This window comes from Staurois parvus, unplaced genomic scaffold (assembly GCF_062004578.1).
Source record: "Staurois parvus isolate SC_StPar_1 unplaced genomic scaffold, SC_StPar_1.0 ptg002573l, whole genome shotgun sequence".
In the NCBI taxonomy this organism is placed as follows: domain Eukaryota; kingdom Metazoa; phylum Chordata; class Amphibia; order Anura; family Ranidae; genus Staurois; species Staurois parvus.
Genome location: NW_028320369.1, coordinates 1 through 72,089, shown reverse-complemented (window position 1 = coordinate 72,089; position 72,089 = coordinate 1). Strand labels below are relative to the sequence as shown.

Below are 72,089 nucleotides of genomic sequence, written 5' to 3'. Positions count from 1 at the left end.
GCACTGATACACTGTGACACCAACAGATGGTGATGATCCACTGGGATACAGATAGCCATGAGGCCGCATGTGAGTCCAAGGAGTGAGAGGACATATGGGTATGTCCTCCCAGATCAACAGTTGAGTTTAAAATATCTCTAGTGATGAGGTCACCATGAGCAAATTTATGTTCTGTGCTTTTTTCCCAAAGATGGTACATGTCCTGCTGCCTTGCATCAGCTCAGAACAGAAATGATTAGTAAAAACCCTTTTCCCTGTCACATGAGTTTGGATGTGAGATCATGGTATCCATTTCCAAAAATACTATATGTGGTTTTTGGAAAGTGATCTCTTGCTCAGAAGTGGAGAATATCTCAAATGTATTTCTGCAGTGAGCTGCTAAGGGGATGCTCTGCTAGGAAGTATTTAAACTGTATTTTAAAAGTTGTATTTCTGTATGAGCTGATGAGTCTTAGCAAGTATTCCATGCTTTCTTAAATACACACAAAATGGTAGCAGTGGTTCGGACGCTGGAGCTAACTCATATGAATCTATCTTCAATACTTCTGGGGTTGCCTTGAAGACTACTTTTGCATTTTCTCTAGATGTCTTGGTGCTGCAACTGTGTTCCATAACATAGTCTTTTACCTAAATTGGGTAAGGTAGCATTCTGTTAAGAAATACTTTGATTGTCATAGCTTTCTCTTCTCTCAGTTTGATTATGATTAGAAGCAGTTCTTCACTTCACTTCAGAGATGTGATAATGTTACAGTACATTTATACTTTAAATATTTGCACTTCTATAGTTTATTTAATTGCAGTTGACTATGTAATAGATGATAATATGGATTTCTAACCAGCAATTTGTGGGACAAACATACAAAACCGTTGACAGGTAAAACAGCTTTAATTTGAATATAAAGGAATCATGTTATAATTTTAGTGAAGTGGTACAGGCTCCCAGAGAGGTGGCAAGAAATATACTCCTTGCTGTTGGTGGATTGTTGGAGAGGTTGTGGACAGAGAGGCTCTTTCTGTCATCAATAATGGTATTACTCTACTTTGGTTAGAGCTCAGGTACCTGGTTGAACAAATTACCTAGCAGCTATTGCAGGACAATCCTTTACTGGCTACCAATGTTTCCATAGGCAAATATAACAGGTCCCTGATGCCACATCTTCTGAATGCAAGGACCTGTTTGATTACGTGAACAACACACAGAATGCAGGGAGTGTGGAGGTCAAATATTTGATAAAAACATGCCATATTGTGATTAGCTGCTTCTGACCTGCAGGCAAGGACTCTAAGATTGAAGGAGTACAAAAAGAAATAGATTGAAAAGTTCTGGGACCAACACTGATATTGTGTTACACTTCTGCACACTGTTCCCAAGCCTATCCCTATGGTACGCCTTTACCAAATGTACCCCTTTTAACCCCTTGCCTTCTGTCTTTTAACATAATCTATATGCATGTTCAGACATCTTACAATAGTCTTTGGTTCCTCAGTTTCTGTATCAGGCTATTATGAGGAATATAAATGAATGCATTTGCAGCATATAAACTGAGTATATCATATCATATACCATTTCCAACATCCAGAATCAAAACTATCCACCCACAAAAGCATGACCTGTTAGTAAGATCCAAGTTAAAAGTCCACTTTCAATAAAAGCACTGCATAATTGTCTGCTTGATTTTAATGTTTGGTAGAAGAATTCTGTAGTAAACAAACAACATGGAGTTTATCCCTTTGCGACCACTTGGCTCGATTATCACTTAAGACGCTTCAACAGGGTCATGTATTTTTAGTGTTACCCTTAAAGAGCCACTGAGTATTTTGGGTTTCCCATTCACATCTCAGCCCTGGCTGGAGCACAACCCCCTGATATCTTAGCAAGATACCCCCTTTGGCTATAACATACACAATGTTAACACAGCATTTGATGAACAGCAAATTAGTCTGTATAAATTCAGATTAGCAGAAATATACACACAAAGAATCAGTGACTGATGTACACAACAGTGAACCACACAAGAGAAATAAAAAACAGAGTACAGCACAGTACCACTTTAAATAGTCTCCATTGTTCTGCAGGACTCAGAATTTAATCAGAGTTCTCCTAGAGAGAGAATTTTCCCCAAACGAGTGGTAAAGAAGAGAGAGTAAGAATGTTAGGCTAGCTCACATGTGGGCTCCCAGTAACCAGAGCCAGTGTTTTTTTTTCCAACCAAACTTTATTGGGATTAGATTCAGTTGACATTTCTGCCATATGATATACAAATAGAAGGCTCATGATAGGGTTTAACAATGCATGTATTCAAAACCAAAAAGCTAAGAAAATAGATAAAGATGAAGAACACTATAGCCCTATTCTGTCAATAATGCTTCAAATAACTATGAAACCTTACTGCTAACAATCAATACCTTACAGCACTCAGAACAGATAGGATGTTATATGAAACTAAGCTTATGCATCCTTCCTAATATAGTTATTTATTAAAAGGAATTTATTGAACATGGTCTACTGGATGGGTAAGCATAATGTGAATGACAGATGGTCATATAGTGTGTTAGATAATAAGATGATAGGGCTCAATCCCAGATAAGGATGGGTGATTTTGTTCAATTGGCGGAGGGCGTAGAAATGATATTTCATTGGGTTACATAAAATCCACTACGGCCAATGGGATCCTCCTAAGTTTGTGGTATGTTCCGGGAATTAGACTCTGTCAGTCCCTAAAGTGTAAGGAAAAGGTGTGGGGGGGGGGGGGAGTAACGTGAGAGAAGAGAGCAAGAAAGAGAAGAGAGAGGGAGAGAAATAAAAAGGGGGGAGGGTAAGAGGTATGAGGGTAAGGGGTTTAAGGAGGAATGGGATACAGGACCTCTGAGGGAGTCTACCAGTCTTGATACTTTCTTCTCTTGCCAACCCCAACAGTAGGGTACATTATGCCAGGCGAAGTACTTTTTAGTAGGAAAGGGTGCGTTTGTTAAGAATACAGGCTGGTTAATGAGTGGGAGAGCATAAGCTGGGTGAGTAGCCTGCAGTGTGACAGGAAAGCAGTCATTTAAGTACCTGTGGTATGGTCTGGAATAGATGGGAAGAGGAGACTCCCATTATCTGGTGATAAGTATCAGTTTCTTGAAAATGACATCAACAAGCCCATGTTTTGGTAAACTTTGAAGGGGAGTCCTTTGCTATGTGGATGAGCTCCTCCATCTCCGCCACTCTGCTCAGGTGTAGATTGTTACTCAGGAAATAACTGAGTGTACCTCAGTCCATACATTTTTCCAAGAGCAGTATCATATAGAAGTAGAATGAGTGGTCTGGGGAAGGGGTGGAGAGGGAAAGACCAGATCTAAGGACTTATACCAGTCAGGGTATTTATTGAGAAACCATATTATAGAAAATCACTTACAAAACATAAAGACAATAGTTTCAGTGGGTCCACTCAAAAGTGTAAGTGGCATAGAGAAGCATGTCATATATTGATTTATATATCTATAATACAAACACAGAGAACCAGCAAGACATTTCTCTCTATTCTCTGCTCTGGAGGTAGAAAGGTTGCAACTGATGAGATAGGATTGAAGTAGTTTACCTATGGTTAGAGTTGCAGACATTAGGGAATGGTCTCTGTGCTTTAGGTGCGACAGCCAAGTGGACTTTTGGATGGATATGCAGCTAAGAAGTACACGTCACAAACCAAAAATATAAATATGTGGGCATCTCTCACATGTCATCTACAGCTGCTTGTTGGAGCGGTCTATGAAGGCCTATACAAAACTAAATCTGTAGATATTAGGTAATGTAATGAAAGACATATAGGGAAAAGAGGGCGTGGGAAAGATAAAGGGTTAAAAGGATGGGGGGTAAGAAGGAAAATGTATGGGGGTAAGGAAAATTATGGGGGTGAGGGTAGGATAGGTGATAATAAAAGCCAGAAACATAAAGCAAAAAAAAAAAAAAACACCGCTCCAGGTGGGTTCCCTCTTCCACTACCATACACACACTAAATCCCAGGAGCTGGCTCTGTCCGCAGCAGACTCCAATATACAAACAAACATCCAGTAAAATCACCTTTATTTCTTCTTATAGCATATTCCACAAATATGACAGGGATACAGGACTCCACTAACGCGTTTCACGCTCTACTAGCGCTTTGTCATAGCTCCATGACTATTTGTATATAAATGATTGACAGCACCACTAGATGTGTATATATGCAGAAGGGGGGAGGAAAAAAAGAGCAGCTATCTGATCCTTGGAAACCAAGTTGATATATAAAGGCGAATACTCACCAGAGCTCCATGCTGGTAACACTATAAACTAGCTAAAAATGCAGTGGCTCTGGGAGAAATGATCTGCAGAGACGCCAGCTGACTGTTACAACTCCTTAATCTGATCTTCATATACTCATATGGAACCATAAGGGGAAAGGATGAGGAAGCTTCATAGTATAAAACCATAAGGATACTGTATTTCATTAAAAGATATGTCTCTCACAATGTAAAGTGTCATAGCGGACACTCACATAAACCGCACATACATAAAACAGCAGGTCAACTCCTTGCTAAAACAACCACCGGCAGCTCACCCATATGTGGTGAGGTCACCTCCAAAGGCCCTGCCCTACACGTTTCATCTTCTGAAGTCCTCCAGGAGCGGAAGCATGGTGCTCTGGTGAGTTTATTAATTTTGTCTGGTGGTGGATTTCACGCGGTGTTGGTGTTGTATAACACAGAAGGCTTAATGAGAAAATTGAACAAGGACATTTATTTATGGACATTTTGGACACTGGGTTCTATAAAAAAAAAATTTAATAGAGAATATATTTTTTTTTATGTAGTCACTTACTTACACTAGTATGATTATATATGTATGAATTATTGTACATGATTTTGACAAATTATGAGATTTTTGTGATGGTGGATGGAGAGATCTAACATCATAATAATATTTAGGTTTGCACAGAGTATAGATTTAAATTTTTATCAATTACTGATGGTCACTACTAGAGATGAGCGAAGTATTCAAAAATTCAATTCGGCTGATTCGGCGAATTCGAGGAATAAATTCGATTCGAGGCGAATATATTCGCTGCGAATTTAACTTATTAAAAGGGTGTTTCTAGGCTTCAGAGAGCCTTTATATTAGTGCAGAACACTGTACCTTTAATTTAAATGCCCTTGGAGTCTGCTGGGGAAGAGAAATAATACTGTCAGTCAGTATGACATGCAGATGAGTGCCGTCGATCTTAGAATCACCGCACACTTCACTCATTTGGGCAGTCACGGGGCCAAAACCAGAGTGTGGAGCCACAGTGTGGCGGTGGAGGCAGCAGCAATGGGAGGCCGTACAGCACCCTATGAAAAAATGGAACCCACCAGCAGTGTGAGGAGACCTGAAAGTGGCACATGGCAGAGTGTGGCGATGGAGACAGCAGCAATGGGAGGCCGTACAGGGACCCATGAGACACTCTGGACCTGGCAGCAGCATGAGGAGGCGGTACAGGGGCCCATGACAGATTACGGGCCTGGCAGCAGCATGAGGAGTCGGTACGGGGGCCCATGGCAGATTACGGGCCTGGCAGCAGCAATGGGAGGCCCGTAATCTGCCAGCACCCTATGACAAAATGGAACCCACCAGCAGTGTGAGGAGACCTGAAAGTGGCACATGGCAGAGTGTGGCGATGGAGACAGCAGCAATGGGAGGCCGTACAGGGACCCATGAGACACTCTGGACCTGGCAGCAGCATGAGGAGGCGGTACAGGGGCCCATGACAGATTACGGGCCTGGCAGCAGCATGAGGAGTCGGTACGGGGGCCCATGGCAGATTACGGGCCTGGCAGCAGCAATGGGAGGCCCGTAATCTGCCAGCACCCTATGACAAAATGGAACCCACCAGCAGTGTGAGGAGACCTGAAAGTGGCACATGGCAGAGTGTGGCGATGGAGACAGCAGCAATGGGAGGCCGTACAGGGACCCATGAGACACTCTGGACCTGGCAGCAGCATGAGGAGGCGGTACAGGGGCCCATGACAGATTAGGGGCCTGGCAGCAGCATAAGGAGTCGGTACGGGGGCCCATGGCAGATTACGGGCCTGGCAGCAGCAATGGGAGGCCCGTAATCTGCCAGCACCCTATGACAAAATGGAACCCACCAGCAGTGTGAGGAGACCTGAAAGTGGCACATGGCAGAGTGTGGCGATGGAGACAGCAGCAATGGGAGGCCGTACAGGGACCCATGAGACACTCTGGACCTGGCAGCAGCATGAGGAGGCGGTACGGGGGCCCATGGCAGATTACGGGCCTGGCAGCAGCAATGGGAGGCCCGTAATCTGCCAGCACCCTATGACAAAATGGAACCCACCAGCAGTGTGAGGAGACCTGAAAGTGGCACATGGCAGAGTGTGGCGATGGAGAAAGCATCAATGGGAGGCCGTACAGGGACCCATGAGACACTCTGGACCTGGCAGCAGCATGAGGAGGCGGTACAGGGGCCCATGACAGATTACGGGCCTGGCAGCAGCATGAGGAGTCGGTACGGGGGCCCATGGCAGATTACGGGCCTGGCAGCAGCAATGGGAGGCCCGTAATCTGCCAGCACCCTATGACAAAATGGAACCCACCAGCAGTGTGAGGAGACCTGAAAGTGGCACATGGCAGAGTGTGGCGATGGAGACAGCAGCAATGGGAGGCCGTACAGGGACCCATGAGACACTCTGGACCTGGCAGCAGCATGAGGAGGCGGTACAGGGGCCCATGACAGATTACGGGCCTGGCAGCAGCATGAGGAGTCGGTACGGGGGCCCATGGCAGATTACGGGCCTGGCAGCAGCAATGGGAGGCCCGTAATCTGCCAGCACCCTATGACAAAATGGAACCCACCAGCAGTGTGAGGAGACCTGAAAGTGGCACATGGCAGAGTGTGGCGATGGAGACAGCAGCAATGGGAGGCCGTACAGGGACCCATGAGACACTCTGGACCTGGCAGCAGCATGAGGAGGCGGTACAGGGGCCCATGACAGATTAGGGGCCTGGCAGCAGCATAAGGAGTTGGTACGGGGGCCCATGGCAGATTACGGGCCTGGCAGCAGCAATGGGAGGCCCGTAATCTGCCAGCACCCTATGACAAAATGGAACCCACCAGCAGTGTGAGGAGACCTGAAAGTGGCACATGGCAGAGTGTGGCGATGGAGACAGCAGCAATGGGAGGCCGTACAGGGACCCATGAGACACTCTGGACCTGGCAGCAGCATGAGGAGGCGGTACGGGGGCCCATGGCAGATTACGGGCCTGGCAGCAGCAATGGGAGGCCCGTAATCTGCCAGCACCCTATGACAAAATGGAACCCACCAGCAGTGTGAGGAGACCTGAAAGTGGCACATGGCAGAGTGTGGCGATGGAGAAAGCATCAATGGGAGGCCGTACAGGGACCCATGAGACACTCTGGACCTGGCAGCAGCATGAGGAGGCGGTACAGGGGCCCATGACAGATTACGGGCCTGGCAGCAGCATGAGGAGTCGGTACGGGGGCCCATGGCAGATTACGGGCCTGGCAGCAGCAATGGGAGGCCCGTAATCTGCCAGCACCCTATGACAAAATGGAACCCACCAGCAGTGTGAGGAGACCTGAAAGTGGCACATGGCAGAGTGTGGCGATGGAGACAGCAGCAATGGGAAGCCGTACAGGGACCCATGAGACACTCTGGACCTGGCAGCAGCATGAGGAGTCGGTACGGGGGCCCATGGCAGATTACGGGCCTGGCAGCAGCAATGGGAGGCCCGTAATCCGCCAGCACCCTATGACAAAATGGAACCCACCAGCAGTGTGAGGAGACCTGAAAGTGGCACATGGCAGAGTGTGGCGATGGAGACAGCAGCAATGGGAGGCCGTACAGGGACCCATGAGACACTCTGGACCTGGCAGCAGCATGAGGAGTCGGTACGGGGGCCCATGGCAGATTACGGGCCTGGCAGCAGCAATGGGAGGCCCGTAATCTGCCAGCACCCTATGACAAAATGGAACCCACCAGCAGTGTGAGGAGACCTGAAAGTGGCACATGGCAGAGTGTGGCGATGGAGACAGCAGCAATGGGAGGCCGTACAGGGACCCATGAGACACTCTGGACCTGGCAGCAGCATGAGGAGGCGGTACAGGGGCCCATGACAGATTACGGGCCTGGCAGCAGCATGAGGAGTCGGTACGGGGGCCCATGGCAGATTACGGGCCTGGCAGCAGCAATGGGAGGCCCGTAATCCGCCAGCACCCTATGACAAAATGGAACCCACCAGCAGTGTGAGGAGACCTGAAAGTGGCACATGGCAGAGTGTGGCGATGGAGACAGCAGCAATGGGAGGCCGTACAGGGACCCATGAGACACTCTGGACCTGGCAGCAGCATGAGGAGTCGGTACGGGGGCCCATGGCAGATTACGGGCCTGGCAGCAGCAATGGGAGGCCCGTAATCTGCCAGCACCCTATGACAAAATGGAACCCACCAGCAGTGTGAGGAGACCTGAAAGTGGCACATGGCAGAGTGTGGCGATGGAGACAGCAGCAATGGGAGGCCGTACAGGGACCCATGAGACACTCTGGACCTGGCAGCAGCATGAGGAGGCGGTACAGGGGCCCATGACAGATTACGGGCCTGGCAGCAGCATGAGGAGTCGGTACGGGGGCCCATGGCAGATTACGGGCCTGGCAGCAGCAATGGGAGGCCCGTAATCTGCCAGCACCCTATGACAAAATGGAACCCACCAGCAGTGTGAGGAGACCTGAAAGTGGCACATGGCAGAGTGTGGCGATGGAGACAGCAGCAATGGGAGGCCGTACAGGGACCCATGAGACACTCTGGACCTGGCAGCAGCATGAGGAGTCGGTACGGGGGCCCATGGCAGATTACGGGCCTGGCAGCAGCAATGGGAGGCCCGTAATCTGCCAGCACCCTATGACAAAATGGAACCCACCAGCAGTGTGAGGAGACCTGAAAGTGGCACATGGCAGAGTGTGGCGATGGAGACAGCAGCAATGGGAGGCCGTACAGGGACCCATGAGACACTCTGGACCTGGCAGCAGCATGAGGAGTCGGTACGGGGGCCCATGGCAGATTACGGGCCTGGCAGCAGCAATGGGAGGCCCGTAATCTGCCAGCACCCTATGACAAAATGGAACCCACCAGCAGTGTGAGGAGACCTGAAAGTGGCACATGGCAGAGTGTGGTGATGGAGACAGCAGCAATGGGAGGCCGTACAGGGACCCATGACAGATTACGGGCCTGGCAGCAGCATGAGGAGGCGGTACAGGGGCCCATGACAGATTACGGGCCTGGCAGCAGCATGAGGAGTCGGTACGGGGGCCCATGGCAGATTACGGGCCTGGCAGCAGCAATGGGAGGCCATACAGCACCCTATGACAAAATGGAACCCACCAGCAGTGTGAGGAGACCTGAAAGTGGCACATGGCAGAGTGTGGCGATGGAGACAGCAGCAATGGGAGGCTGTACAGGGACCCATGACTCACTCTGGACCTGGCAGCAGCAAGAGGAGGCGGTACAGGGCCCATGGCAGAGTGGCGAAGCGTAAGCAGCTTAAATTGAAGGCCATACAGAGGCCTATGTTAAAAATAATAACATGTTTGGGGCATGATTCATGGCGGATTTAGTCAGTTGTGTCTGGAACTGGTGGTTTGAAATCCAGACTAATCCACGCCTGATTCATTTTCACAAACGTGAGTCTCTCCACACTTTGGGTGGACAGTCGTGTCCTCCGCGGAGTTACAATACCTCCTGCCGCACTAAACACGCGCTCCGATGCCACGCTACTGGCCGGGCATGACAGCCTTTCAAGGGCAAATTCAGCTAGTTGGGGCCAAAGGTCAAGTTTCGTTGCCCAGTAGTTAAGGGGATTGTCTACCTCGGTTGGCAGGGTGCTGTCCAAGTAGGCCCAAGCCTGTTGTTTGAGGTCCTGCTCCAGGTCCACCTGATGCTGCTGCTGCTGCGGCTGGTTAGTAGTTTCCTCACTGCGCTGGTGAAGAAAGCTACTCATCATCGACTGCAGACTGAGGCAGCCGCTGCTGGTGGAGCTGCCACTGCTCCTACCACCCCACCCCTCCCCTGCTGCCATGGCAGCGGAACGCGAGCGCACAGGGCCCACAGTGTCTGAGGATGGACGTTGGCGCAGAAAGGCAGAGACCAACTGACTATATAGGTGGTTTTTATAGTACTTTATTTTGGCCTCCCTCTCAGCAGGTGTGAAAAAGGCCACCATTTTTGAACGGTAGCGAGGGTCCAACAAGGTGGACAGCCAAAAGTCATCCCTCTGTCTGATGGTTATTATTCGGCTGTCGCTACGAAAGCAACCGAGCATGCTATGGGCCATTTGTGCCAAAGAATGCGAGGGACTCCCTGCCTCCATCTCCACAGCATACTGCCACGGTGCGTCTGGGTCCTCTGTCTCCTCCTCCTCCTCTACCAGATGCTCCTGCTCCTCCACTCCTGTCCGCTGAGTGGAAAAACCACCCATTTCACTCAATAATTCCTGAGCACCAATGTCCTCCTCTACCTCCTCCTCTTCTTCCTGTCCTGCCCCCACAGGGGACATGTGGCGTTGAGATCTGTGCGCCACGTCTACCGCACCCTGACCAGCCATTGTTAACAGCATTTGTTCCAGGACGTGCAACAGAGGAATGACGTCGTTAATCCCATAGTCCTGCCGACTCACGAATAGCGTGGCCTCCTCAAAGGGCCTGAGCAAGCGGCAGGTGTCACGCATGACCTGCCAATGGCTGACATCTAAGTTACACAGGGGAGTACCTTTATCCGCTTGTAACATCAGGAAATCGGTGATGGCCTTTCGCTGTTCGTAAAGGCGGTCTAACATATGTAGGGTTGAATTCCACCTTGTTGCAACGTCGCAGATCAGGCGATGCTGTGGAATTCCGTTCTGCCGCTGCAGCTCAAGGAGGGTGTGCTTTGCGGTGTAGGAATGGCTGAAATGCATGCAAAGTTTACGTGACATTTTAAGGATGTCTTGCAGTGGGATGGTGGATTTTAGGAACTGCTTGACAACCAGATTGAACACGTGAGCCATGCATGGCGCATGGCACAACCTTCCTTGACGCAGAGCAGACACCATGTTCTTTCCATTGTCGGTCAACATGGTTCCGATTTTCAGTTTGCGCGGAGACAGCCATCTGTCGATTTCTCTGTTCATTACACTCAGATGTTCCTCCCCTGTGTGACTACGTTCGCCAAGGCATACCAGGTGCAGCACAGCGTGACACCGTTGCGCCCTGCACATGTGATATGCCGGTCGGGTAATGGGACTTGGCATGGGGGTGGCGGCTGAGGACACGGCGGAAGAAGAGGTGGTAGAGGCGGACATCTTTTCTGGACCAAGGACGTGCAAACGTGGAGGCAAAAGCGGCGTGACCTGTCCAAGTTGCTGGTGCGGCTGTGCCGGCACCACGTTCACCCAGTGGGCCGTAAATGACATGTACTGTCCCTGACCGTAGTTACAGCTCCACACGTCGGCGCTGCCGTGCACTTTGGCAGAGACCGACATGCTCAAAGACTGGCCCACCATCTCTTCTACATGTGAATGCAGGGCTGGCACTGCCTTTTTGGCGAAGAAGTGCTGGCTTGGCACTCTCCACCGCAGCGCGGCACAAGCCATCATTTCTCGGAAAGGTGCTGAGTCCACCACTTGGAAAGGGAGGGACTGCAGCACCAGCAACTTGGACAGGAGGATGTTCAGCTTTTGCACCGTCGGGTGCGTGCTCGCAAACTGTTGTCTCTTGGAAACGGATTCCAAGAAAGACTGCTGACGGAATCCGTGAAGAGGAGTAGCAGGAGAAGGAGCATCTGAACGAGCGGAAAATGCCAATGAGCGACAACTCCCCTCAGCAGAGGTGTTGGAGCCTTGACTGGCTGATAGAGGGCGATTGACGTCGGGTGACGGAGCAAGTAACGGAGCGGGTGATGGAGCGGGGGCTGGGGCAGGCAGAACCGCCGTATCTTTATCACGGTTTTCCCAGGCCACCGAATGGCGACGCTGCATATGCTGACGCAACGCTGTAGTCCCAACATGGGCCCCCTGGCCACGCTTGACTTTCTGGCCACATAGTCGACATACGGCTAAGTTTACTTCCTCGGGCGGCTTGACAAAAAATTGCCACACCGCCGAGTAGGAAACTTTGCCCCCGCTACTCCTCACTGGCTGACTGCTACTTCCTCCGTGCACACCGGCACCACTACTGGCCGTGGTGGTAGGCTGCAGTGGAGCTGGTGCTCTACTCCGTGGCCGTTCGGCTCCACTGACACTGCTGCGACCCTGCTGCCTCCTGGGCAACCCACCGACTGTTTTGCTCGCTGGCAAGCTGGCACCCTCTTCTCCTGATGATGCGGAAGCAATAGCCTGATGACGACGAGGCTTCCAAGTGCGATCAGCCTCATCATCATCAATTAGGGTCTCCGCCTCACTACTAGCCCCCTCGGCTGCGTGTGGGTCAGGAGACAGACCTGTCTCTAGACCGGCTACCGAGCCACTCTCCTCGCCAGTACTTCTTCGCCTGGCTGCTGAAGAGGCGGATGTCTCCCCCCGTTCCTAACCGCCCTCTGTTAGCTCTTCCTCACTGTACAGTGGAGCTGAGCCCACAGCATGCGATACTTCGCTTGGTGAGGGAACACCAAAGGACAGGGGCAGGTAGAGGACACGTGATTTTAGTGGGCTTGCTCCCGGGCCATGCCAACTAACGGTTGTGTCTGACGTACCCACCGACCGTTGGCTGTAGGTGTCAGAGGTGACCTGGGAAGAGGAAGACGACCGAGCCAACCAATCGATGACGGCAGGGTTGTCGGTGGAGACACGACCGCTGGATGACACCGGGAGCACTGGCCTCTGGCTGCGACTAGTGCTGCCTCGACCCCTTCCTCTGCTGCCACGTCTGCTCGCTCCTGAAACATTGCCTCCTCTGCCACTCCTCTGCGTGTTGTCTGACATACTCTTTAATTCAACGATTCTGTGTCCCTGAGTAACAATTCGGTGTCCCTGAGTAACAATTCTGTGTCCCTCAGTAACGATTCTGTGTCCCTCAGTAACAATTCTGTGTCCCTGAGTAACAATTCTGTGTCCCTCAGTAACGATTCTGTGTCCCTCAGTAACGATTCTGTGTCCCTCAGTAACAATTCTGTGTCCCTGAGTAACAATTCTGTGTCCCTGAGTAACAATTCTGTGTCTGTCCGTGAGTAACAATTCTGTGTCCCTGAGTAACAATTCTGTGTCTGTCCCTGAGTAACAATTCTGTGTTCCTCAGTAACAATTCTGTGTCCCTGAGTAACAATTCTGTGTCCCTGAGTAACAATTCTGTGTTGGTCCCTGAGTAAAAATTCTGTGTCCCTGAGTAACAAATCTGTGTCCCTGAGTAACAATTCTGTGTCCCTCAGTAACAATTCTGTGTCCCTGAGTAACAATTCTGTGTCCCTGAGTAACAATTCTGTGTCCCTGAGTAACAATTCTGTGTCCCTGAGTAACAATTCTGTGTCCCTGAGTAACAATTCTGTGTCCCTGAGTAACAATTCTGTGTCTGTCCCTGAGTAACAATTCTGTGTCCCTCAGTAACAATTCTGTGTCCCTGAGTAACAATTCTGTGTCCCTGAGTAACAATTCTGTGTCTGTCCCTGAGTAACAATTCTGTGTCCCTGAGTAACAATTCTGTGTCCCTCAGTAACAATTCTGTGTCCCTCGGTAACAATTCTGTGTCCCTGAGTAACAATTCTGTGTCCCTGAGTAACAATTCTGTGTCCCTCAGTAACAATTCTGTGTCCCTGAGTAACAATTCTGTGTCTGTCCCTGAGTAACAATTCTGTGTCCCTGAGTAACAATTCTGTGTCCCTGAGTAACAATTCTGTGTCCCTCAGTAAGAATTCTGTGTCCCTCAGTAACAATTCTGTGTCCCTCAGTAACAATTCTGTGTCCCTGAGTAACAATTCTGTGTCCCTGAGTAACAATTCTGTGTCTGTCCCTGAGTAACAATTCTGTGTCCCTGAGTAACAATTCTGTGTCCCTGAGTAACAATTCTGTGTCCCTCAGTAACAATTCTGTGTCCCTGAGTAACAATTCTGTGTCCCTGAGTAACAATTCTGTGTCCCTCAGTAACAATTATGTGTCCCTGAGTAACAATTCTGTGTCTGTCCCTGAGTAACAATTCTGTGTCCCTGAGTAACAATTCTGTGTCCCTCAGTAAGAATTCTGTGTCCCTCAGTAATAATTCTGTGTCCCTCAGTAACAATTCTGTGTCTGTCCCTGAGTAACAATTCTGTGTCCCTGATTAACAATTCTGTGTCCCTGAGTAACGATTCTGTGTCCCTAAGTAACGATTCTGTGTCCCTAAGTAACGATTCTGTGGCCCTAAAGTCTCTCTGGCCCTAACTCTGTCCCTAATACAGAGAGGTCTGTCTCTCTTGAATGACCGGAGGCTAATGGAGAACTCTAAGGTGGCCGCAATTTATAGCTCGACCATTACACAGTGCTGGCTGGCTGGCTGCTGATTGGCTAATGCGATCACATGTCATGAATGAATGCATTATGGGTCAGCGCGCCTTGTCTGCGCGCCTTCCCAGAGATCCCCGCTCCGTCGCCACACATGTCCCCGCCATTTTTGGAAAATTTTGATTCGCGCATCCGAAGTCTGCTAATTTTCGGATTTGGCGCGAATCGAATTTTTCCTAATCTTCGAAACGAATTCCACTTCGCCAAGTTCGATTCGCTCATCTCTAGTCACTACACATATTTTGTACAGCAGAGTATTTTTGCACCAATAATGATGTAGATACAATTTTGATTACAAAGAGGGTTTGTACATGTATGAGATAGTTTAGTAAGGAGCGCTGTTCTAATAATTTGTCACTTTTATAGCTTCATGACTAAGCTATGACTAAGCGCTATTGGAGCGTGGAACATGCTAGCTGGAGTCCTGTATCCCTGTCATCTTTCTGGAATATGCTATAAAAAGAAATAAAGGTGATTTTAATGGATGTGCGGCCTTCGGGTGTTTGTATATCAGAAAGATAAAATAGTTGGCTGCCATCTCCCAGCAAAGTCATTGACATGCATGGATTAATTTAAGAATAGCAGTTAACAACTGACAAACAGCAGCAAAAATCGCATGTGTGCAATAAAATAGGAACCATTAGAGGTTTAAAGTTCCACAAAGGACCTTTCAATGGCTATTTATCATATGCTAAAAGCATATGTATCCGTATGCAGTATTGTTATATATAGACCTCACCATGGCAATTGTTAGGAGGTAATTATATGAAAGCCAGGTGAGTATGTCGCTTGTGAACAAGGAGTGACTTTGGGTGGGAGGCCCATGGAACACAGCCCCCTTTTGAGGGGTGGGGAGATCCCTGTGTCAGCTCCCCAGATCCCCATTATGTGTAAGTCACCCTGTGCCTGTTAGGGGTACAGGGTGAAATGTTCTAACCTTGGTGTGGGGGTTGTTCATTGCGGCTGCATCCCATTGTTCTAGCAAACTATTATGGGATGTAATGTTTGTGTATTGGTGTGGTGGTTGGTCATTGTTCACTGCCATGTGGTGCATCCCTGTCAGGGATCTCCTCGATCCCCGCCGCGATGGTCCCGGCGCAGGCGCAGTGCACCGCCTTGTGCAGGGACACGGGCACTAGGTCCGGGCCGGCAGCGGCGTTCGAGTTCGCGCATGCGCAGTAGAAGCCGCGGCCGCCCGCTGGGCACCAATGGCAGCGCAGGGCGGGATATTTAAATGGCCCTGAGCTGTCATTCAGTGCCTTCTGGTCTTTCCTGCATCCTGTGATTCTGCGAACCTGTACCCTGTAAGTTATTGACCCGGATTGTACCTGACCTTGCTGTTTTCTCCTATTCTGACCCTTGCTTTGCCTGACCTCTCTCCTGGATGCCCCCTATTGGATTTGACCTGCTGTTGTTGACCTGGCGTGTGACCCGACCATTCTATGCCCGCTGCCTTGTACCTTGCCGTCCTCTCTGTTACCGACCCGGCCCGTCTGACCTTGCTCATCCATCCATCCATCCCTTGCAGTGGGGTCTTCTGACCTCCTCATATCAGACTCTTTCCCGTGGGAGCCCTTGGCGCATACCACTACCACTGACGGACGCACCCAGTAGCCACGACCTGGTCTCAGGGGGCTCCAAGTCCATCCCCACCATCAGGGGCCCTGGTGAACAAGCACCCTGGGACTTAGACTCCGTGCGCTGGGGACGCCTATTCAGTGGAGTGCTAGTGGTACCGCCAGGCGGTCCCTTACAGTACCAGAAGGCCATGACTGAGTCTAGAGGAGGGCCCTCGCCGCTTGAGGAGATCTGCAGGCACCTGTCTAATTTGACACAGGCCGTTTCGGCCCTGCAGGACAGATGTCAGCAGATTGAGAATCAATTCCAGACCTGCACTATATCCGTTCCTGCCTCACAGGCCGTAGCAGCCCCTGTGCCGGTTTCTGGGGCGTCTGCACCACTCCCGGCGGCCGAACCCCGAGTACCCTTACCGTAACGTTTCCACGGGGATCGCACATGCTTCAGGTCATTCCGTGAGTCCTGTCTTCTCTATTTTGAGTTACAACCACGGACCTTTGTGACTGAATCAGTGAAGGTGGGGTTCGTCATCTCCCTCCTGCAGGGTGAACCCCAAGACTGGGCCCACCAACTGCGGGGAAAAAATGACCCTCACCTTAGTTCGGTTGACAATTTTTTTGACGCAATGGCCATCCTATACGATGACCCACAGCGGGCAGCTTCTGCTGAAGCTACTTTGTACACGCTCCGGCAAGGCCGCCGAGCGGCGGAGGAGTACGCGTCTGAGTTTAGGCGCTGGATGGGGGACACACGCTGGAACGAGTTTGCACTCCTGCATCAGTTCCGTATAGGCCTATCAGAAGGCTTGAAAGATGAGCTCGCCCGGGTGGAGGTGCCTGAGACTTTAGAGGACTTAATTGCGCTGACTATTAAGATTGACCGTAGACTGCGGGAACACAGGTTTGAGAGGTCCGGCCAGGGTCATGGAAATCCCTGGGGGTCATTTCAAGGTCCCAGTCAAGCACCTAGGCCAAACATCCAGAACCGGCCACCTGGAGATATCCCTGAACCCATGCAACTCGGCCTGGCACGGCCTAAACTATCTCCAGAGGAACACCAGCGCAGACTATCCCAGAACCTGTGCCTCTACTGTGGTGAAGCTGGTCATATGGTACGATCCTGCCCGCAGAAACTGAGTAAGTGCACCTCTTCTTCCTTGTCCATTGGCAATGTTAGTTCATCCTAATACTTAGTGGTGCCCCTTTCCTTTCAGCTTCCAGAAAGGACCGTGGAAGTATCGGCCATAGTTGATTCGGGGGCATGCAGCTGCTTCTTGGACATTAATTTTGCTCACCAGCAGGGTATTCCTCTCCAATTGAAACAGAAGGGGTTCAATATTTATTTGGCCGACGGTTCCCGGATAAAATCGGGGGTAGTGAACCAGGAAACCCCCTCCATCGCCACTGTCATTGCCGGCCAGCACCAGGAACTCCTCCACCTGGATGCTATAGCTTCACCCCTCTTCCCAGTCATTTTGGGGCTCCCATGGGCCCATAACCCCCAAATTGACTGGGAGACCGGAGTAATCTCGTTCCCTTCCCCATACTGTCGGGTATACTGCCGCACTTCGGGCCCGGGGGTCCCCCAAATCCTCCTGTGCTCTGAGGGGGAAGCCGAATTAAAACAAGTAATCCCTGCAGCCTACCATGAGTTTCTAGATGTGTTCAGCAAACGGGGAGCCAATACTCTACCCCCCCACCGCCCTTATGACTGTCCCGTTGACCTGTTACCCGGTTCAGAAATTCCTTTTGGGCGAATCTTCCCCCTTTCAGAGCTCGAATTGGGGGCCCTGAAGGAATATATCGAGGACAGCCTCCAGAAGGGGTTCATCCGCCCCTCCACTTCACCGGCGGGGGCGGGAATTTTCTTTGTTGAAAAGAAGGACAAAACCTTAAGGCCGTGTATCGATTACCGGGAGTTGAACAGGGTCACGATAAAGAACCGTTACCCACTGCCGTTAGTACCGGAGTTATTCCAAAGTTTAAAAACAGCAGTGGTTTTTACAAAGCTGGATTTGAGGGGAGCGTACAGCTTGGTTCGCATAAGGGAGGGGGACGAGTGGAAGACGGCCTTCCGCACCCGCTTCGGCCACTTTGAATATTTGGTCATGCCGTTCGGGTTGTGCAATGCTCCGGCCACTTTTCAACACTTTGTGAATGATATTTTTAGGGACTTCCTGGATGTCTTTGTTATCGTCTATTTAGACGACATTTTGATTTTCTCCCCTTCTTTGGGGGAACACAGAATACATGTAGCGAGGGTATTGGGGCGATTGCGGCAGCATGGGTTGTACGCCAAGGCAGAGAAATGTTGTTTCGAACAATCCAGCATTACTTTCTTGGGCCTGATTATCTCCACCGCGGGGGTTGCGATGGATCCTCAGAAAGTCGCTGCAATACTGGATTGGCCTGAACCCACGGACAGGAAAGGCATCCAACGATTTATCGGTTTTGCAAATTTTTACCGGAAGTTCATCAAGAACTTCTCGGGTCTGGTCTCCCCCATTACTCAGTTAACCAAGCTGGGAACCCGGTTCAGATGGACACCAGAGGCTCAGGAAGCTTTTGAAGCCTTGAAGAAGCTGTTCACCTCGGCACCCATTTTGGGTCACCCAGACGCCGCCCTGCCCTACATCTTGGAGGTGGATGCATCAGAGAATGCGGTAGGTTCCATCCTCTCCCAGCGGAAAGGCACCAAGGAATTACTCCATCCTGTAGCATTCTTCTCACGGAAGCTTACCCCAGCGGAGAAGAATTATGATATCGGTGATCGAGAGCTACTGGAGATCAAAACGGCGTTAGAGGAATGGAGGTATCTGCTGGAAGGTGCTGTGCACCCCATCTTAATATTTACTGACCACAAAAACCTGGAATATCTGAGAACCTCCAAGCGTCTACGCCCGCGACAGGCAAGATGGGCACTATTCTTTTCAAGATTCAACTTCCACATTACGTACCGGCCTGGATCAAAGAACACTAAGCCAGATGCGTTATCACGTATGTAGGAGGACGCCAAGGAGATCCCAGTACCCGACACCATCCTGTCCTCGGGTAACTTCTTGGCCCTTCAGTCGGACCTTCGTTCCAAGATAATGGAGGCATCCACAACCGTCTCTACCCCGGTCGGAGGGCCGCTCCAGAACAAGGGGGGACTCCTATGGAGGGAAGATCGGATTGTGGTGCTGGAGGAAGCCCGAACCCTGGTCTTGGGGCATTGCCATGACCACCCGATGGCGGGGCACTTTGGCCCAGAAAAGACCCTGGAACTTCTCCGACGCTACTTCTGGTGGCCGGACATGGCTAAAGATTGTAAGGACTATGTAAGGTCCTGTATCACCTGCCAGAAGAACAAGCCATCAAGAAACAAAGTTTGGGGTCTGCTGCGACCCTTACCGATTCCTGAACGGCCTTGGCAAAAGATCTCGTTAGACTTTATAGTCGAGCTTCCGCCATCACTAGACCACACGGCAATCCTGGTCGTCGTGGACCGCTTGTCCAAGATGGCCCACTTCATCCCGTTGAAGAAAACCCCCTCGGCAGCCGAGACTGCGCGAGTCTTCATTCCTGTTTGGTCAGCGGTGGTGTCCGGGGATCTGTGTTCGGACAGGGAAGCGGGAGTCTAACGGAAATACCCTAGAGCAGTCGGGGGCTGGTTCCGTTACACAAGGGTATGAGGGGAAACATAAATAGGAATGTAAGGGGGGCAGAATGTTGTAAGCATACCCTTAGATTGTTTTTTGGAAGATGCGAGCTTCACATATCATGGAGAAGACTTGAAGAGGTGTATTGAGGGGGGTGCAGCCAGTATAGTGATAAAACTCATCTCTAGATTTTAGTCTTGGCATGCCCTATGGTGGGCAGGGGAGGCTGGGAAATTACCACCGAGCAGGCATCTCTGATTCTCAGGAGAAGGGGAATCACAAGGCTGTGTTCTACATCATCTTGATACAGAGGGTCCACTCGTAGGCTATTTATCCATGGGTTCAGATGCTGGAAGGGATGATAAACAAAGTCCATTACACCAGTTGGGTAATTCTACCATCGGAATATCCAGAATCTCACAGAAGGCCCGAACATCTTCTGGTAACCATAGAATGGCTCATAAGAGGCTGATGGATAGAATAGAAACTTCCATTTATACGAGATTCCGCGAGTACGAAGGAGCTCAAGCAAGGGGCACAGATCTTTCCTCTGTTGTAGAGTAATGTGGGAGAGATCCTAGAAACGCTTGATCTTGGCTCCATTAAAAAGGATGCAATTCCCAATTCTTTCCCGCTGGGGTATCTCCTCTTTAAGCCTACAATTTATCAGGCAGCATAACACATCTCTTTGAGTATCTGCATCCCTTCCCTTTGGTTGGAATACTCTGTGAAGGCGCTCCATGTCAATGGGTGTTTCATGAGGCCACTTGAGGAGACCATTAAAGAAAGTATATCTTGTTGCATCTGGCCAGACTCAATAGTTTCAGGGAGACCTCTTACCCGCAGGTTGTGGTGGTGGCCTCTGTTATCCAGGTCCAGATGTGGCAGTGTATCTCACAGAGGTGAATTGTGTGAGCGTCTACAACCTGTTGGACGTACTGGATGGTGGCATCATGGTAGGCGGTTGTCTCCTCCACTTCCTCAAGTTGTCTTGCGACAGCCTGCGGGTCCAGGTGTAGATCAGATATCGCCACTGAAAGCATATCTTTAATGTCAGAAGCCACAGCACAAAGATCTATGCTATGCTGAGCGGTTTCCTCGCCAGTGGGGTAGCGGTGACAATCTGGGGATTGAGAGATCTGGCCAGGCTTCTGCTGTTTGAGTGTGCAGTGGAATAAGGTCCTTACAGTATGTCTTCAACTTACAAGCTGACCTCAATGCACTGTTTAATTGGGCAACTATGTGGCAAATGAGGTTTAATGTTGATAAATGTAAGGTTATGCACTTGGGGGCTAAGAATATGCATGCATCATACATACTAGGGGGACTACAACTGGGGGAATCAATGGTGGAGAAAGATCTGGGAGTTCTGGTAGATCACAAGCTTAATAATGTCATACAATGTGTGGTGGTTTATGTAAGGATTTATTCTACTTGTAAAGGGTTGTGTCCCTTTCCCTTAGATTAAATATTACAGTGCCTCCAGCCGTTAAAATACGGCAAATATTTAGTAAACCAATAATTTGGACACCTTGATAATTTGATCACCACTTATTATTATACCTTGAATTCTTTTAGCCAGTATGATTTCGTACCATACACACAAAATTTGCCTTATAATAGATAAATATAAAAATTTATTTATGTACAAAAATTATATATATATTAACACAAAACGCAAAAGACTGGTGATGAATGAATACTGGTACACACAATCAAAGATATACCCTACCAATATCATACACAATATAATGTTTCTAAATAATGAAATCAATATAACAATTTTCTAGATGATGATGATTAAAAATTAAATCTAGTAATAACTAATAATTTTAAAGTATTTCAGAGGTTATTTTCTCTCATCACGTGGCCATAGCAATGGAAGAAGATATTCTCTGATAAATTATACTCTAATTATTAATATTTAATAATTTATGAATTATGACAAATTTGCAATATGACACCAACAATATCTAACAGTAATACGGGATCTCTCTATATATATAAACACCCAATACAGCTGTGATCACTCTAAGGTAATTCTATTACTCTACACAACAGAGAAAATATGCAATGCAAAATTAAATGGACAGTCTCACCACACCCGGAATTCAGACTATGAAACTTTCCAGTGGATCCAGCTGGCAATGGTACGCCTTCAGGGATGACCACAGGGGGAAGTGAGATATAGTTCAATAGTGTGGGAGAATGTAGGAAGATAGAAGCACAGAGATTTAGAAGTAAAGTTTTAGAAGTTTGAAAAGATGGAAGAGTTGATAGACAGCAGAGATGGATTTCAGTCTCTCCAGATATCTTCAGTCAGTTTTCAGTCAGGTTCTTCAGTCAGTTGTTCCTTTTTCAATGAGATTTTCTTTCAATGAGTTTTTTCTTAGTGAGGTTTTTTTTTCTAAATGAGGTGCATGGGTTTTTATACCATCTAAACTATTGTTCTAAGGGACCCTCCCACCAGGCTTTTCGATTGGCTGGTTGAGAAATGTATGTACATAAGCTATTTCTCACCTGTCTGCCAGATGGCAGTCATGTACCATAGAACAATTTGAGTATTAATGATGACTCACACCTCGGGTGGAACTCAAGGTGATTTCAGGTATTAACTATATATCTTATCCTAGATATATATAGTTGATCATACCTATAATGTTCTAAATAGGAACCATGGAATATCTGTGTATGTTCAGTTATTCATCTCTCTGAGATACAACTTGTGTGAAAGCATTTGTTTCCTGATAAGACATACAACTAATGCTAATTCACAATATATCTTATTTTTTCTCATCTCAATACTCAAGTTAGTGATATACAATCCCCATTCAGCTGAATATTTTGTGGTGTGTGAAACAGATTCTTTATAACATCCATTTGATAGTATGCTTTTTAGTAATATCTCTGTGGGTAGAGATATTCAGTTTAGCCTGATTTGTCCTAAATTTAACCTTTTTGTTTCAGAACCAACATTCCCATGGGTAGGAAAGACCCTCTGTTTACCTGGCTATTGTGTTGGAGTCAGAGTAAACATCCATTATCCCCTCCCTCCTAGATTGTAAGCTTGAAAGAGCAGGGCCCTCGATCCCCTCATGTTTTGCATTGTATTGGTATTGTTCTGTCACATGCTCTGTCCCCCTTTATAATGTACAGCGCTGAGCGAACTATTGGCGCTTTATAAATACTGTATAATAATAATAATAATAATAATAATAATAATTTATACTTTCAACCTTAGTGGATAATAGCATATTGTGATAGTTCGAGAGGTTTGTAGGTTCATCACACTCTGCAAGGTTTGGGTAAACTTTCAACCAGTTAAGTTCCCGTCTTATCATTGTCTTTTAGTTATGTGTGATGACTCAATGTTTGAAGATCCAATGTCTCATCTGGCTGTCTGTTTAACTTTTGTAGATGTATTCAACTTAACCCCAATATATAAACAGTATTTGTTGACATATCCCATTCTTGTTAGTCCCATAGTATACACTTGAAACTTCTCAGAATCCTAGTCTTAGACCACCTATGGATAGACAAACAGTCTATTGTCTCTAGGAAAAAAAAATCCCTTCACCCATTATTTACATTTCTTAGCTGGAGGGTCATTCGAATTTTCAACCAAGACAAGTTAACCCTTAACAGATGGCTAGGCTGGTTTGCTGTCAGAAGAACATTATATTTTGATAAATAATTTCAAAAGTCCACAACAAAATCCCCCTTTTTTGGGGTACAGGCACATATAGATGGGTGTCTGTATCGCAAACCATGAGTGGGACTTTTGACTAATGTGATCGTTCGTCTTCTCAGATGGGGTGAATGAAATAAAGAATTTTTAATAGAAAAAATGGCAGCGGTGATGCTGGTTTGGTCCTCAACTTGACTCGGCGTTCTCAGACGGACACTTCTGATGACGATTCTGGTCTTGCGATGAGGCCGGCCTGGCCTGGCACATCCACCTTGGGGTCCATGGGGTCCTCCGCACGACAGGTCTCTTAGACGATCTCCTAGGCGGGTCTTTTCCTCTGGACTGGCCCTTGGTGGCCTGGGACATCAGGTTATCGTCTCCGGATCGATCTCTGGCATCTGGTCTTTCCCACAGGATATCATAACTTCCTTCTAGGGTCTGGTCATCGACACCTCCGATCGCCAGTCTGGTCATCGTCTGGGCCTTCATTTCTAAATTATTAAATGAACAGTTTAAGTATTGGATATATACAATTATGTTACTGGATCCTGTAAGGCAAAAGATGAATAATAATGTTCCAAGGAAATTTAATAATGATCTCAATATCTCCAGATAGGAACTGGTGGGTTAGTCTTCCAACAACTGCAATTGAGACTTCGGATGGCAAGCACGTAATTGATTGATGTGCACCCATCTATCACTGATTTCACCATACCGGGGAATCTGCAATTTATATGCGACCGGAGAGATTTTATCAATGATAGAGAACGGACCTTTCCAAGATGGAAGGAATTTCCGTTCCTTGATCTGGTCTCTTGCAAAGTTGTATAGATAGACCTTGTCACCAATCTCATATTCCTTCTTAGAGGTTTTGAGATCATAGTATGTCTTAGCACTAGTTGCAGCTCTTTCCAAATTTCGCTGGGCAAAGGCAAAAGCATATTGCAGATGTTTACGTAAATCCTCTATGTACTGGTGTGTGGTGGTGGCATTGATCAAATTTTGATCTGTAGTGCGATACAATAAGTGCTGGGGCAGTACCATCCGTCTACCTGTCATCAGTTCAAAGGATGACATTTTTGTAACTGTATTCGGAGTAGCCCTCAACGCCATCAGGACCAGCGGAAGTTTGACATCCCAATCATTGCCTGTTTCCTTAACAAATTTTTTAAGGACGTTAACGATGGTCTGATTGTATCGTTCTACACCACCACTAGAGGCTGGCCGATAGGCGATATGCAATTTCCTTTTAACCCCCAAAATTTTCCACAATTTGGCCATCACTTCGCTAGTGAAGTGCGATCCTCTATCAGACTCTATCCTCTGTGGGAGACCAAAACGTGAAAAGACATGATTTATTAACAATGCAGCACATGTCTCGGAGCTATTATTTGGTGCTGGTATGCATTCGACATACTTGGTGAATAAACATGTAACTGTTAACATATACCGATTTCCTTGTGAAGATTTTTTTTCTGTTGAAGTTGGAACCCGCACAGCATCAGATATGGATAAAAGATTCTGACGCCATGACTTCACTGGTTCCCTCTTCCCTTCTGGGCAAATGTGATAGACTGGCAAGCCTGATAACTTCCGACGGATGAAATATTGCTGTGACATCCAGCTGCTATTTTGTGTTTGCCTGGGACTCCAAGATTCCTCAATAGCACCTGGTCTCCTGGCTAAAAGTCTCGCAATTTTACTCTGTAGCCATAGTTTCTCTTATTCCTTTACTCCACCATCTTGGAGACCTTTTCATAAGCAGTTTCTAACATTACAATCCATAATCCACAATTCATATGTGTTTTTGAAGGTTATATAAGTGCCTTTGAAAAGATAAATATATCAATAGTATATTCACTGCGTAAAACACACACCGGAAAAAAAAAATTTAATTGCCTTACAACTTAATAAGTGAATAGCAAATCACATAAATCAATAAATAAATAAAACATGTATAGTGCTGCTGCCTTAAATAGTGAATAAATCAATAATCACCCCATAAATCTTTACAATGACCAGTGAAAGCAGAGCAAGAAATAAAGTATACCACAGTGACACAAATTAATATACAATTAAATAATGTGCTATAGCAAATAAATATAAATATATAAAAATCAATTAAATTAAAACAGTAAAAGTCCAATTCATCAAACACATAATTACTTCAAATAAGTCCACCAAGAAAAAATGTATAAAAAAATGTGATTGAATAAAAAGTCCTTCTGATCCACTGAAGTCACCACGTGAGCAAATAAGATTACTTGAATATGTGCATAAAACTTCACTCAAATGTCACCATGTGCTCCAGAGGAAAGCCTCCCCCAATTCAGTGGCACTCACCAGATATTGTGGCCCATCTAAACTTGATAGGCAATCACGCTTATGGTGAGAGTCAGACGTTATGAGGATCCTCAATCACTTAGCTGGCAATTAGAGGCTAATTAGATGGCAGGACATCCTCCAAAATATTTACTCCATCAAAAGGGAAAAAAATAAAAGAGAGCTCATAGCATAATTCCACTAATAACTATTTATTAGATAAACAGTAATGAACTCACATAGGAAAAATACAAGCATGCCCAGCATCCACAATATCCTCGGAAGGTAGCAGTGTATCATAAAGCAGTGTCTCATCCAATCCTCTTCGCTGCTCGTGAGCAGTAAGTCACTTCCGGCAGGGGATTTGAGGTGGATGTCTGTTACAACAAACATTGTGCTGCTCGACTCTGATGCATTTCATCACCTGACTTTATCAAAGGGTTGCAGCAACCTCGAATTTCAGCCAAATTTTGTTTCACTATTTTGGATTTGTTTAAATTCGTTACTATTGTAATTCAGATACATCTGAATCCCCAGAATAACAGAACATTTTGTTTTGGAATAAAATGAACTGCACATGTCAGGTGCCAAGCATGTTTAGGAGAGTCTGTTTAAACCACTCCGGTTGAGGGTCACCTTGGGGGTGGTAACAAGCAGTTATAGATTTATTTTATTCCCCAAAGGGTCAACAGTTCTTTGATCAACTTACCCTCAAAGTCACTGCACTGATCCAAATGAATTCTTTGTAGAAGTCCATAGTGCACAAATAATTTCTCTACTAGGACTTTGGCTACCATGGAGGCCTATGGATTCTTTGTGGGAAATGCCTGGGCATATCTATGAAGTGGTCAGTGATCTCTAGAAAATGTCCCAATCTGCTGGAGTCTGGCTCCAAACACAGGAAGTCGATACACACCAACTTTATTGGTCCCTGGCTCTGAAGGTGGCCTATTGTGGCAGCCTGTTTGAGCACGGTTTTCCTCTGGATACAACTCATGCATGTACAGCAGTATTCCTCCACTTCTGAGGTTATTTGAGTCCAGTAGAAACGATTCCTTACCAACAGGAAAGTTCTCTCCGGCCCCAGATGTCTGTGTTAACACTGCAATGACTTGTACTGCTCTCTTGAACTGTGAAGGCAAAAACAACTGCCATAAGGCATCACTTTGGTCTGAGGGGCCCCTTTGGTAGACCACCCCATTCCTCAGTTTCAACCTATCCCATTCCGTATTTACAGACCTGGCTTTTGGGGGTCATCTACCCAGAGCAGACCTGGCTTCAATGCCTAAAGAGCATTTTTTTTGTTAGCTGGCAGAGTGAGCCTTTACCCTGGGCCTCTTGCAGATCTTTCATAGTGAGTAGAGGTAGCTCATGGCTCTTCAACTGTGACACATTACAGTAGTACTGAGGAATTCAAGTACCTCAGGCTCCCACAACTTCAACATGAGCCATCCCCTTGGCAACATATTCAACTCCCTGGCTTATCGCTTGCACTCCCTCAGGGAACACTTGCATCCACTTGGGTTTGGGGACCCTAGTTCCATGAGGCCTTCTGAATAGTGCATCAGCATCCTTATTTCTTTCTTCTATCTGGTATTTCAAGCTGAGGCAAAATCCCGGGAGTGCCACTAATGAATGATCTCAACTCTGTAACATTGTTGGCCTGGGGCCAGGTGGTTATAGCTTTAATCTTGCTGGGGTCCATGGCCACTCCTTCTGCTGAGACTACATGTCCCAGATTGGTGACTAAGGTCCAGTAAAACTGGCATTTCTCTAGCGACAGTTCCAATCCTACATCATGAATCTGTTGTAGTACATTTTCCAGCCCCTCTTCAGTCTTTCCAAACATGATTATATCATCGAGAAATACCAGAACCTTGATCAAGTTCACATCCCCCACTGTACACTCCATCACTCTCTGGAAAGAGGCAGGTGCTCCAGACAAACCTTGGGGCATGCCATCAAACTCAAAGAATCGCAGCGGACTGATGAAAGCAGTCCTTCCTCTGTCCTCAGGATGCATTAGGATTTGGCAATGCCAACTCTTGAGGTCCAAGACACTGAACCGTTTTGCTCCTGACAGGCACTGTAATGCATCCACAGTTCTGGGAGTAGTGTATTGATTAGTGATGGTTCTTTTGTTGAGGGTCCTGTAATCAATACACATTCGCAAAGTGCCATATTTCATTTGCACCACTATAATGGGGGAAGCATAGATACTCCTGGATTCTCTAATGATACCGGCTTTTTTTTTAACTCTGCTAGTTACTCTCTAAGATCTTCCAGATAGCCTAAGGCAGGGGTCTGCAACCTTTAAGACATAAAGAGCCACTTGGACCCATTTCCGAGAGGGAAAAAAAGACTGGGAGCCGCAAAACCATTGCAACATTTAAAACAAATCCGACACTGCATATATTGCAAAAAACGCTCTGGTCATGAAAGGGGTTTAAGGGCCCAGTAAGCAAAGGGTTAATCAGGGCCACAGTGTATCGTCATAATCACAATCATAGCCTTAGGTTAGTGGTGGGCAACCTTTTTTTTCGACTGAGCCAAATCTCGCCAAAACCACGATTGAAATTTATTTTGAGAGAAACATTTTTAAAACTGAAAATACATCCCCCATATAGTAATTCATCCCCCATATAGTAATTCATCCCCCATAGTAATTCATCCCCCATATAGTAATTCATCCCCCATAGTAATTCATCCCCCCTTTAGTAATTCATCCCCCCTATAGTAATTCATCCCCCATATAGTAATTCATCCCCCGTAGTAATTCATCCCCCATAGTAATTCATCCCCCCTATAGTAATTCATCCCCCCTATAGTAATTCATCCCCCATATAGTAATTCATCCCCCCTATAGTAATTCATCCCCCATATAGTAATTCATCCCCCCTATAGTAATTCATTCCCCATATTGTGTGAATTCACTTACCTTTGCTCCGCGCGTTCCTCTCGCTGGGTTCCCGCGCCGTTCTGGTCTTCAGGGCGGACTGTGAGAGGAGAGGAGTTCGTCACGCTGCCCTGCCTACATCCGGGCTGCCCCGCCTACATCCTGACAGCCAATGTTTGCCAGCGGGCGCCCGGCACACAGAAGAGCTGCATTAAAAGAGCCGCGGCTTGCCGACCCTATTGCCTGTCACCTGGTGGGCAGTGTGCTCCGGAGCCGCAGGAAAGGTGAAAAAGAGCCGCATGCGGCTCCGGAGCCGCGGGTTGCCGACACCCGGCCTAAAGGAACCCATTGAGCCTGTTCTCTAAATGGTTTAGCCTTGCTAATTCGGATCCTGTGTTGGGCTATCTTGGTGCATTCAACCTCATAATCATTCTTCAAGAATATCTTCTGCCAGTTTGACAGCCTATCCTTTTCTCTCAGTTTCCTTTCTTCTGGAAAAGGGGAGTCTTGGAGGCCTTCACCCCCTCTGAAGGTGTCTTCTGGTGGATTGGCCACATTGACCAGAGTGGCAGCATTCAGTTGTCCCAACAGAATCTGGGGTTTCATGGTGATAGGAGCTACTGTGTTATTGCAGACTCAAACAATCATTACTGCATTGCACAGCTCTTGTAGTGATTGTAGCAATCGTCTGCACAAATATGGACACGGATGTCCATGTTGCTAAAGATCCTCCATCTTGTACCATTCCTACTCCAAATCAGTCCCCCCCTCCCTTTCTGTTGAATGGCATGTGGCCTGGTGTGGCTGAGTTCAGGAGTGCATCGGGCATAGCTGGATATACTTCATGGTTTTAAACCCAATTAGCTGATTCCAGTGTGTCTGCCAGACTCTTGCTCTGAGCTGATCGTAGAGCTATAAACCCATCAGTCACTGGACTTGAAAGCATTCCGGAATAGCAGTAAAACCTTACATCCCATTTGAAACCACTTTTTCATACACTTTCATAACTTCTAGGAAATACATACAATAAAACAAAGCATATATTCCAATAGGCCAGTTTAATGTGAGTCACCTGATACCTTACATCCCTAGATTACATCTACCCGAGAGCAGAAAGCAATATCTCCTTAACTGCCCCAAGCAGATATGTCATATCTGGTGTCTGGACGTTCAGAATATCATTCTGCATATCCAGTGGATAGGATGCTACATGTACCTATGGAAGGTTATTGACCATGGTGTGGACTTGTGAGGGATTTGGGTCACAGCCGGGGTCTCCGCCTAAACCCCCTCCCCAAATGAGGCGATTGGCCCTTGGCTTCAGCAGACACCCCCTGCTGGTGGACTAGAAAAGAGGATGTCAGGCATGAGAGAGGTAAGATGAAGAGATCTCCCTTTTAACATCAAGAACCAACTTTGGGAGAAAAGGCACCCTTTTGTTTGGACACTTGAACACTGCTTAAACCAGGACTTCTGCAAGTATTCTACCTCTCTAAACGTCTTTCTGTTATCTCTCTGGGGTGTTATTGCTCTCTGTATATATATATATTGGCTACATCTTTTTCTGTAAATATTTTTATTACACCATTTTGGCCTTTTTAGCAATAAATCCTATTTTCTGAAAAGTGTTGAACTGTTTCTAAAGCTCTTTAATGCAAACTAAGAATCCCTGTCTCTGAAGAGCGCTACTGTGTGTTTTATACTTCTGCATACATCTGCCTGCGGTGACAGTGTGTATACAGACGCTTATTCAAACATCATAGTGTTACTGCAAAGATTGGTGAGTTTCCTCCTTCTCCGTACAAAAAGGCGGTGGTGGCAGTGTGAAGGGTTAATTGCGTAATTAACCTGACCCAGTAACAATCTCTCTCAGGCTGCGGCACATAGATGGTGGTCCAGTGAGCTAGATTGGCTAGTCCTTCGGTCACAAGTTAGTGAGAAGGGCTGGGGGTCTGAAGCTGCGCCTGTCACAGTGATCACAAACAGCCCAATCTAATCCCAGGTCAATCTAACTCTGCCTTCATACAAGTGACCTCACCTGGCTGGAGTACTTTCTCTTCAGGCTCACTCTTCCAAACTTTCTCTACTTCATTCTCAGGAGTCCTCAGCTCCCTAATGACCCACTGGTAAACTTGATGTAAGTGCAGATGGATGCTCTCAATGGGCACTGCATTCTGCTTGGCTAACAGAGTGCGTAGCCTGCAGACTAGGTTGGTGTTGGTTCCGATTAGCAGGGAAAACTGTTTTACTGCAGGAGGCCATGGACAGGCTGAAGGTTAATCAGACAGATATGTAGCTCTCATATGGACACCTCTGAGTTCCTATTACCCAGATTTCTAAAGCTTTCAGTTTTTGCAGAGGTATATGCATCTGTATACCTCATCTGTTTATCGTAAAAGTCTCTGTACAGCAGAGCCACCTCTGCTCCTGTGTGCAACAAAGCTTTGGTGTACATTCCATCCACTTGAAAAGAGAATACAGGTGAGGGACCTACCAGCTCATTTGAAAGTCTATATGAACAAGGCTTTGCACTTTGGATCCAAGCCTTTTCTGATCAAGTTCTTTGTTTTTTTGAGAGACCTTTTCTGGAATTTACAGCTTATTGTGTATTAGTTCCCTGTGTCCAAGAGCCAGCCAATGGAGTTGGAAGGTGGGTTGGCTCTAGGGGACAGCTACTGTCTGAGTAGTTTTGGTTTCCAAAGTCTGTGTCCCTTGGTAAGTCAGGTCCTCCGTTAGCTCCTTCGCTGAGGCCCCCTGAAGTTCCCTGTCAACTTTGGGAAAAACAACTTCTCTAGGGCTTTTATTACTTCGGTCATAAGGGCTGCTGTGGTGTCGTTTTGTGGGCATTGTGCTCAAAAGTGTCCAGGTTCTCCACACTGGTAGCAATGCCGGATCGGCCCTGTGCCAGTTTCTCCATTATCAGCATCCAGCGCCATCACTGTCTGTCCCATTTCTGACATAGCCTTCTGCATGGCAATGTGCGCCTCCATGACTTTCCCTATCATTTTGAACCTCACAAAAGGACTGTTGAATCATGGCTTGAGCTTGAGCCAACTGGGACAATGTCTGTACTATAGTTTCTACTGGAAATATAGCCTGTACTTCAGGGTTCTCCTCCTCTGCAGAAGTAGTCTGGGTAACACAGGAGGAGGCCCGTGGCTTGGTTCCTTTCTGGACTTCAGCTTTCTGAGCTTTGGCTGCAATCCGGGCCCTTTTTTTTTGCGTATAGTCTTCAAAAGTTTTTTCGTCCATCACAGAGCCATAAGGATGACCTACCCTGAGCTTGTGCATAAAAGGGTCAATATATTAGGCAAAAAACTGATCACCTGCCCAGGTCTATAACTGGCTTATTAAACAGTGAACATGGAGGGCGTCACTATGTGAAAGATTCAAAAAATAGAAATATCCAGTTCAACTTGCCAGCCTACCCCAGTCTAATCATGGCTATTGTCGGCAAGGAACATGGATATGTATAACTTATCAGCAGAGGGGGATAAGAAAAGTCAGTTCAATCTGCCAGCCAGTTGGCCAACTATCAAAGACCAAATTAACCTATCTAGAAACATGCATTTAAAAACAGGGGTTTAGTTAGCACACATTTGCAAATACATACATAAGCCACAGAGCCACGTCACGGCACCCTGAATATCTGTGGTCCTAACTCTATAAATCTAGAGAGTCCTCACAGTGGAGGCACATGCATTTAAATGGATAGAAACAAGGGCAGATAAACGTGAGGGTGCCCCACCCCTCATTAACAGGTATTGGGAGCGCATCTGACACCCAGCATATAGCACAGCGGCAGCTAGAGAGTCCAGTACACCCACTGAACCTAAAAACATACAAAAAACTGATCACCTGCCCAGGTCTATAACCGGCTTATTAAACAGTGAACATGGAGGGTGTCACTATGTGAAAGATTCAAAAAATAGAAATATCCAGTTCAACTTGCCAGCCTACCCCAGTCTAATCACGGCTATTGTCGGCAAGGAACATGGATATGTATAACTTATCAGCAGAGGGGGATAAGAAAAGCCAGTTCAATCTGCCGGCCAGTTGGCCAACTATCAAAGACCAAATTAACCTATCTAGAAACATGCGTTTAAAAACAGGGGTTTAGTTAGCACACATTTGCAACTACATACAACAGCCACAGAGCCACGTCACAAAACCCTGAATATCTGTGGTCCTAACTCTGTAAATCTAGAGAGTCCTCACAGTGGAGGCACATGCATTTAAATGGATAGAAACAAGGGCAGATAAACGTGAGGGTGCCCCACCCCTCATTAACAGGTATTGGGAGCGCATCTGACACCCAGCATATAGCACAGCGGCAGCTAGGGAGTCCAGTACACCCACTGAACCTAAAAACATACAAAAAACTGATCACCTGCCCAGGTCTATAACTGGCTTATTAAACAGTGAACATGGAGGGCGTCACTATGTGAAAGATTCATAAAATAGAAATATCAATATATTAGGCCCCTTTCTGCACTTGTGCCCAAAGGGCCTTGCTGCCGCCTTCCGCTCTCTTTCCTCCCAGCATGACCACTTGATGAAGGATCTTATGCAACCTCTGGACATAGTTGGATAACTTCATGCTTTCACGCTGGTATGTATGTTCAAACAAGTATGTCAGTTCCTTGCAATTATGGATCCCACCGAACACTACTTAAAAAACTTTAAGACACTTGTGGGCTGTACATCCTAGCTAGTCTTGCTTCAGATTTCGCACGATGTCAGCAGTGGGAGTCCGCAAACTCTCCACCACTTTCTGCCTCTTTACAGCATCAGCTACTTCCTATTATGCTATGGTTTGTGTAGCGTGATCAATCAAAGTGTCGAAGTCATCCTACCTGAGGGGAGTGGGCCTCTTGCCAGAGAAGAATCTCAGCCTTTGATAACTAGAACTGGAGATTGAAGTAGAGTTTTTCAGCAGTGACTCTATGAACGTTCCTAGTTCAGCCAGACTGGTGGCAGGTATCCCTCCGGAGGCAACGGCTGAAGTAGAGGGCTCAGGGTTGAGCATACTTCTTCCAGAACCCTCTGTGCTTGCAGCTGGGGGGCTGGGCTGTAAAAGCTGCAAAACAACTGTTTCAGTCAAGTGGATACTCTTGCCTTCTAGTAGAAGCGGGACCTCTCTCTTCTAGTCAGTCAATACAAAAGTATGAGATGAGACCACCTTTCATGTCCAAGATGCTTATTCTTTGATCAGTAATTTGTGTGGTTAACATCTGCTCAACCTACCCTTCAGCCCAGTCCCCACCTGAAAGGTTCAGGACCACACATAGGTCTGGCCACCATGTGGTGATATCAGAGGGTTCCATGCTCTCTTCTTGTGACTTACAAATTCTCTGAACAGGGATATCCCAGATGAGCCCTTACCAGTAGCACCATTACCTGAAGAGGCAATGAGTATTTATCCTTTAGACTGTGAACTCCATGTGCAGGGCCCTCCTATTCCTTCTGTATTAAACTGCATTGTAATTGTACTGTCCTATTTATTTTGTAAAGCACTGCGCAAACTCCTGGCTGTATAATAATAATTCCTGAATAATAATAATATGATAATAAATCCTGTAGAATAATAATAATTTCCTGTTCACTTCTGAACCCTGGCTGGAGCACAACCCCTGCTGACACCACCATAATACCTTGGCCAGGTATCCCCTGTCTATAACACACACAATAATCACACAGCATTTGATGAACAGCAAATCAGTCTGTATTAAAATCAGATTAGCAGAAATATACACACAAAGAATCAGTGACTGATGTGCACAAAAGTGTAAAAGAAATAAACAGGAGAAATAAACAACAGTATACAGCACAGAAACACTTTCCCTAATTCTCCCCAAACGAGCGGAAAAGCAGAGACTCAGAATGTTAGGCTCACTCGCTTGTGGGCTCCAAGTTTAATACTCTCAGGGTTTCGACAAAGGAAAAGTCCCATACCGAACTTATCACACAATGTTGGAGAAACTCTTCTGCTGGCTTTATGGAGCTCTTTACCTTGGTGCACAGTGGAGGTGTAGTCCCTTTTTAAGAGAAATAACATTTCTGTAGAGATGTTGACACAGCAAGCAGAGTTCCCCTTTAATAATTTTTACTTTTTACATGTTCCTGCTCATCAGGCAAGCAGAAATTATTAAGGCTGATATACTGTGTGCAGTACTTAGATAGGCCGCAGCATTGATGGGGCTACAGAGTCTGTGTCTCTATGTGGCAGTCTGTGTTGTAAGGATCCTGGACTTAAGTAAAAGGCAACAACAACAACAACTGAAATTGTAACTTGTGGTGGTGTGGTCTGGGTTAGGAACCTTCTCACCCGGTCCTCCAAAGTAGCTGTGAGAAATGATGGCCTTACTGCTGGGGGGCCCCCTTGCTTGCTGTCTTCCCGTGGAGATAGTGGTGCCAATGGCGATGACCTGATCTACTTGCATGTGACTATCCTGCCTCTCAGTACAATCAGCGATCTGGAAATTCCCTTCTCCGGTCCAGCCCCAGGCCTCCTGGATCAGCACTCTGCACTCACACATGTCCTGTCTCTCTCTCAGTCTTCTCCTCCCCAAGTTCCCAGGCTTTACTTTCTTCTTCCCGGCCCTTTGCTCACTCACTTGGGGTCTGCAGTTCTATGTCAACTAAACTGATTGAAGAAATCCTGCTCGCAGCAAACATGTCCCAGCATACATAGCATTGCTGTACAATTTCCGTGTCAACTGAACTACAGAGTACTGCTATCTTGTGGCCATTTAACAATTTACAATCAGTAACAATGCAGTTTTAGTCCAAAATCACCTCGGATATAGATGTATAGATTTCCTTATCAGATAATCAGGATCTCCAGATTATAAGAGATCACTAGCGCAGGGTACACCAAATGCGAACCACACCAGGTTATGGTAATAACCTCAACGCCCACCAGGTCCTCCGCTGGCTGTCCGGACTGCACAATTCTCTGCAGATTCAGAGGAAAATATAAAAGACCATACAGTAATATTACTAAAGACAGCAATTTATTTAATGCAAATATACTCCCAAGCATCTCAGGGTAACAAAAGCTCAAAAACATCACGCTGGGGTACACCAGCACATGACGTCATAGGCTGATAGCCCCTCCCTACATGTTACGTCTATTCAAGGGACATCCTCAGGGGACTTAAAGAAGGGCCACTGACATTTGGGCATAATTTATATAACTTTACAAATGAAGGATTCCAGCTGAAATTAGTAAGGGTCACAAAATGGCCAAAAACAGGAAGCCATTTTGCAACAAGAAGTAATGAAATGGCATCCTGACACATCACTTCCAGACAGAAATGACACAACAGAAAGTATTCCGGTGGCCATTTTGCTAATGCCTAAGCAGGTCTTTTGCCAGTACCCTATTCAATCAATAGAGACACTATACCAGAATCCATTTTAAAGAAGCCTGTCAAGCAGATCTGTACAGGAAGTGTGTGCTGTAAATAGACAAATGTTGGTAGCCATTTTCTAACAGTCTATCCAGCTAGCCTATACAAAAAATGTATGCTATAAATAAACAAATGCGAGTAGTTATTTCCCTAAAGATAATACAAATTATACATATATATATATATATATATGTATCCTGAACTAGGAAACAGCAAGGACACCCAGGAAAAAAAACAGCTCACATACCTTCCCTATACAAATGCAAACAAGACAGCCAGAATCCCTCAATTGCAAAAACTGAATATAAAAGGTGAGTGACTATAAAATAAGGCATTAATGCTGCTACAATAAAACATATATAAATAGTGTTGCGCTAACTCATATATAAATAATAGTCCATAAAAAGTTAATATGTGATAGCTCAATCAAAATATGAAATATAAGTTAGAAAATATATCACGTGCTTGAATGGTGAAAAATCAATACGATCTGCTACGGGCAAATGAAGCCTTTTCAAAAAACACAGTGCTCCACCTTGACTTAGTGTTCCTCCACCTAAAAATATATAGATAGCTGCTCACCTCATACCGTGGACCTATAAATTAATACAGGTCATCCAAGCATGGTAATTCCAAAAAGATGCTCTACATGGCAGCAGAGAGCTGATGTTTGGCACCCCTTCTATGACAGTATATAAGGAACTCTTCTCAGCATAACTCCACATACAGAAAGAACAGAGGACATCTCCTATAGTGTAATACTGTTTAATTTCACATAAAATTGTTCCAGAGTGTTACTCACATGATAGAAGCAGTAACAGATCGATTTAGAATTTAAAACTCCTGCTCCGTAAAAATCCGACAATGACGTCACTAGGCTCCGCCCAACGCATTACGCCACCAACCACGTGGCTTCATCAGGGAAAGCCCACACAGTGACGTTCACACGCTTAAATGCATCTAGGTAACCATGACTACCAGTCCTGTTCCACTCTGTAGATCCTGCAACATCGCTGGATGTCACATTACACATGGAACAAAGACTTTTTAACATAATTAAACTACATTAAGTTTATTATACACTCAAAAAACTAAATAATACGAATAATAAAAAACTTTAAAAAAGGTTGTAAAAAATCCTATAATCCTATACAGCCCCATCTAGAGGTCACTAAATATATCACCACCAAACAAAAAAAATTCCATATATTACATACTAATACTGATGTTATTGCTCAATAATCATAAAATAATAAAGTGGTTAATAAAAAGCCTATAAAAACAGATAAAACCAATATTTATTATTGGTAATAAAACAATTTAAATCAAAATCTACATTATGCCCTGATGGATAAAACGTCTGCATTTCATATGTCCAAAAAGATTCTCGCTGACTTAAGACCCAGACTTTATTACTACCCCTCCAGTGGGGATGATACCTCTCAATAGCCCAAAAGAGTAAACTCGAAGGATCTTTGTTATGCACAGTGTCGAAATGTCTTGATAAACTATGGTTTTTGAACCCTTTAGCGATATTTTGAACATGTTCCCTAATTCTCTTCCATAAAGGCCTTTTAGTTCGTCCAACATATTGTATCCCACAACTACATTCAAGTACATAAACTACCCCTTCTGTTTTACATGTAATAAAAACTCTAATTGCGTATTCTTTATTTGTACTTGTTGCTTTAAAACTAGTCCTCTTCCGAATAATCCCTTTTGTTCTTGTACATCCATAAAATTTTTTACACGAAAAAAATCCTTTACCCATAAAGAAAGAAAACTCACTTTTGTTTGGAGGATTAACCACATTTTTAATTATGTGGTCACGCAACCTAGGAGCTCTCCTATATAAAAACTTTGGTCGGTGAATATTTGGATAAATGTTTATCCGCCATAAGAATTGGCCAGTGCTTTATAAAAATCTTCTCTATCTTTTTATGTTGTAAGCCAAAGTCCAAAATAATAGGGAAGTCAGTAACCTGCTCCATTTTTTTAGAAACATCTTTAATTAAATTTTCCCTACCCATTTCCCCTATCTCATGTATTTTATCATATATAAATGATTCATCATAGCATTTTTCAGTAAATCTCTGACCAATCATTTTTGCTTGGTCCTGATAGTCCTCCTTTCTAGTGCAATTTCTTCTCAGTCTAATAAACTGTCCTTTGGGGACGTTCATTGGCCAGGAAGTACGGGGTGACAACTGTTGCAGGGTATATATCCATCACAGTTAACTGTATTGAAAAATATTGTACTCACTTGGGAGATAAATGAGAAGACAATTAACTTTCCTGACTTGAAAATTATATTGGAGCAACATCGTTTAATAACAAAAACATCCCTCCTGCCTTAGCCACCCATGAGAATTACATTAAAGAAAAAATGGTTCCCAGGTGATTACAATGGGATGTTCCCATTTGTGACGGGCTTGTGGATAAAGATTCTATTCATGAATGGCACCAATTTTTTAACTCGAAAGGAGTAGAATTAACTAGAAAAGCTACAATTTCTGTGGAAATTGTGTGAAGTGTTCTTGCCTCCACCAGTAGTCTACAACTCACACTCTAGCTTTTGTCACTCTGCTGCCTGCTCACACACCTGGGTTCCTATGGCAACTCACTCTACAGCAAGGGCAGAGAAGAGCGGTTAAAAACAAACTGCTTCAACTTGCTCACTTCACTGGCGGTTGCCATCTTCAAACGGTTGTAGTTTAAAAATTATAAATCCTACACCGAAGAGCTTTATATTTTGAGAATCACAAGACCCAGACCTACATTTCGATGCATAGTACGTCTCTGAAATATTAAAAATGAAGGCACAGTTGCAGTTTAGATATTGATCTTCAAATTTGAGGTGGCTAGAGTGGAGTTTCAATGAATGTCAATGAGCGGCATGAGTTGCAAACAAATGGTCATATTGTGAAAACTATCAGGACTATGGCTTAGCCGTGGACATTTTTAATGGCAGCAGGGATAGCTGAACGTTTTGATATAAGATTTGTGTAGGTGGGCTTGAAAATGAGGGAGTGATGGCAGTTTAGAAATCATATCCTGATTTTTCAGCTCACACTCTAGTTTTGAACATTCTGCCATTCATTCCTATAGGACCAATTTCATCACAAAAACGCTGATATTTCGTGAACCATTAGGCAAAATGTTTCACAAACTAATAGCACACCAATCGGGAACAATCCGCATGTTTCGGTATATTACTGTCTATGTAGTGTAAAAACTGTGGGAGGAGTTAGGGTGGTAAATTTGGCTATAATAATAAGAATATATATGTGAGATAACAATAAGTGGTCTTGCCATGCAAGAACACTTAATTACATGATCTGCAGTCAGGCTCAGCGCTAGATGCAGTGAGGGCTCAGGTAAGTATAAGAGGAGGTGAGGGGGGATAGTGATGCCTAAATATTTTTTTACCTTAATGCAAAGAATGCATTAAGATAAACCACCTTAACTTTACACTGTGACTGCCTCCTGTAGCTTTACTGTTCTTAGTATGTATTATAAAATAGTTTATTTTCTTTCCATACAAATTGTTTAATGTTCAGCTACACCACTTTGACTTCTTCTGCAGCTAGACTATCACATGATTTTATTTATCTGAATGCAAAACACAGCTTCATTATCTGTGTAGTGCATTAAAGGAGAGATGTAGATGCTGAAATTCTTTTTTAAGTGCATTAGCACTAATGTTTTATTTTATCTTTCCCCATTTTATTTGTTACATTTCATTGTTACTCAAGACAACATTACGTTCATAGTTGTGGAGGAAGTTAGGGTTATTTTTCTACATTTAATTTTCTTCAAGGCAGTTTATGTAAGTTCATAGAATATAAAAATGGATCTCACATCATTTGCTAATTTACACACTGTATGTGGAATTTTGTGTCTTTTCTCTTTTCAGAGTTGGAATCAACCTTCTGGCTTAACATTGGACGTTTTATATTGACAGTTACTTTAACTACCTCCCTTTGGAGTTGTGGCACCTACACTGCCTCTGCTGCAGTCCAAAAGGGCAGTAATCCTGTGCTTCTGGCCTGGCTTTGCCTCGTAGCATACACCATAACTCCTGTATTGTATCGTATTATAATGTGGGGACGTGATGAGCAAAATGGAAGGTAATTTTTTTCCCTTTTATCAAAAACATATACACTATATTGCCAAAAGTATTGGGACACCCCTCCAAAACATTTGATTCAGGTTTTCCATTCACCTCCATGGCCTCAGGTGTATAAAATCAAGCACATTCAGATTACTTCTACAAACACGTGTGAAAGAATGGGCCGCTCTCAGGAGCTCAATTAATTCAAGCATGGTACCATGTTAGGTTGCCATCTGTGCAATAAGTCCATCCGTGAAATTTCCTTTCTACTAGATATTCCACGGTCAACTGTTAGTGGTATTATAACAAAGTGGAAGCAACTGGGAACAACAGCAACTAAGCTACCAAGTGGTAGGCCATGCCTGACTGCATTGTGCCAAGTGTAAAGTTTGGTGGAGGGGGGATTATGGTGTGGGATTATTTTTCAGGGTTTGGGTTTGGCCCCTTAGTTCCAGTTAGGGGAGCTCTTAAGGCGTTAGCATACTAAGACATTTTGGACAATTTTATGCTCCCAACTTTGTGGGAACAGTTTGTGGATGGCCCCTTCTTTTTCCAACATGACTGCGCACCAGTGCACAAAGCAAGGTCCATAAAAACATGATGACCAAGTTTGGGGGTGGAGGAACTTGACTGTCCTGACCTCAACCCGCTAGGACACCTTTGGAATGATTTAGAGTGGAGACTGCGATCCAGGCCTTCTCAGACACCAGTGCCTGACCTCACAAATGCACTTCTGGAAGAATGGTCAAACATTCCCATAGACACACTCCTAAACCTTGTGGACAGCCTTCCCAGAAGAGTGAAAGTTGTTATAGCTGCAAAGGGTGGGCCAACTCAATATTGAACCCTATGGACTAAGACTGGTTTGCCATTCAAGTTCCTGTGAGTGAAAAGGCAGGCATTCCAATACTTTTGGCAATATAATGTATGTGTCATGCAATTATGTAGCATGTGCATGCGTTAAGGAAAAATTAATACTCAAACTACCGGAAAACATTTTTCTAAAGTGAATATTATGCTTTTTTTAACCAATCCTGTAAACCTGTATTAAGGAGTATTATTATTATTATTATACAGTATTTATATAGCGCCAAAGGGTATGCTCAGCGCTGTACAGTAGCAAGGGGGACAGAACATGAGACAAGACAGTAACAATACAATACATGAGGGGTTCGAGGGCCCTGCTCTTTCGAGCTTACAATCTAGGAGAGTAGTCGTGCGTAGTTTTTGCCCTCTGGAAGACTTACCCCCCTTCCTGAGCAGGCCATTTTTTGCGATATGGTGCTGTGTTACTTTTATTGACAATTTATATCCTTTTTTTTCCCACAAATAGAGCTTTCTTTTGGTGAAATTTGATCACCTCTGCGGTTTTTACTTTTTGCATTATAAACAAAAAAAGACAGATAATTTTTAAAAAATCACAATATTTTTTATTTTCTACTATTAAACATATCCAATAAAAACAAAATTTAAAAATCAAATGTCTTCATAAATTTAGGCCAAAATGTATTCTGCTACATATTTTTGGTAAAAAAAAATCTCAATAAGCTTATATTGATTAATTTGCACAAAGGTTATAGCATCTACAAACTATGGGACATATACTAGAATTTTTTAAAATTGTTTTTACTAGTAATGGCAATGATCAGTGACTTAAAATGGGACTGCGATATTGCGTCGGACATTTGTACACAAACTGACACTAACTGACACTTTGTGGGAACCAGTAACACTAATAGAGTGATCAGTGCTAAAATTATACACTGATCACTGTACTGATGACACTGGTTGGGAAGGGGTTAACATTTAGGGTAATCAAAGGGTTAACTGTGTGCCTAGCTATGTGTTTGGTGTACACTAGATGGCCAGGTACAAAAGGAAGTGATGGATCCTGTTCCCAGCTCTGCAGGGACACACAATGGATCACTTTCTCCTGTCACTACACAGCTTTGCCTATGTAAACATAGGCACAGGTGTGTTCTTCCTCCATGCCTGACTATTTGCAGGTGGCAGCGAAGATCCATTCGCCTGCACATGCAGATCGCCCCTGCTGTGACAGTTCACAGCAGAAGCGATCAGCCGTTGGAGTGTGCTCGCCCCCCTGAGGCAGAAGTGCAAAATCACGTGTATGTGTGTGTGTATATATATATATATATATATATATATATATATATATATATATATATATATGTGTGTGTATGTGTAATTTTGCACAGGAGAGCCGCCCTGTAGCAGTAATGCTGTGTCACAAGTTAGCCTGCAGCTTCTTGTGTGTTTTTTCTTACCGCCTTGCTATTCTTGATTTCTCACGTGTGTTTGTCTGTGCTCACCTGTGGGCGTCGTCTGCTATTCCCTGGGTTTTATGTCCTTCCCTTTCATCACTTTCTGGGCCGCCTCCTAGCTGGCTTGTCTATTTAAGACATGCTCAGTCTGTCCCACTTTGCCTGAGGAAGGTGTTGTTGTCGGAGCTCCCTTGTGTTTCTACTGAGAATCCTTTATAGTCTATCGGTGTACCGACCCCGGCTTCATTCCTGGCATTGCTCCTATATAGTCTATCTGTGTACTGACCCTGGCTTCGTTTCTGACATTGCTAGTTTTCCACCTGTCCTGACCTTGGCTTGCCTACTGGATTTCCTGTGTCTACTCCCGTTGTACCCTGCTCCTGCTAGCGGTCTCCTCTACCTCAACTGGGTGTACCTGGTCTCAGTCTGCTGCAAGTCCATCCCCACCATCAGGGGCCCTGGTGAACAAGCAGGTTTGGGCTTAGACTCCGCACCCTGGGGACCCCCAAGTTGTGGATCAAAGAGCTCACTACCACAGGTGCTGACATACTGCTATAGGGTATAGTGAAACTGGTTAAAGCAAAAATAAACCGATGGGTCTAGAAAGCTTAGTAGTATATGAAAAAAAGTAGTATAAGAGTTGATGAGTTTAACTTGTATTGGCATGCCTTGGATCATTGAACTACATATGCAGCAGGAATAACTACTTAATACCAGTTTCTGAATAGCATACACCAGAAGACAGTATTGAGCAGTTTTACCAGACTGAGAGTATTTACAGTACTGGAGAAGGTAGGTTATTTGTAGAGAGCCACTGCTAACTATGAACTTACTGTCAGCAGTAAGTGACAAACATAATTTAGTAATGGAGGAAGGGCCCTAAGGGAGGGAAATACTGTAATATGTCTACTTTAATCACTGGGAGGTTGGGTCCAGTCTTGCAGGGCTAGCAATCCTGTTCTGTTCCCTAGAAATCCTGTAAGACCTACACTTAAATAATAACTTGAAGTTATGTTTGCTAGGATTTTAAAATTTTGTTAGGATGAATAAAAAGTGGTTCATCCTTCCTACAGAAAAACAGAAAAAGCTGCTTTGGGCTCCTTCCAGTGTTAGTCATATTGGCAAAAGCTGAGACATGTAGTCACGTGATTTCTGCCAAGGCTATTTGGCCACTGGAGGAAGCCTAGTGCATACTTTTCCATGAAAGGTATTTCTGCTGTTAGGTATCAATTACACAAAAAGTGTCAACATAGTTTTAAAAATGGTCTTACATTAGGTCTGGTACAATTTATTTTCCTAGCATCTACTGAATTATTAAAATCTATTTTACTTGCACAGATTGTTACAATTAATATTGCATATTTAAAACATTTCTACATTAATTGTCTGATATGTTCTTAAATAAGATTTCTAAGGCGTAACTAAAATGTTTTCTATTTACCAAAAAATAGCTGTGTAATGCTTATTCTGGCAGGCTACATACAAACTGTAATTTCCTGAAATGCCATCATCATGACAGAATGGATTATTCTATTGTGCTGCATGTGAAAATGTTACACATGTTAAAGTGGTTGTAAAGGCAAAAGGGTTTTTTTTTACCTTAATGCACTCTGCATTAAGGAAAAAAAAAACTTCCAATACCAGTGACCCCAGCCCCCAGTCCCCACCCGTAGAGTCCTCTATCAATCCAGCGCTGTTCCTGGCTTGGCTGAGAGCAGTGGGAGCCATTGGCTACTGCTTTTGGCAGTAAAATCATATAAAGAGGGAGCAGGGGGTGGGGCTGAGCCATGCTGTTTGTATCTATCTGTCTACGAATTGAGCCCGCAGAAAGTGCTTGCTATGGGGGCACTTGGAGGAGTCAAGATCACCAGCAAAGGAACCCCACAGAGCAGGTAAGTATAACATAACATTCCAACTGCATTAATTGAAAAACTTCCTGCGCTTTTTTTATAACGGCTCCTTGGAACAAAATTAAAGATGTCACAAATAACATTTTTGTTAGTTTCTGAATTTCATTCTTCCAAGTTTAATGAAAACATGAATCGGAAATGATATAGTAATGGAAAGCAAATGACCATTCTCCCTTCATTTACTTGATTGTGAGTTAGCAATCCTTTCAAGCACATACCTCTTGGAGATTTTTATGTTTTATTGTTTTTTACCCTCATCACCAGACATACACCACTGGGATTTTAATTTTTCTTGCTATTTAAATGAAAATGTCCAAAAATTTTGAAAAAAAGTTTTTCTTATAAAATTTTGCAAATAAATAATATTTCATCATAAATATTGACTACAATTTATTCCGTTATCTTTTTAGTAAAATAAAAATAACCCAAATTAGTTTATAACCAAAAATAATAATTTTTAAACATTTTTTTTACATACTGTCACCCTAGCAGTACAGTGTTACCTTGGTGACACTGTAGTACTTGTGGGGGGTGATGAAGATTTTTTTTTTTTTTCTACACTGATTGCTTTTACACCCATAAAGGCTGTAAAATCAATCATTTCTCCTTCTCTCTGGCTGCATTCATGCAGCCATTGAGAACTACTGTGTGAGCTGTGATTGGTCACAGCTTATCACATGGTACAAGGCTGTTGTGAATAGCCTTGTACCATGTGACCTCTGTGATAATTCACAGATTTCACATCTAGTAAGCAATGATGTCAGAAGTGACATCTTGCTTACTACTCTGCATGTGATCACTGATTGGCCAATCAGTGATCACATGATTGGGACCTCGCACAGAGGTCCCGTCTGACGATCGGTGTTCCACTGTGTCCGAAGGACACAGCGGGCACCGGATCGCGGTGCTGCGCGCTCCCAGGGAGCGAGCACAAGCAGGGGGCGGGGAGGCCGTTTATAAACGGCCACCCGACCCTGCACTGCCACCGTCTGGCCGTTTATATACAACGGCCGGATGGGAGGTGGTTAATACACATACTACAAGAGATGGTCAGAAACTGTACACATATTACAGGAGATGATTAAAGACTGCAGACATACTACGAAGAAGGTCAGAGACTGCAGACATACTACAGGAGATGACCAGAGACTGCAGATGTACTACAGGAGATGACCAGAGACTGCGGATATACTACAGGAGATGACCAGAGACCTTTCAGCGATACGCAGTTTTACAGTTTGTGAACAACAATTCAGGATTTGGTATAACAGTCCACAGGCAGTCTATGGAGGAAAGGATATACCTGGCCAGCCGGGTTCTGGGGGCAGGGCTCCCACTCAGATCTCAGCTCCTACTATAGCAGCTCCTTCCCAAGCATACAGGCTGCATGGGGCCGGGTCAGTGGAGCTCCTGGCCCCGCCCTCTCCCTGCTGGCTGGGGAATTCAGTGATGTCTTCAGTGTACCCCGTGCGCTCTGTGGTGCCAACATTGGGGCCCTAATTTGCAGGCAGCACACGCTTAAGGGGCAGCTACTTTGGGCCCCACAACAAAGGCTGGGCCCAGGCAGCTCCCCCTTTTACCCCACGTTAACGATGGCCCAGGGGGTGGTGTGTGCAGAGTTTAGCTTTAGTCTCCTAAACCATAGCTGACCTTTCTGCAGGATGAAAAAAAAAAATCACAATAAAAGAAAATTCTGAATTCACAGGGTGTACAAAAATGAAATGCTTTTAAACATTAGTTAAATCCAACCAGTTTTGTTAATTTATATATCACTTTTAAGAATTAGACTATACATTTCCTTTTAGGCTGGTATTTTATCTTATGCTTTGATAAGTTCTGTCTTATTAAATCTGATGTTTGTAAGTACAATGCTAAATCACATTAATCAGTGTTTAAAAAAATACTAGGATCTTATGTTTACTAAATTAACCTCTCCATGTTGAGGCTTTTTTTCAACTCCTGCCACTGTTATTGAATTATATAACCTCACTTCTGTATCTGTTTTTGTTTTTTTTTTTTCTAGTTGGACAACTCTTGGTCTTTATAGCGTCACAGCTGCCCTGGTCATTAAGAGAATCTTCCCGATCTGTAGCTTCTCTCTTCTAGCTCTCTCCTTCTACTTTCTTGCTCTGCCTAGACTATGCACTTCGGAAGTAGCAGTTCTTTACTCCTGCAATAAGGCTTTTTGTTACCTTCTCTCTTGGACCATACTAAGGGAGCAATTCATGGGAGCCAGAGTGAGTAATAGCACATTTTGCTTATAACACTGTCACTGTTAACCATCACTGTTCTAGCTTACCATTCTACATATTGAATGCAGGGATGCAATCTAGTTAAAGCTCATCTCTTGCCAAATTTTTCTTTAGTTTTGAATACAGCGGGAAAACAGGAAATTTTCTGTATGCAACTTCATTGGGAGATTTGTCCATTTTTTCCTGTCCCTTATAGGCTCCATGCACACTGGGCATTTAGCTTTTGATGCATGGGGCTCTGGCACTTAGCAGCAGGTGGAGGGTAACCCATCCAGCCCTGCTGCCAGCAACCTGTCAAATTCTATGAGAAGCTGCCAGCTGGACAGTGATGAACAGTACACCTAGCAGTATTAAAGTTTAAGGCAGTGTACACCCAGGGGCAAATGCCCGGAATGGTGACTTCTTGCATTTCAGGGCATTCAGCCCTAATTGTTTGTACCACTATGTGCCTGATCTGGCTGCAGCAGCTGTCAACCTCTCATAGAGCTTGATAGACTGCCAGCAGCAGGGCTGAATGAGATAACTGCGCCCTCCACCCAGAGCTAAACTCCAGAGCCCATGCACTGGGGTTAAACGCCCAGTGTGCATGGGAGCTAAAGCGTCAGTAAACCCAAAATCTATTGTTCCTTATGTTCAATAGCATGTATCACTAAATACAATTTTCATAAGCAAATCATTTATTGAATGTGTTGCAAAGGTTATCACCAGCAGATCCTGCCAGTGACACTGCCTCACAATAATCAGGAGTGTGGTCAGCCTGCCACACATGCTCTTGCAGTTGGATTCTGGGTTCCCTATCAGGTCTACTAAGAAGATAAGAAGCCCAACAATCAACTGGAGGAGCTGGTAATGCTGTTGCTAATTGCAAGGCAGTGGCTTAAAGTTGACAATAGATGGATCAAAATGTGGCTGGAATTTCAATCCATGCATGGGCAGGCTAGTTGTGCTGAAGTAAATCTATTAATTGACTTCAGTACAAACAACCTGTTGGGCTTTTTTCGTGTGATCACTGCCAGCCGCTACAGCAACAAGCAGTGATCATTGTATTCTGATGGCTGAGAAACTTTCCACTGTCAGAATACCAATACCATAGCTCCACAGGAGGGATTCCCCCATCAACACTGAAGGTGTTGATGGGGGAATCAAGCAAATATCTTTCCTTCAACCCATAGTTGAAAGAGAGAAAATTGGTTAATGTATGGCCTTCCTAACATTATTAGCCTGCATCAGTAATTTATGTTGCTGGCATGATCCTCAGGTAGGTAACATTACAGCATATTCAGAAAAATCTGTTTTCTTATCCACTTGTCTTCCAGTGCTGTTAAATAGTGGCTGGTATACTGTGATTTAAAACACAGTCCCAGCTGCTGTTCAGTAGACAATGGGCTTTCAAGTGAAAGTGACCACTTCCAGAACATCCCTGTGCTGATCTCACTAGAAGGTACCACCCTCCATCTCATGATGTATCATGGACACTGCTTTCCCACCTGCGGACCCGGGACTGGCATGGCCAGTGTTGGCGGGAGGAACGGAGGGAACCCAGAACATCCCTGTGCTGATCTCATGGACACAGAGGAATATTATGTCATTTTTGGTTTAGCCTGTCACTTTCCCTGGCTACAGTGTCCATTAGCTTTAGCGAAGGGCAGAAAAGACATCAGGGGGTAATAGACCCCTGATGTCTAAGTAAAAAAGAACCTACCATTACAGTATGCTATCATATAGTGGGCTATTGCCCCAGTATGTGGTAGCAACATAGTCAAAGCATTACTAAAGGTAAATTTTTTTTGTATTAAAATAATAGGTATGTCATACTCACCTGCTCTGTGCAGCCTCTCTACCAGCGATCTTGACTCCCCCTCTTCTTTGTGTGCCTCCCTAGCAAGTCGCTTGCCAATGGCTCCTGCTGCTGTTTGAGTCCTGTGTGAAGAGGAAGAGAGGGGAGAAGAGATGAAGCTGTGCACAGCGCTGGACCTCTTCTCCCCTGTCTTCCACTTCACACGGGGGGAGAACAGAAAACAATAAAATATTTTTTTACCTTAATGCAGGGAATGCATTAAGGTAAAAACACTTTGTCTTTAGAAGTACATTAAATGTAGAAAGAAAAAAGTTGAAACAATAAATATTAATAAAAAAAAATATAGACTGTATATATATTTTTAAAGTCCCTGCCCACACATAGAAGCACTTAAGAACATAACTGCATTTAGGGGGAGACTGTGTGCCTACATACAGTATGAAAACTGTGTGTCTACATACAGTATGTAGGAAACATACAGTATGTATGTATGAAAACAATGATTGTGCTACATGTTACATATCACATGTGATCGTGAGAGCAATAATTCTATGGCCATTATTCATGATTGCCCAATTCTGGGCACAGTTGTCACCATTTCACAGATGTATGCAATTTTAAGGCTTAATTCATTGGGTATCTATTTACATATCCCAAACTAATCTTTTTTTTACTTAAAATTGGGTAACATACTGTGTTTGGGTGCACTAAAATGAATTTTTTATTTTGTATTTGTATTTCACTTTCGGTTTAGGCTGTCACTTTCCCTGGCCACAGTGTCCAATCGCTTTAGCAGAGGGCAGGAAAAACATCAGGGGGTAATAGACCATTACAGTATGCTACCATATAGTGGACTATTGATCCACTATGTGATAGCAACAAAAGTCAAAGTGTTATTAAAGGTAAATTTTGGTTTTTATTTATTTTTTTATTTTGTATTTTTACAGAAAAATTGCATTTTATAAACATGTATTAATATCATGTGATATTTTTTTAAAAATCACAGCTACCGCCAATTTATTCTCCAGGGTCTTTGCTTTTAGAAAATGTATAATGTTTGAGGGTTTACCTAATCTGCTGGCCTAAACTGTGCATTTTAACGTTTGCAAAAAAACTGGAAAACATTGCAAAGTGGTTAAGAAACCTGTTTAAAATAAGGCTTGAATGATCAAATAACATGTTTTTGGGAAAATCTTTTTAGCTTAATTTAAAAAATAATATTGCATTTTATTTTATGTAAATGCACCTCCTTTTGGCCAGTAGCATAAAATGGGCAGCATTGACTATCTCTCTTCACTATACTATTCAGTTCAGCTCCTAATTTGTCCTATACAAAATGTTCCCAAGTTATATTTTAGATATATCAGATATCTTCTTCTTAGAGTAGATATGCTTGTAAAATTTGGAGGGGTTTTTTTTAGCTGCAACAGTCATTCAATAATTGGTATGAACAAAGTGATTTTGTTATAATAGAGTTCATCAGGAAATGAAAGTTTTGCTGAAATTTAGCTCTAATTGAGTTCCATTTGATTTCAATGCATCAAAATGAAAATGGAGTCATTTAGAGGCAAATGTTACAAAAATGTCTGATATAACTCTTGCTATACTCCCATTTCTCCTTGGTTATAATAAATAATTGCTGACATTTTCTAAATTGTACACCCCTCTCCCCAGATGGTAATTTAAAATTTCCTATAGCTTTCTAATCAATCCTTCTCATAACATATCTGTACATCCCCTATTAAGATGCAGCTTGTCCCTAGCCTAGAACAACCCAAATGATGAGTCAGTCCAGTTCTCCATAAAAGTTCTCCTTCCTGCACCACATTTTCAGTCACTTATCTCACCGTCTCTCAGGTGTAGCACAATGCTACTTGAAGTATTTCTGAAAACAGAACTTAGCAGGTCTTGGGTTTGAGTTTTCTTATTCACTAAAATAATTCTTAAGGACCTATTATTTTTCCTCTAGCTGGTGCCAATGTTTGCTTTGAATGCTGGGTCTTCCCTAGCTCTTTCAAACAGCCTGTTCATCTAAGCAGCCAGGAAACAAGATTCTGGAGGTATACTCATTGTTTTCACTCAAAACTCATCCAACATTCATCTATGATTCACCCCCTTTCCACATACAATTTAATAAAATGGGTGATGAGTCATTCCAAATGGGTCAAAGCACTGATAAATATCTAATAATTTAGAACACTTCCATCAATGCCTTTCCTTTGCTACCCTTTTCTTACTCTTCTCACTGCAATATCCATTCCCCTGGTTGCTAGGGAACATATTCTGCTGCAGTACTTCTCCAAAACATACATTCCCAAATATCAGGCAAAAATATATATTTATTAGGGTGTGTCATTCAAGACTAGCACTCCCTGACACTCTCCCCTCTACTCCCTTTTCTAACTGTATTTGCCCTGGTTCTACCTTAGGTTCCTGTATTTGCCCACCTTCGCCCACTTGCTGAGTGTGCCAAACTGATTTCCAAGTTGTCAGTGCTTCTCAGTGTTGCAAGATGCTTATTTAGATCCTGAACCTGATATTTCAGATGAGCAACCCACTTACACCTAGCACAACAGTATTCGTATGGCTGTTCCAAGAGTGCTTACAGTTTACAGGATGTACAGAGGGCAGTATTATAACCCATAGAACACATATTAAATGATAAATGGAGAGGAATCCATTAGGGGTTACAAATCAAAAAAGGTTTAAAGTTGTAGTGCATTATACTTATTTACTGCAGTTTAAGGCTGCAATGTGAACATATTATGGATAAAAACCTATACAGTTATTAAAAAACACAGAGTTGTGCAAACAAAAAGCAGCGCTAATAAAAATTTAATTATTAACATGTGACATACTTTCATAGAATAATGTGAAATAAACAAAGTGACATTATATAACACTAAATTAACCACTTGCCCTCCTGAGGATTTACCCCCCTTCCTGACCTGGCCATGTTTTGCGTTACGGCGCTGCATTATTTTAACTGACAATTGCGCCGTCATGCAATGCTGCTCCCAAATGAAATCTGCTATGCAGAGCTATACAAAGCAATGTGCAGGGGCTGACAGGGGAGAGAACTGTATTGTTTACATATAGTTCTCTTCCCCATCAGTAATACTCGATGGGGAAGTAATCGGCGATCACCGGGTGTCGGCAAGTAATCATCGGCCGGGACCCAGTGATTGACAGCCGAGGCCGCGAATGGTCGCGGAGGTAGGGCGCACGCCCCCTACCCAGAACTGCAAAATCATGTATATATACGTGATTTTGTGCACCCCTGCTGCCCTGTAGCAGTATTTCTGCTATAGTGCAGAGGGGAAGCGGTTAAAGTGTCCATATAAATAAACAAAATATTAGCATATAGAACTAAATTAAAGTGTCCATACAAAGTGCATCCAGACAAAAGCCACCACTTACATTGTGATATCATGACATTGTACCTTTAAGACTACAGAACACTGTGAAGACCCTGTGATGGCCCCTGTGATGGACACTTTTGTCAGCCAATGAACAGTACCCATGTCACTAGGAAGCAATGTGGGAACTGTAAAAAATACCTTCCCACACTACAGACCAAAATAGAAAAAAATAGGATCTGGCCTGTCACATCACTCATTCTTCAGGAAAGAAATCGGGTCTTTTAGATTTTTTTTGTTTTTTTTGTTTTTTTTTTTAAAAACTGTAGAGTGGCTAGAGGGGATGGAAATAGAAAGGTATTTTTTTATTGCCCGTAGTTGAGCTTTTAGCCATTAGTAACTGAAAGACAATTGACATTTTAGGAAGAAGACCATCCTGACAATTTAAAACTGGCTATTTTATAACAGCTAATACATCTACTCTCTAGATTCTAGATATTTTACAATACAGCAGCTATTAGGACCTTTATTTGCTAAAGTTAGTTACAAATCCAATTCTGCAGGTTGTTGCTGTTATTTTCTGCATGACTGGGGTGGTGATAATGTCCTACACAGAAAGTCCTGAAGAAGAAGTGTCATCTGGTCGAATACTTTCTTTGACTGCAGCTGCTGTTACAGCTATGAATGAGGTAAACCAGCACATAGATTATAATAACATGGTAAGTGATCACTGTTAACACCAGGTACAATATACAGATGGGGTTTGTATCTTCCCCTTGTTTTATGTTTCCTCTAGGTCTTGTATATCCCAATGATTTCCCAAAATGTTCTGATAAGCTACTGAGTTTCCGACCCTAGAATGTGCATGTGCTTGTTTGGCTGCATTGACATTAGTCTGCAATGTAGTGCCATTGCTGAATAATATATTGCAAGTGTGACACTACTGCCGATGGATCCGCTGGTTGAGAAATATCCCTGATCCTGGCCTCAACCTTCCCAACAACCTCACCCCCTCTGACACACCCAGCTGAATACACAATCACTAGACATCACAAGCAAAATCACTGTAAACTCAGCACCCAGCAATAATGCTAATTTGAATAAATGGTCACCAGGGTTCAATGGCAAACTTAGACTATTGAAGCCTATTAAAGTCTAAACAGTGTAACAAGAAAGTGATGACGTAAAGAGGATTCAAGTTACAGAGATGTTTGTAGACGTGGCATAACAGAGCAATTGACAACTCCACAGAGCCCAAAATTTTACAAGCCACTGAGCTTAAACTGTAACACTGGCACCCAGTGTGTGACAATGAGCAGTAATAAAGCCAGATATGCATACACCTCGCAGCTATACTGCCCAAGTTTCCATTGGGCAGTTATGCTATACCTAGGGCTGCCTGAAGGTCACCGTCAGAGCCTGAGTGCACAAATAAGCAACAGGAAGTGGTATGTGCACAAGTTCATTAAAACAGGGGCAGTCTTTAAGATGTTTCTTCTGCCGGCTATTGTTGGGGCCCTTTAAACACAGGTGCACTTTAATACTGTTTAATGAGCCTGCATCCAGTTAAGGCGCACTAGCAGACTTGTATAGTCTTTGGCTCAGATGTAAGGTGGCTCAGGGAACAGAGATGGAATAAAGTCAGTTTGGGTACAGGAACCATTCAATGAAGCAATGTTATCTTGAACATGGGCATAGTATGTTGTCCTACAGCATAAAGAAAGTAGAAGATCTAAAGGTAGCTGTAACAGGTTTAGCAGTCAGCCTGACTCAGTTCCTGCCAACAGTGTAAAAAATTGGCAGACAGCCCTCTCACCAGTCCTGCGTCCCAGTGGTGGTAGAGATAGAAAACCAGTCTTGGGTGTCTTCCTCAGCTCCAGCAAACAGCACTGTGGATGGTGATTTGCAGTTTCTCTCTCTCCTTCTGACTTTTCTGCAGCGGTGACATAGATGGTGAAGCTGTATACTGTTATTGAGTAGCAATGGCTTTGGGTATAGGCTTTACCCTTTGCCTGGGATCCTGAACAATTAGACAACACTCTCCCTCGTCCCGGTGCCAATTGCCTTAGGCTTTCCTGGGCAGTCTGGTCTGCGTCCCAAATATAGTACAAATATAGTAAGTGTATCTAATAAGTAAATGTTTAGAGAGAACCAGTCACAAGTGGGCAATTGTAAGAATCTAGTCTTAATTTACTGTAGAGGCTTACTTAGGAAAGATTTATATTTGTCCCCAGGGGCGGACTGACAACTCACGGGGCCCCCAGGCAATAGGGGATCATGGGGCCTCAAAAAAGCCTATGAAAAAGGTACCAGAGGCATCTCATGGGGCCCCCTACTGACCCCAGGCCCTCGGGCAGTGCCTGAGTTTCCAAATGGTCAGTCCGCCCCTGTTTGTCCCTCCTTTAGCCTTACTTTGAACCACACACACTGAGGTTGTTTTACTAAAGAAGTAGAGGTACTTTACTTAGAAAAGCACATTTAGGGATTGTTCACACTAGCATCACAAGAAAACAGGAAGAAAACATTGCTCTGCTGCCCCTTCAAGTGGTACCATAACCCTGTCAAGTAGCAGACCAATATAGTTAAAGGAATGTAAAAAATTTCAGAGGGCATCTATCTTAAACTTAACTTAGATTTATCCCTTTCATAAGATACTGCAACTTAGCATTGCTGAGTTACTGAATAGCAATAATTTCCATGAGATATACGCTGAAATCAACAGTTTGCTGGCTGTTGCCAGCAGTGTAGAAAATTACAATATAGTTAACAAAGCTCTTCTACAGAATTCAGCTCCTGATTTTCTTTTGATCTGAAATTCAAGCAAACTTGGTAATGACTTAACTAGAATTTACTGTTTAAGTTCCAGAGCCATTTTCACGCACATTTTTCAGCTATGGGTCTTTTCATTTGGCTATATCTTTGTAAATATGTAAAATATAGAGGTAAGACACATACTGTATATATTTCTCTCTCTCTCTATATATATATTTTTTTACACACAATATATATTTTCCCAGTTTGACCAGTGTTATTTTAACACAAGTGATACTTTTTATCTGCAGTTTGCCATATTTATCATCCTGCGCTTGGGTACTTCCGTTAGACTACCACTTCCCTGTCTGAACACTGACAACAGACACCACAGCAGACCATACAAGACTAGACGACACCAATCTTGAAGTAATACAGAAGGTAGACTACTTTATTTCAACACAGATACAAGATATATACACTCAAGGGACAGTCACCCCTCCCTGCATAATGACACAGGGAGGGGCAATCTACATTTAGTAACAAGAAACACACAGGTATTCAAACTTCACACCAGCAGACAGTCCCATCAGGAGGGAGGGCTGCTGGAGACACCCCCCCCCCCACTAAGCTAATATACATTAACACATACATCTCATAATAGTTTGCTCCCAAGCAAGACAAACAATAGAACAATAGGATGCAGCCACACAATAGCAAACAATCCACAACCCCCACCCCACCTATCTCCTAGACATGCCTACACAATATTAGGACAGATCACCCTGTACCTCTAACAGGCACAGGGTGACTTACACATAAAAGGGATATGGGGAGCTGAGACAGGGGTCTCCCCAACTCTCCAAAGTGAGCTGGGTTCCATGGGCCCCCCACCCAAAGTGACTCCCATCACACCCTCCTTCCTTCTTTCTTTCTATATGTCTCTTTTTTCCTCTCTCTCGCCTGTTTCTCACCTTTCTTTCTTTCCCTCCTTCTTTCCCTCTTTCTTTCACTTCTTCTATATGTCTCTCTTTCTTTCTCTCTCTGTCTCCTGTTTCCCTCCTTCCTTCTTTCATTCCCTCTTTCCCACCTTCCTTCTTTCCCTCCTTCCTTCTTTCTTCCCCTGCTTTCTTTCCCTCCTTCTGTACATCTCTTTTTCTTTCTCACTCTGTCTCCTGTTTCGCTCCTTTTTCTCTCTCTCTTTCTTTTCTTTCTTTCAACCTTTCTTTCTTACTCGCCTATAAAAAAAACAATAAATTATAAAAATGGGAAAAATTAAATAAAAATAAAAACCTACTGACACTAGTGGCAGAATTACCAGGGTCGCAAAGGTCGCTCTTGTGACTGGGCCCTAGCATTCCGCTACCGAGCTCAGAGGCAAGGGTCCCTGGGCTTTTGGCTGCTCAATCCAAAGTGCCCGGGCCTATTTTGTGTCCCATTCTGGGCCTGTCTACTACTGCTAAGTTTTATTTAAAACTGCATTTTTTAACTAATATAAACAGATGAAAAAATATTTTGTTAATAAACGTGGGAAATTACTTCAGAATATATGGAGAAAAAAACTAGGTTCCTATATGTTTAATGTTTATTATTTAATTTTCTAACTATGATTCATATTTACAGGTATTAACACATCTTCTTATTGGTAAACTGAACTATCAGGAGACAGTCAGTTTCGTGGGATTGTGTGGGATCTGCAGCAGTTTGCTATTGTGGTGGGTTCCCCTAATGCTACTTCTACATCAGAAGATAGAAGTGCCAGAGCTGCTGATTTATCCATCTACTGAATATTTCTGTGCAGCAATCTTGTTTTTCTTTTGTAAGTTTTTGGTTATATTATGCCACATTTCAAAACCATTGTGACGTGTGCAAAATCAATAGTGTAGCTACATGTAGTGCGCATTGATACAATCCCTGATCACCCTTAACAAGTGGCAGAGAGGTAGGTGGTGCCTGAACCATGATTTCAAAATTGAATTGGGTGCAAGCACTCTCTAAAAGTGGTAGGTTGAGAATGAGCCCTAATGCAAAATGGGTGCAAAAACCCTCTAGTGCCATTGACAGGAAACTTGTTCTGTAAATCAAAGCAGGAAGGAGAAGGATGTGAACACTGAGGAAGAGAGGTGAGAGAGTATAAAGCTTAATGGGTAAAAGAATCCTTTTTACCCTACTATTTGGAAACATAAAGTCCTCTTTTATACATTTCACCCCAGCATAGGATAAACAGTAGCTTGGCTTACTAAATCCTAAGCTACCGCACTTTGTTAAATACTTGTGATACAGTTGTGCCAAAAAGTTTGCATACCCTTGGAGAACTGGTAATATACATTATATACCATTTTTAAAGAAAACACGCATGAGCAGGTAAAACATATTTCTTTTATTTCTTATGGGATCCGTATTCAATTGTAGGTCATAACAGAATAGCACAATCATAAAGCAAAACATTAACAAATTCAATGACCCCCAGGAAACTAAAAACAAGCAGAAGAGCTAGAGCGGTTAAGAGAAGAATTGAAGTCAATAAGTTCAGAACTTCCTGTCTCTTTGATAGGTGGGCACAAGTGTTGACCAGCAATATTAAGAAGTTTGAAGATAACCTAGTACAGAATAAAATAGGGAAGCTTGATAGGGACCTGAAAGATTATACAGAGGGATGTATTTTTAATTGGAAATGCCCCATTCCATCATGGGGTTCCAAACCTACAAATCCTACAGGGCCACCAGTAACAAAGAATTTCACCTGCCAATGACCCATGGCTCCATACAAGGTACTGGCAAACACCCCAAACATCTGACTGAGAAGCCTTCCATCTCCCGTGTTCCCCCCACTTCCACTGTCGGGGCTACTGCCCCTGTCTCCAACATTATTAAGCCCCCCTCCAGCAGCACGGATCCAGATTCATCCACTGGTGTTGTGGGCCCCAGGACACCACCGCCCACCAGTGAGACCCTGGCTGACAACACTAATAACCATTACTGGTTCCCCCTTCACAAATTGATCCAGTAAGAGTCAATCAGACCCCTATTTTCTCTGTTGCCATTTCCAATAAATTTAGTCCCTTGACTATAGATGTTCCTACCAAAGGAGGCTCCCCCCTCATCACACTCAAAGTCTCCACTCCTGTGGATTTACACACCAACTCGAATGCTTTTTAGGGAATTCCCAAGCAACATGTTCAAAGAAAAACGAAAAACATAGAGGTAGAGGAGGAGGAGGTAGGAGGGGAAAGAGTCATAAAAAGGATAGGAGGGAGATCACCCCAACCCCATAAATAGTACTATCAAGATCTATAACCTTTCTTCTTATTTACTTATGTGACAGAGGTGTAGGTGGGACAGAACACACACGGAGAGCAGTGGGCACACAAGACTTTTATTGAGTGATAGTGAGGGCCCATGATGAGTATAGCAAGGTTCTGGCAGAAAAAAAGGTTAAGTCTGTAACACAGGGTGGGGCACACAACACGAATCACCAAGTTCTGGTAGGCCACAAGAGGGTTAGTCTGTAGCACAGTCTAGGCCCACAACAGGGAGGTAGGACTCTGGCACAGGAATTGGCACCCAGCAAGGAGACAGAACTCTGGCAACAAGGGTTAAGTCTGGGTTAAATCCTCAGCACAGGGATTGTCACACAGCAAGGAGGCAGAACTCTGGTGGGCAAAGGTTAATTCCAGGCTAAATCCTCAGCGCAGGGGTTGGCACACAGCAAGGAGGAAGAACTCTGGTGGGCAACGATTAAATCCTCGACACAGGAATTGGCACACAGCGGGGAGGCGGAACTCTGGCAACAAGGGTTAAGTCCAGATTAAATCCTCAATGCAGGGGTTGGCATACAGCAAGGAGGCAGAACTCTGGCAACAAGGGTTAAGTCCAGATTAAATCCTCAGCGCAAGCGTTGGCAAACAGCGGGGAGGCAGAACACTGGCAACAAGGGTTAAGTCCAGATTAAATCCTCAATGCAGGGGTTGGTGTACAGCAAGGAGGCAGAACTCTGGCAACAAGGGTTAAGTCCAGATTCAATTCTCAGCGCAAGGGTTGGCACACAGCAGGGAGGCAGAACTCTGGCGGGCAAGGGGTAAGTCCGAGTTAGATCCTCAGTGCAGGGATTGGCACACAGCAGGGAGGCAGAACTCTGGCAGCAAGGGTTAAGTCTGGGTTAAATCCTCAGCGCAGGGGTTGACACACAGCAAGGTGTTAAAACTCTGGTGGGCAGTGGAGAGAGCAAGGGACAGGTAGCAGTGACAGGCCAGCCAGGCTCTTTAGAGGTCCATGGGTCTTGGGATGGAAAGGGGGTTGTAGGGTCTGGAAGCAGCACAAGACCACTCACAGCACAATAGCAGGGGGTTGAGAGGAGCGAGCAGGGAGGAGACTACCTATGCCTTGGTCCTGCTCCAGTATTTATCTGCAGAGCAGGACGCTCCCAGGTTGCCAGGCAACACAAGCCCTGGCGTCGGGTTGCTGTGGTGATAAGCCCTGCCTCCTCACTCCGGCCATGCACAAGGAGCATGGCCTTTGTTTCCAGTGGGCGCAGAGCACGGGAGCATCGGGGGGCGCGCTGTGCCCGCTGAGACAAGGGAAGGGGGTGCACGGCGACATACAGGTGGCCTGCATGTGGGGAATCCATATGCAGGCACAGTAGGGAGGCAGACTCCTTGGCTCTCAGCTGAGGAAAGGCTCGCAGCAGGAGGCAGCTCCCTGGTGCACAGCACACCACTTATGTGGGCTATGTGTGGGCGCAGGGGCATGTAATGGGGAATGGGAGTGCAGGGATCCGGGGGGGGAGAGAAGAAGCAAAAGGAGCAGGGGGGGGGGCTTGACAACTTAGCAATACTAAACACTCCTTACTAATGAAAGGTCTTAGCTTTGCTCCCCGTACCACTGCTAAAAAGTTCAGTTTATTCTAGAATCTCAACCAGTTTATCTGGAACCTAACAGCCAAGAGACACCTTATTAAAGAAGAAAAGGACAGTGATGTCTCTGCATCATTGCTTGACAAGGAGACTAATTTGGACAATTGTGGTACTCTGCAAACTCTTATGGACCTGTTAAGAGTCAATATGTAGAAAATTATTATAATCCACCTGTGGAACACACAGGTTTCTGCCCTAAATCAGTTTACTTACCTTCACAGTCTAAAGGCCCTTTTATAGAAACTACTATCAAGTGGTATATAGGGACCTGTTACAGCTTTGTGACAGGAAGTCCCAGTCCAACAAACACAATCTACCGCGGGCTAAAAACACAGCTCTAAAAAACCTTGAAAATAATTCCAAAATCATTATTAAACAAGTGGACAAGGGGACAGTAGTGATCCAAAATAGGGAGGATTACCTCAGTGAATCACAGCCTATTATTTGATTGAATCGCCTATATTATCCCCAGGGAGGATCCACTCCCTGTTTTTCAGCCAGCTCTAAAGAATCTGGTAGATGAAGCCCATAGAGAAGGGGTGCTCATGAAGAGGGAAAAGCAATTTTTGCTGCCGCCCCAATACAGCACCTCTTATTATTACCACCTGCCTAAGATCCACAAGTTCATCATCAACCCACCGGGGAGACCTGTCATTGCGGGTACTGATAGTTTCACCAGTGGTTTATCTCAATATATAGATTTCTTTCTCTAGCCTATTGTTACCCAGTTTCCATCCTTTATTCAGGACTCGGAACATGTAATTGAGTTGTTACAGAATTACAAGTGGGAAAGTAACTATATGTGGGCATCATTAGATGTTAGCTCTCTATATACATTAATCCCACACGAGGTTGGACTACAAGTTTTCAAACATTTTTTTCTGAAAGATCCCAATATGAATTACCACCAGGCCCAGTTTTTACTGACCGCAACAAGATTTTGCCTCAAGCATAACTATTTCACCTTCCTTGACAAATTTTATCTCCAGATCAAGGGAATGGCTATGGGTGCTAGTTTTGCACCTTGTTATGTGAATATCTCCATGGGGTTCTGGGAGGAAATGGCCATCTGGGACTATAATCTCTTTTCCAGACACATAATTTTTTATCGTAGATACATTGGTGATGTGCTTTTAATCTGGGACAGTACCAGTGAGTCTTTCCTCAAATTTGTTTCTCATTGCAATGCTAATGAATTAGGGCTGAATTTTACCCATGTCATTGACCCCAATAGTTAATTCCTACCTGTTTTACACAAGCTGCCATCACCCCTCATGGAAGAAGTATATACCTAGGGGACAATCCTACAGAATTAGAAAGAACTTTACCAGAACTGAGGATTATGTCTCCCAGAGTCTCATTTTGATGGATAGGTTCAGGAAGAAGGGCTATCCAGATGATCTATTGTCAGAAGCCTTCACAAGTGTTCTTGATGGTCCTTTCGGGTCTCCTTTATCCAAGGAACCTTCAGCACACACGCATCCAATGTGAGGTTTGTCACGGGATTTAATAGTGATTTTAGAGCCATTAGTTACATTATGAGAAAACATTGGCACATTTTGCAATCAGACCCCAAGTTAGGCCCGTACTTACCCACAGCCCCCCAGGTCACCTTTAGGCGAGCGAGAACATTGCAGAACTGGATTTCTCCCAGTAAAATTAAATATTCAATTAATAATAAATGCATTGACATTAGATCCTACTTTGACAACAGAATTGGAATTTTCCAATGCCAGAAGCGTGGCTGTTTGGCATGCCAATTCATTCAGCATGGGCAGACTAATTTTGTCAACAATCTGGGACGTTCTTATAATATCAGACAATTTATCACTTGCTCCACATTTGTCATTAATGTATTACAGTGCCGCTGCAATTTATTTTATGTGGGTTGCACAATTCGAACTCTTCGAAAGCGCGTAGGGGAAAATCGTAGGCTCATTAAGGAAGAAAAGGACCTCCACAGTGTCCCTCGACATTTTGCTTCCCACCACAATAAGGACTTAAATTCCCCCAAAGTCCTAGCTTTTGATTATATATAGAGATGAGCGAATTTCTCAAAAATTCGATTCGGCTGATTCGGCGAATTCCAGTGTGAAATTCGATTCGATGCGAATTTCTTCGCTACGAAGATGACTTATAAAAAGGGTTTCTAGGCTTCAGAGAGCCTTTAAATTAGTGCAGAACACTGTACCTTTAATTTAAATGCCCTTGGAGATGAGGAAAGAGAAGGAGAAGGAGAAGGAGAAGGATGAGAAGAAGGAGAAGGATGAGAAGAAGGAGAAGGAGAAGGATGAGAAGAAGGAGAAGGAGAAGGATGAGAAGAAGGAGAAGGAGAAGGATGAGAAGAAGGAGAAGGAGAAGGATGAGAAGAAGGAGAAGGATGAGGAGAAGAAGGATGAGAAGAAGGAGAAGGATGAGAAGAAGGAGAAGGATGAGAAGAAAGAGAAGGATGAGAAGGAGAAGGATGAGAAGAAGGAGAAGGAGAAGGATGAGAAGAAGGAGAAGGAGAAGGATGAGAAGAAGGAGAAGGATGAGAAGAAGGATGAGAAGAAGGAGAAGGATGAGAAGAAGGAGAAGGATGAGAAGAAGGATGAGAAGAAGGAGAAGGATGAGAAGAAGGAGAAGGAGAAGGATGAGAAGAAGGAGAAGGATGAGAAGAAGGAGAAGGATGAGAAGAAGGAGAAGGATGAGAAGAAGGAGAAGGATGAGAAGAAGGATGAGAAGAAGGAGAAGGATGAGAAGAAGGAGAAGGAGAAGGATGAGAAGAAGGAGAAGGATGAGAAGAAGGAGAAGGATGAGAAGACGGAGAAGGAGAAGGAGAAGCAGAAGGAGAAGGATGAGAAGAAGGAAAAGGAGAAGGATGAGAAGATGGAGAAGGAGAAGGATGAGAAGAAGGAGAAGGAGAAGGAGAAGGATGAGAAGAAGGAGAAGGAGAAGGATGAGAAGAAGGAGAAGGAGAAGGATGAGAAGAAGGAGAAGGATGAGAAGAAGGATGAGAAGAAGGAGAAGGATGAGAAGAAGGAGAAGGATGAGAAGAAGAAGGAGAAGGATGAGGAGAAGGAGAAGGATGAGAAGAAGGAGAAGGATGAGAAGAAGGAGAAGGAGAAGGATGAGAAGAAGGAGAAGGAGAAGGATGAGGAGAAGGAGAAGGATGAGAAGAAGGAGAAGGATGAGAAGAAGGAGAAGGAGAAGGATGAGAAGAAGGAGAAGGATGAGAAGAAGGAGAAGGAGAAGGATGAGAAGATGGAGAAGGTGAAGGATGAGAAGAAGGAGAAGGATGAGAAGAAGGAGAAGGAGAAGGATGAGAAGGAGGAGAAGGATGAGGAGAAGGAGAAGGATGAGAAGAAGGAGAAGGATGAGAAGAAGGAGAAGGATGAGAAGAAGGAGAAGGAGAAGGATGAGAAGAAGGAGAAGGATGAGAAGAAGGAGAAGGAGAAGGAGAAGCAGAAGGAGAAGGATGAGAAGAAGGAAAAGGAGAAGGATGAGAAGATGGAGAAGGAGAAGGATGAGAAGAAGGAGAAGGAGAAGGAAGAGAAGAAGGAGAAGGATGAGAAGATGGAGAAGGAGAAGGATGAGAAGAAGGAGAAGGAGAAGGATGAGAAGAAGGAGAAGGAGAAGGATGAGAAGAAGGAGAAGGAGAAGGATGAGAAGGAGAAGGAGAAGGATGAGAAGAAGGAGAAGGAGAAGGATGAGAAGAAGGAGAAGGATGAGAAGAAGGAGAAGGAGAAGGATGAGAAGAAGGAGAAGGATGAGAAGAAGGAGAAGGATGAGAAGAAGGATGAGAAGAAGGATGAGAAGAAGGATGAGAAGAAGGATGAGAAGAAGGAGAAGGATGAGAAGAAGGACAGTTCTGTGACAGTTTCTGTCTATTTCTGACAGTTCTGGGACATTCACTCCATACAGCTGTTTCAACCGCTGTATGGAGGGAATGTCATGGAACTGTCAGAAATAGACTATTAATGACAGTTCTGGGACTGTCCTTCCATGCAGCGGTTGAAACATTGTATGTATTTGTTTCCATAAATGGATCCATTTATGGAAACAAATACATACAATGTTTCAACCGCTGTATGGAAGGACAGTCCCAGAACTGTCATTAATAGTCTATTTCTGACAGTTCTATGACATTCCCTCCATACAGCGGTTGAAACAGCTGTATGGAGTGAATGTCCCAGAACTGTCAGAAATAGACTATTTATGACAGTTCTGGGACTGTCCTTCCATACAGCGGTTGAAACATTGTATGTATTTGTTTCCATAAATGGATCCATTTATGGAAACAAATACATACAATGTTTCAACCGCTGTATGGAAGGACAGTCCCAGAACTGTCATTAATAGTCTATTTCTGACAGTTCCATGACATTCCCTCCATACAGCGGTTGAAACAGCTGTATGGAGTGATTGTCCCAGAACTGTCAGAAATAGTCTATTTCTGACAGTTCTGGGACATTCACTCCATACAGCTGTTTCAACCGCTGTATGGAGGGAATGTCATGGAACTGTCAGAGTCCCAGAACTGTCATTAATAGTCTATTTCTGACAGTTCCATGACATTCCCTCCATACAGCGGTTGAAACAGCTGTATGGAGTGAATGTCCCAGAACTGTCAGAAATAGACTATTTATGACAGTTCTGGGACATTCACTCCATACAGCGGTTCTCCTTCTCCTTCTTCTCATCCTTCTCCTTCTTCTCATCCTTCTCCTTCTCCTTCTTCTCATCCTTCTCCTTCTTCTCATCCTTCTCCTTCTTCTCATCCTTCTCCTTCTTCTTCTCATCCTTCTCCTTCTTCTCATCCTTCTCCTTCTTCTCATCCTTCTTCTCATCCTTCTTCTCATCCTTCTTCTCATCCTTCTCCTTCTCCTTCTTCTCATCCTTCTCCTTCTCCTTCTTCTCATCCTTCTCCTTCTCCATCTTCTCATCCTTCTCCTTTTCCTTCTTCTCATCCTTCTCCTTCTGCTTCTCCTTCTCCTTCTCCGTCTTCTCATCCTTCTCCTTCTCATCCTTCTCCTTCTTCTCATCCTTCTCCTTCTTCTCATCCTCCTTCTCATCCTTCTCCTTCTTCTGATCCTTCTCCTTCTTCTCATCCTTCTCCTTCTCCTTCTTCTCATCCTTCTCCTTCTTCTCATCCTTCTTCTCATCCTTCTCCTTCTTCTCATCCTTCTCCTTCTCCTTCTTCTCATCCTTCTCCTTCTCATCCTTCTCCTTCTTCTCATCCTTCTCCTTCTTCTCATCCTTCTCCTTCTCCTTCTTCTCATCCTTCTTCTCATCCTTCTCCTTCTTCTCATCCTTCTCCTTCTTCTCATCCTTCTCCTTCTTCTCATCCTTCTTCTCATCCTTCTCCTTCTTCTCATCCTTCTCCTTCTCCTTCTTCTCATCCTTCTCCTTCTCCTTCTTCTCATCCTCATCCTCATAAGAAGAAAAAGAAGAAGTAGGATGAAAATAAGAATAATTCCAAGCCGGCAAAAAGTGTATCTGCAGCGCTCCTCTAAGTGTATCTGCAGAATGTCATTTATGGAAAAAAATAGATACAATGTTTCAACCGCTGTATGGAGTGAATGTCCCAGAACTGTCATAAATAGTCTATTTCTGACAGTTCTGGGACATTCACTCCATACAGCTGTTTCAACCGCTGTATGGAGGGAATGTCATAGAACTGTCAGAAATAGACTATTAATGACAGTTCTGGGACTGTCCTTCCATACAGCGGTTGAAACACTGTATCTATTTGTTTCCATAAATGGATCCATTTATGGAAACAAATAGATACAATGTTTCAACCGCTGTATGGAAGGACAGTCCCAGAACTGTCATTAATAGTCTATTTCTGACAGTTCTATGACATTCCCTCCATACAGCGGTTGAAACAGCTGTATGGAGTGAATGTCCCAGAACTGTCAGAAATAGACTATTTCTGACAGTTCTGGGACTGTCCTTCCATACAGCGGTTGAAACATTGTATGTATTTGTTTCCATAAATGGATCCATTTATGGAAACAAATACATACAATGTTTCAACCGCTGTATGGAAGGACAGTCCCAGAACTGTCATTAATAGTCTATTTCTGACAGTTCCATGACATTCCCTCCATACAGCGGTTGAAACAGCTGTATGGAGTGATTGTCCCAGAACTGTCAGAAATAGTCTATTTCTGACAGTTCTGGGACATTCACTCCATACAGCTGTTTCAACCGCTGTAGGGAGGGAATGTCATGGAACTGTCAGAAATAGACTATTAATGACAGTTCTGGGACTGTCCTTCCATACAGCGGTTGAAACATTGTATGTATTTGTTTCCATAAATGGATCCATTTATGGAAACAAATACATACAATGTTTCAACCGCTGTATGGAAGGACAGTCCCAGAACTGTCATTAATAGTCTATTTCTGACAGTTCTATGACATTCCCTCCATACAGCGGTTGAAACAGCTGTATGGAGTGAATGTCCCAGAACTGTCAGAAATAGACTATTTATGACAGTTCTGGGACTGTCCTTCCATACTGCGGTTGAAACATTGTATCTATTTTTTTCCATAAATGACATTCTGCAAATACACTTAGAGGAGCGCTGCAGATACACTTTTTGCCGGCTTGGAATTAATCTTATTTTCATCCTACTTCTTCTTCTTCATCCTCATAAGAAGAAAAAGAAGAAGTAGGATGAAAATAAGAATAATTCCAAGCCGGCAAAAAGTGTATCTGCAGCGCTCCTCTAAGTGTATCTGCAGAATGTCATTTATGGAAAAAAATAGATACAATGTTTCAACCGCTGTATGGAGTGAATGTCCCAGAACTGTCATAAATAGTCTATTTCTGACAGTTCTGGGACATTCACTCCATACAGCTGTTTCAACCGCTGTATGGAGGGAATGTCATAGAACTGTCAGAAATAGACTATTAATGACAGTTCTGGGACTGTCCTTCCATACAGCGGTTGAAACATTGTATCTATTTGTTTCCATAAATGGATCCATTTATGGAAACAAATAGATACAATGTTTCAACCGCTGTATGGAAGGACAGTCCCAGAACTGTCATTAATAGTCTATTTCTGACAGTTCTATGACATTCCCTCCATACAGCGGTTGAAACAGCTGTATGGAGTGAATGTCCCAGAACTGTCAGAAATAGACTATTTCTGACAGTTCTGGGACTGTCCTTCCATACAGCGGTTGAAACATTGTATGTATTTGTTTCCATAAATGGATCCATTTATGGAAACAAATACATACAATGTTTCAACCGCTGTATGGAAGGACAGTCCCAGAACTGTCATTAATAGTCTATTTCTGACAGTTCCATGACATTCCCTCCATACAGCGGTTGAAACAGCTGTATGGAGTGATTGTCCCAGAACTGTCAGAAATAGTCTATTTCTGACAGTTCTGGGACATTCACTCCATACAGCTGTTTCAACCGCTGTATGGAGGGAATGTCATGGAACTGTCAGAAATAGACTATTAATGACAGTTCTGGGACTGTCCTTCCATACAGCGGTTGAAACATTGTATGTATTTGTTTCCATAAATGGATCCATTTATGGAAACAAATACATACAATGTTTCAACCGCTGTATGGAAGGACAGTCCCAGAACTGTCATTAATAGTCTATTTCTGACAGTTCTATGACATTCCCTCCATACAGCGGTTGAAACAGCTGTATGGAGTGAATGTCCCAGAACTGTCAGAAATAGACTATTTATGACAGTTCTGGGACTGTCCTTCCATACAGCGGTTGAAACATTGTATCTATTTTTTTCCATAAATGACATTCTGCAAATACACTTAGAGGAACGCTGCAGATACACTTTTTGCCGGCTTGGAATTAATCTTATTTTCATCCTACTTCTTCTTCTTCATCCTCATCCTCATAAGAAGAAAAAGAAGAAGTAGGATGAAAATAAGAATAATTCCAAGCCGGCAAAAAGTGTATCTGCAGCGCTCCTCTAAGTGTATCTGCAGAATGTCATTTATGGAAAAAAATAGATACAATGTTTCAACCGCTGTATGGAGTGAATGTCCCAGAACTGTCATAAATAGTCTATTTCTGACAGTTCTGGGACATTCACTCCATACAGCTGTTTCAACCGCTGTATGGAGGGAATGTCATAGAACTGTCAGAAATAGACTATTAATGACAGTTCTGGGACTGTCCTTCCATACAGCGGTTGAAACATTGTATGTATTTGTTTCCATAAATGGATCCATTTATGGAAACAAATACATACAATGTTTCAACCGCTGTATGGAAGGACAGTCCCAGAACTGTCATTAATAGTCTATTTCTGACAGTTCCATGACATTCCCTCCATACAGCGGTTGAAACAGCTGTATGGAGTGAATGTCCCAGAACTGTCAGAAATAGACTATTTCTGACAGTTCTGGGACAATCACTCCATACAGCTGTTTCAACCGCTGTATGGAGGGAATGTCATGGAACTGTCAGAAATAGACTATTAATGACAGTTCTGGGACTGTCCTTCCATACAGCGGTTGAAACATTGTATGTATTTGTTTCCATAAATGGATCCATTTATGGAAACAAATACATACAATGTTTCAACCGCTGTATGGAAGGACAGTCCCAGAACTGTCAGAAATAGTCTATTTCTGACAGTTCTGGGACATTCACTCCATACAGCTGTTTCAACTGCTGTATGGAGGGAATGTCATAGAACTGTCAGAAATAGTCTATTTCTGACAGTTCTGGGACATTCACTCCATACAGCTGTTTCAACCGCTGTATGGAGGGAATGTCATGGAACTGTCAGAAATAGACTATTAATGACAGTTCTGGGACTGTCCTTCCATACAGCGGTTGAAACATTGTATGTATTTGTTTCCATAAATGGATCCATTTATGGAAACAAATACATACAATGTTTCAACCGCTGTATGGAAGGACAGTCCCAGAACTGTCATTAATAGTCTATTTCTGACAGTTCTATGACATTCCCTCCATACAGCGGTTGAAACAGCTGTATGGAGTGAATGTCCCAGAACTGTCAGAAATAGACTATTTATGACAGTTCTGGGACTGTCCTTCCATACAGCGGTTGAAACATTGTATCTATTTTTTTCCATAAATGACATTCTGCAAATACACTTAGAGGAGCGCTGCAGATACACTTTTTGCCGGCTTGGAATTAATCTTATTTTCATCCTACTTCTTCTTCTTCATCCTCATCCTCATAAGAAGAAAAAGAAGAAGTAGGATGAAAATAAGAATAATTCCAAGCCGGCAAAAAGTGTATCTGCAGCGCTCCTCTAAGTGTATCTGCAGAATGTCATTTATGGAAAAAAATAGATACAATGTTTCAACCGCTGTATGGAGTGAATGTCCCAGAACTGTCATAAATAGTCTATTTCTGACAGTTCTGGGACATTCACTCCATACAGCTGTTTCAACCGCTGTATGGAGGGAATGTCATAGAACTGTCAGAAATAGACTATTAATGACAGTTCTGGGACTGTCCTTCCATACAGCGGTTGAAACATTGTATCTATTTGTTTCCATAAATGGATCCATTTATGGAAACAAATAGATACAATGTTTCAACCGCTGTATGGAAGGACAGTCCCAGAACTGTCATTAATAGTCTATTTCTGACAGTTCTATGACATTCCCTCCATACAGCGGTTGAAACAGCTGTATGGAGTGAATGTCCCAGAACTGTCAGAAATAGACTATTTATGACAGTTCTGGGACTGTCCTTCCATACAGCGGTTGAAACATTGTATCTATTTTTTTCCATAAATGACATTCTGCAAATACACTTAGAGGAGCGCTGCAGATACACTTTTTGCCGGCTTGGAATTAATCTTATTTTCATCCTACTTCTTCTTCTTCATCCTCATCCTCATAAGAAGAAAAAGAAGAAGTAGGATGAAAATAAGAATAATTCCAAGCCGGCAAAAAGTGTATCTGCAGCGCTCCTCTAAGTGTATCTGCAGAATGTCATTTATGGAAAAAAATAGATACAATGTTTCAACCGCTGTATGGAGTGAATGTCCCAGAACTGTCATAAATAGTCTATTTCTGACAGTTCTGGGACATTCACTCCATACAGCTGTTTCAACCGCTGTATGGAGGGAATGTCATAGAACTGTCAGAAATAGACTATTAATGACAGTTCTGGGACTGTCCTTCCATACAGCGGTTGAAACATTGTATCTATTTGTTTCCATAAATGGATCCATTTATGGAAACAAATAGATACAATGTTTCAACCGCTGTATGGAAGGACAGTCCCAGAACTGTCATTAATAGTCTATTTCTGACAGTTCTATGACATTCCCTCCATACAGCGGTTGAAACAGCTGTATGGAGTGAATGTCCCAGAACTGTCAGAAATAGACTATTTCTGACAGTTCTGGGACTGTCCTTCCATACAGCGGTTGAAACATTGTATGTATTTGTTTCCATAAATGGATCCATTTATGGAAACAAATACATACAATGTTTCAACCGCTGTATGGAAGGACAGTCCCAGAACTGTCATTAATAGTCTATTTCTGACAGTTCCATGACATTCCCTCCATACAGTGGTTGAAACAGCTGTATGGAGTGATTGTCCCAGAACTGTCAGAAATAGTCTATTTCTGACAGTTCTGGGACATTCACTCCATACAGCTGTTTCAACCGCTGTATGGAGGGAATGTCATGGAACTGTCAGAAATAGACTATTAATGACAGTTCTGGGACTGTCCTTCCATACAGCGGTTGAAACATTGTATGTATTTGTTTCCATAAATGGATCCATTTATGGAAACAAATACATACAATGTTTCAACCGCTGTATGGAAGGACAGTCCCAGAACTGTCATTAATAGTCTATTTCTGACAGTTCTATGACATTCCCTCCATACAGCGGTTGAAACAGCTGTATGGAGTGAATGTCCCAGAACTGTCAGAAATAGACTATTTATGACAGTTCTGGGACTGTCCTTCCATACAGCGGTTGAAACATTGTATCTATTTTTTTCCATAAATGACATTCTGCAAATACACTTAGAGGAGCGCTGCAGATACACTTTTTGCCGGCTTGGAATTAATCTTATTTTCATCCTACTTCTTCTTCTTCATCCTCATCCTCATAAGAAGAAAAAGAAGAAGTAGGATGAAAATAAGAATAATTCCAAGCCGGCAAAAAGTGTATCTGCAGCGCTCCTCTAAGTGTATCTGCAGAATGTCATTTATGGAAAAAAATAGATACAATGTTTCAACCGCTGTATGGAGTGAATGTCCCAGAACTGTCATAAATAGTCTATTTCTGACAGTTCTGGGACATTCACTCCATACAGCTGTTTCAACCGCTGTATGGAGGGAATGTCATAGAACTGTCAGAAATAGACTATTAATGACAGTTCTGGGACTGTCCTTCCATACAGCGGTTGAAACATTGTATCTATTTGTTTCCATAAATGGATCCATTTATGGAAACAAATAGATACAATGTTTCAACCGCTGTATGGAAGGACAGTCCCAGAACTGTCATTAATAGTCTATTTCTGACAGTTCTATGACATTCCCTCCATACAGCGGTTGAAACAGCTGTATGGAGTGAATGTCCCAGAACTGTCAGAAATAGACTATTTATGACAGTTCTGGGACATTCCCTCCATACAGCGGTTTCCGGCAAAAAGTGTATGTGCAGAGTTCCTCTATTCTGCAGATACACTTAGAGGAGCTCTGCAGATACACTTAGAGGAGCTCTGCACATACACTTTTTGCCGGCTTGGAATTATTCTTATTTTCATCCTACTTCTTCTTCTTCTTCTTCTTCATCCTCATCCTCATCCTCTTCTTCTTCTGAGGAGGAGGAGGATGAGGATGAAGAAGAAGAAGAAGAAGAAGTAAGATGAAAATAAGATTAATTCCAAGCCGGCAAAAAGTGTATGTGCAGAGCTCCTCTAAGTGTATCTGCAGAGCTCCTCTAAGTGTATCTGCAGAATAGAGGAACTCTGCACATACACTTTTTGCCGGCTTGCAATTATTCTTATTTTCATCCTACTTCTTCTTCTTCTTCTTCTTCTTCTTCTTCTTCATCCTCTTCTTCTTCTGAGGATGAGGATAAAGAAGAAGAAGAAGAAGAAGAAGTAGGATGAAAATAAGATTAATTCCAAACAGGCAAAAAGTGTATGTGCAGAGCTCCTCTAAGTGTATCTGCAGAATAGAGGAACTCTGCACATACACTTTTTGCCGGCTTGGAATTATTCTTATTTTCATCCTACTGCTTCTTCTTCTTCTTCATCCTCATCCTCATCCTCAGAAGAAGAGGATGAGGATGAGGATGAAGAAGAAGAAGAAGAAGAAGTAGGATGAAAAGAAGAATAATTCCAAGCCGGCAAAAAGTGTATGTGCAGAGTTCCTCTATTTCTGACAGTTCTCTCACAGCTTCTTCACATGTACAGCGGTTGAAACATCTGTATCCTAAATGGAAACTAATAGATACAAATTGTATCTATTAGTTTCCATTTAGGATACAGATGTTTCAACCGCTGTACATGTGAAGAAGCTGTGAGAGAACTGTCAGAAATAGAGGAACTCTGCACATACACTTTTTGCCGGCTTGGAATTATTCTTCTTTTCATCCTACTTCTTCTTCTTCTTCTTCATCCTCATCCTCATC

General features: G+C 43.8%; 1 protein-coding gene across 1 annotated transcript; it reads left to right on the top strand.

Annotated features, from left to right (window-relative positions):
- Positions 1-37,025: 37,025 nt before the first annotated feature.
- Positions 37,026-56,356, top strand: LOC149430627 (solute carrier family 35 member F4-like; the record flags this gene model as incomplete). The annotated part of the gene is made up of 5 exons (XM_089666177.1): positions 37,026-37,035; positions 39,988-40,201; positions 46,401-46,614; positions 52,350-52,475; positions 56,161-56,356. Coding segments are annotated over exons 1-5 (760 nt in total), but the record flags the coding sequence as incomplete, so codon positions are not given.
- Positions 56,357-72,089: the final 15,733 nt, after the last annotated feature.